Source organism: Cydia fagiglandana, chromosome 26 (genome assembly GCF_963556715.1).
Source record: "Cydia fagiglandana chromosome 26, ilCydFagi1.1, whole genome shotgun sequence".
In the NCBI taxonomy this organism is placed as follows: Eukaryota; Metazoa; Arthropoda; class Insecta; order Lepidoptera; family Tortricidae; genus Cydia; species Cydia fagiglandana.
In genome coordinates this window covers 11,157,224-11,229,312 of record NC_085957.1, presented here as the reverse complement: position 1 = coordinate 11,229,312, position 72,089 = coordinate 11,157,224, and the positions used below count along the sequence as shown (strand labels likewise).

At 37.6% G+C, this 72,089-nt stretch overlaps 1 protein-coding gene across 1 annotated transcript; it reads left to right on the top strand.

The window, feature by feature from the left end:
- Window positions 1–41,291: 41,291 nt before the first annotated feature.
- LOC134677669 (dentin sialophosphoprotein-like) lies at window positions 41,292–55,130 on the top strand. The gene is made up of 14 exons (XM_063536131.1): window positions 41,292–41,346; window positions 41,756–41,950; window positions 42,657–42,683; window positions 43,238–43,305; window positions 43,901–43,925; window positions 44,062–44,133; window positions 47,674–47,754; window positions 48,261–48,449; window positions 49,185–49,238; window positions 50,022–50,072; window positions 50,985–51,029; window positions 51,301–51,321; window positions 51,463–51,510; window positions 52,843–55,130. The coding sequence occupies exons 1-14, from the start codon at window positions 41,292–41,294 to the stop codon at window positions 55,128–55,130; spliced, it is 3,219 nt and encodes a 1,072-aa protein (XP_063392201.1).
- Window positions 55,131–72,089: the final 16,959 nt, after the last annotated feature.

Here is a 72,089-nt window from a genome sequence, read left to right as displayed (position 1 = left end):
GTTAAACATAAATCTTCCCTCTGCACTTCAAAATAGCGAGTGAATTTTACGAAAATATAAAAATAAACAATATTTTCTAAATACAACACTATTTATCTTAAAATTAGGTCGAATGAAAAAAAATCATAAAAATACACGTGAGGTTGCGTGGGGGGAGGGGGGTAGCCAAAAACCTCACCAAATATCACCAAGGGGGAGGGGGGGTCAAAAAGTAGCCGAAAATACCTCGCGTGATTTGTGCACAACCCCTTATTGGTATTTATAATTTGTTACTGATTTTTAGGGTTCCGTACCCAAAGGGTAAAACGGGACCCTATTACTAAGACTTCGCTGTCCGTCCGTCCGTCCGTCCGTCTGTCACCAGGCTGTATCTCACGAACCGTGATAGCTAGACAGTTGAAATTTTCACAGATGATGTATTTCTGTTGCCGCTATACAAATACTAAAAACATAATAAAATAAAGATTTAAATGGGGCTCCCATACAACAAACGTGATTTTTGACCAAAGTTAAGCAACGTCGGGCGTGGTCAGTACTTGGATGGGTGACCGTTTTGTTTTTGAATTTTTTCCGTTTTTTTTTGCTTTATGGTACGGAATCCTTCGTGCGCGAGTCCGACTCGCACTTGCCCGGTTTTTAGGGTTCCGTAGCCAAATGGCAAAAAAAACGGAACCCTTGTGAATTCGCCATACCTGTCTGTCTGTCTGTATGTCTGTCTGTCTGTCCGTCCGTCCGTATGTCACAGCCACTTTTTTCCGAAACTATACTGTTGAAACTTGGTAAGTTGATATATTCTGTGAACCGCATTAAGATTTTCACACAAAAATAGAAAAAAAAACAATACATTTTGGGGGTTCCCCATACTTAGAACTGAAACTCAAAAATTTTTTTTTCGTCAACATATGGGTGTGGGGTGTCTATTGATATTGAGGTTTCTAATATCATTTTTTTCTAAACTGAATAGTTTGCGCGAGCTGCGAGAGACACTTCCAAAATAAGAGAATGATAAATCTAAAAAATATATATGATGTACATTACCATTACCAAATCGTAAACCGCTATTGTATTATGTTACTTGCTGGTACGGAACCCTTCATGGCCGAGTCCGACTCGCACTTGGCCGCTTTTCTTTAACTAAAATCAGGCAAGTAAATTAAAATGTTTGATTATGTTACAGTGGTTTCTGCTGGAAGTGTCTCAGGACAAAAACGCAAACTAGGAGGTAAAAGATAAAAATAATACTTTAATTATATTTTTATTTTTTGACTTTCGTTTGAATTGAATATAACGTAATTTTACAACCTTGTTTAAGGTGAAGATGATGATTCCACAAATTCAAAACGAAATAAGGGTTATGACCCAAACAGTGTGCCATCGACCTCAACTTACGAGATTTCTGATAAAATGACACCACATCATTCAGAAATAGGTATTTTAATTTTATTAGTATTCATAATTTGCTACCTTTTTTTAGGGTTCCGTAGCCAAATGGCAAAAAACGGAACCCTTATAGGTTCGTCATGTCTGTCCGTCTGTCTGTCCGTCTGTCTGTCCGTGTATGTTACAGCCACTTTTTTCCGAAACTGTAAGAACTCTTGAAACTTGGTAAGTAGATGTATTCTGTGAACCGCATTAAGATTTTCACACAAAAATAGAAAAAAACAATAAATTTTGGGGGTTCCCCATACCTACTTAGAACTGAAACACAAAAATTTTTCTTTCATCATACCCATACGGGTGGGGTGTCTATGGATAGGTCTTTAAAAATGATATTGAGGTTTCTAATATCATTTTTTTATAAACTGAATAGTTTGCGCGAGAGACACTTACAAAGTGGTAAAATGTGTGTCGTCCCCCCCTGTAACTTTTAAAATAAGTGAATGATACATACAGACAGGCAGCGGGAAGCGACTTTGTTTTATACTATGTAGTGATGAACAATTTGTTACTAATCATAATTATTATTAACAAATCATTTTGTTTTAGATCATGCTTCGACTTCAAGGGTAAAAACGAATAAAACCACAGATTGTATACGAGGAACACCGCCAAAATATGGCTACAGCAACATAGAAATGACTCCACGAAAAAAAAAACTTGTAAAAAAGTTGCAGCGAACACAGTGTTTGTTATCATCACTCTCAAAAACATCCGTCGATTTGGACAAATTAGATTCCGATTTTCTGAAAAATGTTGTATCAGACTCTCTGAAAAATCAAGCCCGGAAACCTAGAGGCAAGCGATGGAATTTAATTAACAAAATTTCTGCTTTACAAATTTTTAAGAGGTCACCCAAGACATACCGTTTTCTGCAGCATATAATGCCTTTGCCCAGTGTTCGAACAATTCAACGCTTACTTAAAGCTGTAGAAATTAATCCTGGCATTAATACCTCAACTCTGAAAATGTTAAAAGAGAAAGCTTCAACTATGTTACCAAATGACAAAATCTGCGCGTTATTGTTTGATGAGATATCATTAAAAAAGCGGCTAATTTACAATGAATGTTCAGATAAAGTTGAGGGATATGTTGACTACGGATCTGGAGAATACCGCGGAAGGAAAAACGATATAGCAGATAAAGCTCTAGTCTTTATGCTTCAAGGAATTCGCAACAAATATAAACAGCCATTGGCGTTTTATTTCGTTAAAGGCACTATTTCCTCAGAAAACTTATTGAGTATTATCAAGGAAATTATTGCCACTGTTGAAGATATTGGTTTCACAGTCATCAGTACGGTTTGTGATCAAGGACCGACAAACTGCGGAGCATTAAACATTGCTCAAAAAGTTATCACATTTACCGTCTACTGCTAACTATTTTCTAGTGAATCAGAGAAAAATATATACAGTTTTTGACGTTCCCCACTTGTTCAAGTCAATTCGAAATAACTTTTATGAAGCCGGGTCTATGAAATTTGACGGTAAAGTGGCTAAGTGGCAACACTTACGTGACGCAGAAGCCATAAATACTGGAATGTTGTACTTTCATAAAATATCTTCTGTAATGCTAGATCCAAAACAAAAACATAAAATGAAAGTGAAATATGCCGCTCAAACTCTAAGTAATACTTTCGCAGCTATTCTAAAGATGATTGCAGAAAAATATGAAGACACAGAGTACGGAAAACAAGTGGCACAAACATCCGAGGTAGTACGGGACCTTAATAATTTATTTGATTCTACTAATGGCCCATCAAACCCAAAAGATGTAATAAAGGGACGAAGACAAAATGTGTCTCGTAAAACCAATCACATAGAAATCTGGAATAGTTTTTTGAAAAAGCTGAAGTCAATGGAGTTCATGAAATCAGATAGCAGGTTAAGATTAAAAAGAGTCAGATGCGTGGAAGGTTATATTGTAACCATAAATTCGCTTAAAGATATCTGTGGCCCATTTTATAAAGCTACAAGTTACAATTTACAAGCGGAAGTCTCTGTCTAACCCTATGTGTTAGAACGAGACTTCCGCTTGTAAATTGTAACTTGTAGCTTTATAAAATAGGCCGCTGGTGTTATTGTAAGAATCAAGGATTTAACTATTTGAATTTACGCTCACTGAATCAAGACGCTCTTGAAAACCTATTCGGACTTATACGACAGAATAGCCCTACAAATCGAAATCCTACCTGCACACATTTTGTAAGTGCATTGAAATCAATTCATATTTCTGGAATGAATGCACCACATAACCGAGGATCTAATTGCGAAGAAGATTTGAAAAGTTATTGCTTGTCAATCCATTATGCCAACATGATGTTGATGGTGATGAGAAACTCACATCAATGACTACCAATGAAGAAGAAGAATATCCTGTTTTAATGATACCTGAAAATGAATTAGAGGAGCAAATTGAAACAGATTTAACAGACATAGAAAATCAACCTATTGTATATTTAAGCGGTTACATAGCTTATAGACTGTTGAAGAACGTAAGCTGTCAAATGTGTTCTAATTTGCTGAAACTGGAAGATGTTACAGATCACCCAATGTATAAATTTATAAGCTTGCGGGAGTGGTGGCAAGAAAAGAAATCATTAACGTACCCATCTATCCAGCTGTGTCGTACAATTGAGGAAGCGAAAAACTATTTTGAAAAAAATAGTCATTTATTATATGAAGAAAATGTCGGGCAAATGTTTTGCACACTTTTTGCGGCAAACATTAACATAACCTGGTGGACATGTAAGGAACATGAGGATTTCATGAAAAAACAATTATTTTGGCTTGTGACCAAAATCTTAATTAGAAGACAGTGCCAAATATTAAATTCGGATATTATTAAAACAGAAGAAATTTCTGCGAACGCTGCAAAGATAGCTCAACTAAGAAGCGCTGCAAAATAATATATGTAATTACGAGTATGCAATATCAATTCCGCGTGGAATCTTATCTTCAACATTTTACATCTTTAGTACCTATAATTTTCATATCCAAGCAATGTTGACATTTTTTAGCAAGTTGTATGAAGTTTTAAGTCAAGTGGATTTTGATGTTGGTTGCTGAAATTACTTTTCTTGTATTCTCATAATAGGTACCTATGCCCTTATACAAAGATTCAAGTTCCGCATTCCGCACTCACAAAATATCTGATCTCCATACAAACTTTCAACCCCTTTTTCACCACCTTAGGGGATGAATTTTCATAAATGCTGAAATGAGTTTTCTTGTATTTTAATTTAAAACGTTTTTACAAAGTTTCAAGTTCCTTGCTTAAAATAAAATTTGCACCCGCAGACAAACTTCCATCCCCTTTTTAACCCCCTTAGGGGTTGATATTCCAAAAACGTTGCAATCACTTTTTTTTGCATACGGCTATTATGCCTTTCTAAGAAGTTTCAAAACCATTTGTAATGGATTCAAACTTTCAACCCCTTTTTAACCCTGTTAGGGGATGAATTTTACAAAACGCTGAAATTACTTTTCCTGTCTTCTAATAATATCCCTAAATACAAAGATTCAAGTCCAACACTCGAAAAAATGTTTGATATCCATACAAACTTTCAACCCCTTTTTCATCACTTTAGAGGTCGAATTTTCAAAAACGCTGAAATTAGTTTTCTTGTATTTAAATAATATATCTTTTAACGAAGTTTCAAATTCGTAGCTCAAAAGAAAACTTTAACCCCATACAAACTTTACGTTCATAACAGTCATAAGCGTATTGTAATAATAAACTATCTGTATCATATCTTTAATATGTTAAATAAAATTATTTGTATATTTTGCTTTTATTTTATTAATCCTAGTGATACTCAAAATTTACTGTTACTATAGTACAGTACAGCAGCATGTACAGTCGCCATCAGATATATCGAAGCGGCCAAAGTGCTCACAAATATCTGAACACGCCTCTATTGTCATGCGCTAGGTGCGTGTTCAGATATTTTTGAGCACCTCGGCCGCTCCGATATATCTGATGGCGACTGTATCGCACATTTATCGATATCGATAAAGAGTAGGTACGCCAGTAGTGGCAAGCCCTAGTGTTGTTTTTTTTTGTGTTGGCAATATTGACATGTATTTGGTGTGTTGGCACAATGTACGTTCATAATTCGGTTTAAGGCTTGTTCGAAAGTGCCGACTCTTAAAACGTAGTGATTATATGCTCAGTGGTTGTACACGCACACATACATACTTAGTTTCGGGGGAGAATCAGAGATGGCGCTTTCAAATGAGTTTCCATAAAATGCTTCAAGAGGGCTCTCTTTACCTATTATACTTACTTTACTCTTTGATGTGTGCTCCGTTTCTAGAGCTGTATTGCCAGTAATTACCATAAAAATATTTTACTACAGCAACATTGCTAGAACTGGCTTTATCTATACGATTTCTAGGAACAAATCCAATTATTTTATCAAATATATTTTGATTTGTATTTTATGAAGTAGTCAAAGTCATATGTAAATTATTATTTATTTTTTGAAATATGTAAATTATTATCTATTTCAGTTTGTCTTTGTCTATGTTCATAAAATCTATGAAGGGTAGACGTGCCTCTACCCTCCTTGATAAAATTTAAAAAAAAATCTTTGTCAATAGGCCTCTTTGATAGGCCTTGATTTGAGTCTGGCCGGTAAGAACATAGACAAGACAAAAGTCTGTAATGTCAATGCTGTCATTTAAGTCATTTAACGCCAAAAATATAAATTTTCATATAAAACGATTTATTCACTTGAAATTATAATCTAAATTCATCATAGATGTAAAACCTCTCATTGTTTACGAGTAAGCTGGTAAATTTAGACCTTAGGAATTAGCGACGTTAGTAATTAGGAAGTTAGATTATATTGTTTAATTTGTGACTATTTTGTTTTAGAAAGTGAATCATGGCTTGAGCGTGAGATAATAATATAATCCTGGCCCGTCATATGATTTCTTGGAAAAAGCTCAAAGGGCACGTATCTGCTGCATATACAGACTAGTTTTCCGGTGACCAAGAACGCTGCGTGGAGCTGTGGAGCAGAAATGTCCGATAACCGGATAGATGTAATAACAACTTGTAACCATTTGCCATATCAATGTATGTATTCATATGTATTGCTCCTAACATATATACACTAATCCTAATAGGAATGAAAATATTTATATCTTAATAATACGTAACTTTTTGTAACCTTTTATATTTGACGAATTTTTAAATATAGTACCTAATCATTATCTTATAACGTATTTCTTTATTTATTTGTGATATGCTAATTTAAGAGCCCAACAACGTGCACACTAGCACCACTGCTAAAATAAATAATCGTGATTATTTAAGTTAAGTTTAAATTTTACAGGTATTTAAAAAAGTGGCCGCTACTGACTGTATTGTGTATTTAAGTACCTTTTGAATACATCAAACTAGTTTTTATGTTGCTGGATTCGTCAATCTATGAGCTCAAAACAAAAACGGCCGCTTTAGTTTTGAACGGGTAGGTTGACGAATCCAGTAACATAAAAATTAGTTTAATGTATTCAGCAGTGGCGCTAGTGTGCACGTTGATGGGCTCTTAAAAACCTGACCCCAACAAAAAATAAAATAATACAAAAAGAAATTCCCTCTCCGGGATTCGAACCCAGGACCCTTCGAGCAACACCGGCTTCCGACACGTCGGAAGGGAGGGGCCCAAGCGATATCTCACCGTAGAAATCTTTCTGCCATTTTTCGCGGGGGGAACGTGCACACAGTGGCACTTCTCACACACTTACATACAAAATCCAATCAGAGGCCCTACCGCGAACCACGTTCGACGTGTTGCCTCTCTATGGCACTTGTAAATTCATACGTAAGTGTGACAGGGAGGCAACACGTCGAACGTGGTTCGCGGTAGGCCCTCTGTAATGACGACACAAATACATACAAAATGACACACGTCAAAGACAAATCTTGCATACCTCGACCTCTTTTTGTGTACGGACGAGTGACTAGTGTCACAACACGTACACTAACACATTTCCGTTGAAGTATGTCATTGTATTCTGAGAGATGAGAAGTCGGATTTGTCGCTCGACCGATCCGCAATTTATACTGAGCGAGCAAAATCAATAAATCCAACAATTACTTGAGACTAAAATATAATAATTGTATTTAAATGTAATTAAACGTATGATATGTAAAAAAAATATTACATGTGAAATGTAACACTTTCTTTTTGTAAATTTGACGTCCCCGACCTCTTTTTATAACAAAAAACCGAGCAAACAGGCATTTTTGTGCAGCAGATTTCACGCGCGCGTCTGGGCTCGGTCTAGTGAAGAATCCAAGTGCAACTAGTTTTATTACCCGCGCTAGATTAGATTGACGCGCTAATCTTGTACCTCGGCAGAGGGGAAATAGTGCGAATGCCGCCTCCCTTCCGTGTTGCTCGAAGCCAGGACCATTAGCTTCCTGAACTAGATTACTGCCAATACCCGCTAGGGGCGCTAGGCTAAACGGGTTGTCAATTCTAATTACAATGGTATCCTACCGAGCGCTAGTAGTATAAACGAACTTTTGAAGGGGACATTTTTTTGTATGGAGTTATCGTTCTTCTCCTAGTGAGTATTATATTCTTTGATTTAGAGTCAGACCAAGAAAAGTCTGCAGCGGATTTGATAGCCCACGCAGTGCACGTGTTACGTTAAACTTCTATGAAATTATGACGTATAAATAACACTTACACTGCGCAACGTTATCAAATCCGCTGCAGACATTTTTTGGTCCGACTCTAGTAACTGGAAATCTCATCGCTGTCATTTCCTTTACGAAACCGTCTGCCGATTTTTGCGGGGAGGTGACGTCAATGTATTACTATTTCTACATGATTTGTATTCTACATTTATTCATATACTTATATGGTACAAAAACAAGTCAAAAAACAATAAATAAAAATAACTTAAAATTAAACTAAATACAAACTATTCTAAAATAAAATAAAACTAATCTAAACTATTTGTACGTTACGTGCAAATAGCCATGTCAGTCCATACAAAAGTTTGCACAATTGTGCTAGTTTTTCGGCAGAGGGGTAAGCTCTTAAGAGCCAACAGGAGTGGTCATTTCTCCATACAAACGTACTCGACTGTTCCCTCCGTGGGTTTTGATGCAAAGGTAATGATTTTTTCAACACAGATTAATATTGTCAATATCTGTGTCGGACCGTTTTGATTTATATTTTTGTTTTTTAAGGCGCTAGAGCCCTTCAAAAATGACCAAAATGGCCTCATTGACGATGGCGCAATGAGAGGCGTAGTATTCAAAACTGATATCAATAAGCCAAAAAAGCAAAACGGTCCGACACAGATAATTTCATAATCAGTTAGATTTTCAAGTTTGGTTTGGATTGGTTATGTTTTGGAGGAGGAAACAGTCGAGCACGAAACCTCGATTTTTGAGATTTTTACGCGGGATTTTTCGCCTTTTCCTTATCGCACCTAAAATATTTAAAACTCAGCTCCTGTTTCGTCTTAATGGCCACTCCAGTTATTAAATGCTCTAAGAGAATAAACACTATTACGTTTCGCACTTTTATTTAATTAGCTTTACATTAGGCTCTTAAAAAATGAAAAATTTTGATTTTAATTTTCACTTACTGCTTATATGTACGTCACGAGAAGGTAAATGATCAAGCACACCACTAATACTAAGGCGATCCCGGCACAGACAAATATGTAGATCCTCATTTTCCCCACATGCTGTTCGCCGTATAGCGGGCCACGGATACGGAAAGGGGATTCTGGCAACGGTTCATCTTGCCTCATGGCCTGTAAGAAATAGTACATTACATACTATAGAAAAATAATAAAGACTAAGGCCTGCGCAAACCGGCGGAGCGCAGCGCAGATCACTTTAAAATTATCAATGTATTTTCTCCCCTATTTCAATTACCTTCGGTATAAATTTTAATGCTTTGAGACCGACCTCTGAGCATCACGGAGGATTGTTACTCCGCGGCATCGAGGAGCACGCTAGAGGATACCGCGGCGGTAGGCGCCGGCATGCCGCGGCATCCTGCGGCATGCGCCGAGGCCTCCCGATTGCGCCGGAGTAGCGCCGGGACGACGGGGGAGAACTCGTGCACACTAGTCACTGATCCCTTGTGATAGAGTATACGCGGCTGCATGCCGCGGCATCCCCCGGTCTGCGCCGAAGTGCTCCCTGGTGCGCCGGCCACCAGCGCTCGGGCTGGCGGGCGCTCGCGGTAATGCGAAGAATTTTATCTCGCCGGTGTGCGCTGCGCGGCGTAAATCCTCCTCGGTGATCTGCCGTGCGCTCCGCCGGTTTGCGCTGGCCTTTACTTATTTGCTGGCGTGTGTTTAGGCTCCGTGCATGAATTATAGGGGCATAGCAGCCGTCAGATTTTTGGCGCGAGGCGTACATGTGCTGTTTATGTTTAAGTTTAAACTTGTATCCAATCACTATACCTTACAAAACAAAGTCCCCCGCCGCGTCTGTCTGTGTGTTTGTATGTTCGCGATTAACTCAAAAACTACTGAACGGATTTTCATGCGGCTTTCACCTATCAATAGAGTAAATGTTGAGGCAGGTTTAGGTGTATAATTTGTCAACTCGTGGGAAGCCGGGGCGGGTCGCTAGTAGGAAATAAAAAAACTTACCAAACAGAACTAAAATATGCAATTAATTACTTACTTAAAATAATATACAAGACAATTTAAATGCACATAACAATATTTCACAATTTACTTGCACACACACAAACACGAGACAAATTTGTAATTTTTAGGACATGTTATAAAGTATTTAAAAGTACAAAATAAACACTAAATTTTAAATGTCAAATAACGTCTAAACTGACAGACTATAGGTAAATAAATAAAAAATAGGAGAAAAGAGAATAGGTCTATAATGTTGCTAAATATAAAGGCCTGTCCAGACGAGAACAAGTTTTCGCCAATCTGATCAAATTGTCCGGTCAAATCGGGCGTTGCGGACGCAAACGCCTAATACTATAAACGTCAAACTCCTTACCTTATAAAACAGAGCCCTCAAACTGTATGTATGTTCGCGATAAACTCAAAAACTACTGAACAGATTTTCATACAGTTTTCACCTATCAATAGAGTGATTATTGAGGAAGGTTTAAGTATTTAATTTGTTAAAGTATTGTTTAACCCGTGCGAGGCCGGGGCGGTATGCTAGTTATCATATAAATAACACTTACGCCGCGTGTGCTATTACAATCGTTGCAGACCTATCATGGTCGTAACTTGACAAGGCTAATAATTATACTTTTCATATATTATAAGACGGTATTGTTATTCGTCGTAAATTTAAGAGAAAGACTCTTCGACTCTTGTAGGTGTAGCTCTCTTGATTTGACTCTATCCAGGGCCGCCCCTTTGATGTCCTTATACGACATTACAGCTTACTTTTATTTGTGTTATGTAGCTTATCCTCAGCCTTCCCTTTCCTCTCTTTCCTGCAATATTTCCTTCTATTATGTTATTTATGGTATTGTTAATAATTAATCAAAATATAGTGCACCCAAGTATGTATAATATTGACTTACGTATGTGAACTAAAACTCCAAGTTGGCAAACACGTCAGTCAGTTCGAAGAGAAAGAACACCACGACGACAGCGATTACAAGGACGAGTGTACACGTGGCCACGGTCCCTGTACAGTCGACGTCAAATATATGTTTACACTTTTCGCCTTATTACAAAGAAGTAAGGTCCAAAAGTGTAAACATATCTTTGACGTCGACTGTACAATAAGGTATACTGCACAGTCTAATAAAACATGGTCTTCTCTTCCCAGAGTGACACAAGCCTACGTCATAATAACCAGAGATGTGACTTATTTGAAATACTTGTATTTAAAATGCAAATACAAAATGCAAAATACCTATTTTGTATTTTGTATTTTATTTGAAATAGTTTTTGGGACCTATTTTCTATTTTCAAAATACAAAATACTTTATAGTAGGTAGGTAATGTAGGTAGGAGTTACAATCTCTTCTGATGTTACAATCGTGGCAACTCTTTAGGGGTTAATATGAGCAAACAACTAGAAATTTGCACTTTAGATACAGGATTGATTTCAAATAATAAAGAGAGTCTTTTCAACTCGGAAATTCCGAGTAATATTTTTAGGGTTCCGTACCCAAAGGGTAAAACGGGACCCTATTACTAAGACTTCGCTGTCCGTCCGTCCGTCCGTCCGTCCGTCCGTCCGTCCGTCCGTCCGTCTGTCACCAGGCTGTATCTCACGAACCGTGATAGCTAGACAGTTGAAATTTTCACAGATGATGTATTTCTGTTGCCGCTATAACAACAAATACTAAAAACAGAATAAAATAAAGATTTGAATGGGGCTCCCATACAACAAACGTGATTTTTGACCAAAGTTAAGCAACGTCGGGAGTGGTCAGTACTTGGATGGGTGACCGTTTTCTTTTTGCTTTTTTTTTTGTTTTTTTTTTTGCTTTATGGTACGGAACCCTTCGTGCGCGAGTCCGACTCGCACTTGCCCGGTTTTTTTATTTAATTCAGACTAGGTATTCACTACTCAGAGTACCTTTTATCGCAAAGTATTTGTATTTTACAAAAGTATTTTGCAAATACCTATTTCGCATTTTGTATTCAAATACAAATTCAAAAACTATTTTGTATTTTGCATTTCAAATAGTATTATCAAGGAAGTATTTGTATTTTGTATTTAAATACTTTTTATAAAGTATTTTTCACATCTCTGACAATAACATGGCCGCTATATATAGCGCTATCGTATATTATCATATAGCGCTGTCGCACGATGACGTAGGCTTGTGTCAGTCAGGTGACCTAGAAAAGACGGGAAGAGAGTACCAGGCGGAGTATATTATTATACCATGGGTATACTGCAAAACGTAATTCAAGACCAAAAAAAGTAAGACAATGTTGCCACTGCAATCATTCGTTTGTGAAATTGTAAATTCGTTTTGATAAATAATCACGCTAAGATAATTTATTTATTAGTAATTTTACTCCTACGATTTAAAACAAGTACTTTTATTTACTTATTTTTACATAAATACAAGACGCGCTAGTAAAAAAGTGGCAACATTTCTTACTTTTTTTGGTCTCGAATTACGTTTTGCAGTTTAGTGATTAAAAAAAAATCGCTGTACGTTAATAATCACGGAGTGTGACTGTATACAGGATGGCTCATTTAGATCGGTCAAATGGGAAAATCTGGAACTATAAGACATACGACGATCTCTTCTTAGGAACCATGTCATCGATTTTAGTAACAAGAAAAACTGGGCTATAACCGCGAAAATCGAAGTTCGCAAATTGCGGGGATTTTTCTCTGTCACTTTGTCACTAATTACGCCTTCAATGGAGAAAATAAAAGAGAAAGATCCCCGCAATTTGCGAATCTCGATTTTCGCTGTAGCAGCTCAGTATTCATACATTTAAAAAAATGTGTATTCAGCTCGGGAATCGAACCCTGACGTTTTAAAAATAAAACTAACACTATTTCTATTTAGATATCGATTGTGTAGGTCTTATATAATCAGTAAATGGAAATAAAATAAAATAAAACATGATGTCTGGAATGAATAAAATGTATTGTTTTCATATCCTTTAATTTATTTTAGTAAGTTTTCGAAATGAACACCATTTTACGAGTTGAATATTGTATTGAAAAAAAAATGGTGGTCATTTTCCCATACTGACCGATCTAAATGAGCCACCCTGGGGGCCTACCGCGAACCACGTTCGACGTGTTGCCTCTCTGTCGCTCTCGTAAATTCGTAAATTTGTGACAGGGTGGCAACACGTCTTACGTGGTTCGCGGTAGGCTCTTTGTATAAGGAGCTCACTCACGCAGCAGCGTACGCATTGCTTGAGGCGCCACGAGCAGGCCTCCAACCCCCACCCATCTGGGGGAGCATACACCTGCCGCGTGTGTGGACGAGGGATCCTCTCCCGCATAGGGCTATACAGCCACGAACGCAAGTGTCGTTACCGGGATGCTGCTTAAAACATCTGACACAGGTGAAAAGGCCTATTATTATTATTGGTAGGCTCTCTGTATAAGGAGCTCACCCACGCAGCAGCGTACGCATTTTCCCGTTTTCGTGTTGTAGCCGAGGTTCCGCAGAGGGCGCACTAACATCGACGGGGAACTGCGGATCTCCAGCACACTCTCTGACGTGGTAGCTGATGACATGAAACTTAGTAGATAGATAGATAGATAAGCAGTGGTGGCCGAGTGGATATGACGTCTGACTTTCAATCCGGAGGTCGCGGGTTCAAATCCTGGCTCGTACCAATGAGTTTTTCGGAACTTATGTACGAAATATCATTTGATATTTACCACTAGCTTTTCGGTGAAGGAAAAACATCGTGAGGAAACCTGCATACATCTGCGAAGAAATTCAAAGATGTTTGTGAAGTCCCCAATCTGCATTGGGCTAGCGTGGGGACTATAGCCCAAGCCCTCTCGCGCATGAGAGGGGGCCTGTGCTCAGCAGTGGACGTATATAGGCTGAAATGATGATGATGATGATGAGATAGATAGACAGAAAAACCGGCCAAGTGCGACTCGGACTCGCGCACGAAGGGTTCCGTACCATTAAAGGTGGCCACTGACGAGCCTTCCAACAGTCCAAATAGCGTGGCTGCAATCCAAAATCGGTCCGTGAATGTCAATAACGTACAATGTTTAATATTAGGATGATGTCCATTTGGATGAATCCATTGTAACGGCATCCATTTGGAAGGCTCGTCAGTGGCCTGCTTAAGTAACAATAGAATAGAATAGATTTATTCGTAAGCACAAACAATCGGTACAATACATTATATACAAGAAAACACAAAATAAGATAAGAAGAGAAGAGAAAAGCTGTCAAAAAGGGACTTCCACTTGTATTACAAGTTTTTGACAAACAGGGCACTGTTGTTTTGTACTCGTTAGCATGATATTTGGTAAAACAATACGCATAATGTGCATACTCGCGCCCCGAGCAGTCTGTACTTAGACAATTTTTACAATATTTACCTGTATCTCTCCTTCCATGTTTTATGAGCGATTGCCTAAAAAATAAAAGGCTTATAAGTACAGTGTTTATTTGAAAAATGAAAATAAGAAATGAAAATAGTTTATTAGGGGTTACATTTCCATTACAATAGTAATAAGGTTGGAACTTTCTTTTAAGTATAAAATATACTTGTGGCAGAAGGACCCGCTCTTCCATAATTTGAAAGGGTACAATTTAACCCTTAATCAAACGGAACACTTTTTATGAGGTTTTTGAAAACTAAGAATGGTTTCTAGGTAATTTGGGTGCGTAGATTACGGAAAAATATATAAAAAGAATTTTAGTGGGGGAGAAAGGGGGGTTTTGCGGTGGGAAATAATTTCCCGTTATCCGTTACGGAATAGCAAAATTTTGAATGAAGTGGGAAATAGTTTCCCATTGTCCGATACGGTTACGAACTTTTTACTAGTTAGTAGCTCGCCCCGGCTTTGCTTGGAATTCAAGTATGAGCCTTTAACGTTATCTTCAAAAATCAATGAAATAAATAAAAGAAAAAAGAAAACAAAAACAGGCACAGATTTTTTTGTGCAACAGGCAAACGGGCATATATTTTTATTTTTGGAAACCAGCGAAATGATATACATGGAAGTATTCTGTCCGCTCAATTATCACCCAACGCAAACTACCCCGCGATAGGCGGTACTTACAAACTGCTCGATTGGCAATCTCAGTACGCGACCGAGATGACAGTCAGTGACAAATGGCTAAATTGATTTATAAAAACAACGTTGAAAAAAAACAATGGAATCACTTTTCACTTGTAGTAAACAGATAGCTTCAGTAAAATTTGGAAAAAACATGACGATTTGTTTTCAATACTACCGTGCTAAGCTAAAACGTAACAACTGCATACGACTTTTTAAATTGCGAGTATAATAGGGATGGTGTTATGCCAAATGAAGTAGACTATTTTATTAACTTGTGTTTGGTTTAGGTATTTTCTATATAATTATAAATAAATTCCTTCTTACAGATTTGTATTTTACTTTTTTATTTCATGAGATGGAGCTATAAAAAAACTACCTAGTTATTTCAAATTAATAATCAAATTTGGTATTGCCATTTTACATTACTTTCCATTCAGATTCCCACAAGATGCTATTCGCAGAGAACTATGGAAAAAAGCGTCCAATTAGAGAGACATGAAATTGAGTGGATGCCTGGCAAGATATCTAGAATGGTGTACTTTCGTTTGGGCCAAATACATTTCGCCAAATTTCACTTCCCAACAAACTTATCGCAATAGTTTCATTTCCCAAAGAAACCTTTAGCAAAGTTACACTTCGCATATAATTTATTTGGTCAAATTATCATTTGGCATGATTTTACTTTGTCAAATGTTATTAGGACAAAAACTTATTTAGCAAACGTTTTTTATTGTCTAATATTATATTCCAAAAAGACATGCTGCGCCGACCCCAAGTGAATGGAACAAGGGCAAGAGAATGATGATTATATTACAATGAAGTATTTGAACAAATTAAATTATAATTATAATTATTTATTATTTTTCAGTTGATGATGATATTCCAAAAAGATGTTTAGTCAAAATTGTCACTTCGCAAATTTGACAAATAAGCATATCTATTTAAAGTAATTTTTGTTAGATAAAAGATAAAGATAAAAAATAGTTTATTCAAGTAGGCATATTACAATGCGCTTATGAACGTCAAATAAATTTACCGGCTCCAACCGTACACCTCTGCCCCGAGAAGATTTAAATCCCCCCTCAATTGGAGGAGGGTATCCCAATATGGGACCGGCAACAAACTCGGCGGGACACATCTTTTCAAAACATTATTACATCTTATAATTAACATGCATTACGAGTAATTAATACAATTTAAATTACTATAGAATTCATGCAATTATACTCAGTGAGTACATAACTTTATAGAATTTGATATAAAAAATAAACATACCCTAATAGCATTTTCTTGTAGGGATTTTGTTGGGCCTTTGTTTACGTATTAGTTGGGCAACCGTTATATTTGGCCGTACGATTTGCTGGAGGGCCCTCGACAAAGGCCCTCCCGAAGATTCCCAACAGAGGGCCATTAGAGTAATTTTTTCGTTGGGCCTATTTAAATAAATCATACAATTATTCAACGGTGGTGGTTTTGGTTGGGCCGTGGTTGGGCCTATACACATTTGTTTGATGGTTGGTTAATTGTTACATTTGGCCGTACGATTTGCTGGAGGGCCGACCACAAAGGCCCTCCCGAAGATTCCCAACAGAGGGCCATTAGAGTATTTTTTTCGTTGGGCCTATTTAAATAAATCATACAATTATTCAACGGTGGTGGTTTTGGTTGGGCCGTGGTTGGGCCTATACTCATTTGTTTGATGGTTGGTTAATTGTTACATTTGGCCGTATGGCTTGCTGTAGGGCCAACTGCAAAAAAATAAAAAAGGGCAATTTTTTCGTTGTGCTTCTGTTTGCAAATTCAACAATTACCCATCGGCAAGTCAGGTAGGTCGGTAGGTAGTCGTGTACCAGGTTGAAGGCCCAACACAGCTTGTCCCACAAAGGGCCAACATTGTAACTTTAACGTTGTGCCTTGTGTAGGATTCTTACAATACTACCGTAGGTAAATAGTTGTGTAATTTATAGTGTGCCTACAGTCTAATTATGTAATGGGCTTTTGTTTACGAGTCCTACAGTTACCCTACGTTAGGTAAGTGGTTGTGTAATACGACGTTGGGCCTTTGCTGATAAATATTACAATTACACTACGGTAGGCATTGGTTGTATCCACATGAAGGCCCTAGGCAGCAGTTGCTGTTAATCTTCTCTGTACGTTCCAATTTTAGTATATGTACTGCTGAAGCAAGTACACTTACTATACACTCTAATTTGTATATATACTAACCGCACTTTGAAACTTCGTAAGCGAGATTTATGTTTTTTGAGATTTAAATTGAGAAAATGTTGGTAAAATACATTTTTTTAAATTTATGTATAAATTTTATAGTTATAGCTATTAGATTTATAAGTTACTTTAAAAAAATATTATGATTATATCCGGAATAATCGAGAAAATAACTATAACTTCGATGTTTGGAGACAGTAACGCCATCTAGTGACGCCACAAGCAAACTCAACTGGTATTGTTGGGCATCAGTACCACAGCCAATGTTGGTAAATGCGATATTTGTGCTCACTGGGCCAACGAATGTTATCGTTGGTTAGCCACCGGTACCAAAATACACAAAGGCCCATTGTTAGGCGTCAGTGCCACAGCCAATGTTGGTAAATACGATATTTGTCATCATTGGGCCATCGGATGATATCTTTGACTAGCCAACGTTACCAAAATACACAAAGGCCCATTGTTGGGCATCCGTGCCACAGCCAATGTTGGTAAATGCGGTATTCGTCACCATTGGGCCAACGAATGTTATCGTTGTTTAGCGAACGGGAGCAAAATACACAAAGGCCCATATTTGGGCCTCAATGCTACAGCCAATGTTGGTAAATGCGATATTTGTCGTCATTGGGCCATCGTATGATATCGTTGATTAGCCAACGTTACCAAAATAAACAAAGGCCCATTGTTGGGCATCAGTGCCACAGCCAATGTTGGTAAATGCGATATTTGTCATCATTGGGCCATCGGATGATATCGTTGATTAGCCAACGTTACCAAAATACACAAAGGCCCATTGTTGGGCATCAATGCTACAGCCAATGTTGGTAAATGCAATATTTGTCGTCATTGGGCCATCGGATGATATCGTTGATTAGCCAACGTTACTAAAATAAACAAAGGCCCATTGTTGGGCATCAGTGCCACAGCCAATGTTGGTAAATACGATATTTGTCATCATTGGGCCATCGGATGATATCGTTGATTAGCCAACGTTACCAAAATACACAAAGGCCCATTGTTGGCCATCAATGCTACAGTCAATGTTGGTAAATGCGATATTTGTCGTCATTGGGCCATCGGATGATATCTTTGATTAGCCAACGTTACCAAAATAAACAAAGGCCCGTTGTTGGGCATCAATGCTACAGCCAATGTTGGTAAATGCGATATTTGTCGTCATTGGGCCATCGGATGATATCGTTGATTAGCCAACGTTACCAAAATAAACAAAGGTCCATTGTTGGGCATCAGTGCCACAGCCAATGTTGGTAAATGCGATTTTTGTCATCATTGGGCCATCGGATGATAGCGGTGATTAGCCAACGTTACCAAAATACACAAAGGCCCATTGTTGGGCATCAATGCTACAGCCAATGTTGGTAAATGCGATATTTGTCGTCATTGGGCCATCGGATGATATCGTCGATTAGCCAACGTTACCAAAATAAACAAAGGCCCATTGTTGGGCATCAGTGCCACAGCCAATGTTGGTAAATGCGATATTTGTCATCATTGGGCCATCGGATAATATCTTTGACTAGCCAACGTTACCAAAATACAGAAAGGCCCATTGTTGGGCATCCGTACCACAGCCAATGTTGGTAAATGCGGTATTCGGCACCATTGGGCCAACGAATGTTATCGTTGTTTAGCGAACGGTAGCAAAATACACAAAGGCCCATTGTTGGGCATCACTGCCACTGCCAATGTTGGTAAATGCGATATATGTCATCATTGGGCCAACGGATATTATCGTTGTTTAGCCAACGGTACCAAAATACACAAAGGCCCATTGTTGGGCATCTGTGCCACAGCGAATGTTGGTTAATGCGATGGTGGGCCAATACTAAATTAACGTTGGCTACGGAACGAACCTCATCCCAACGTTTTCCCTACCGTTGGCACCGTGGGCCCCAACGAAAATGCTACTAGGGTATATGCACATGAAATCACAAATACGTAGCTCTTTCAGAAAACAAATCAAATCTTACAAAAGGAAAAGAAAATAAAATCAATAAAAGAAATGAGAATACATATTATATGAATCTAACTGATTGTTATGAGATGCTTTCATACAATTTGATGTGCTTTCTTACCTGAGCTGAGTCACGTTAGTTAATATAGGTACCGAGTTATGTTAATATAGGTACGTTAAATTCTACGTAATTTGGGTGGGTTGGGTTAGGTTTGAACTGCGATCCTCACAAAACGGAACCACTATCAGAAAAGTGGGTTAGGTTAGTAGAACTGTGACCCGCACAAAATCGAAATGCTATTAGAAAAGTGGGTTAGGTTAGAACTGCCGTCCATACAGAAACGAAATACTGTGTACTAGAAAAAGGTCATCGAAGTCGATTAATTAATTTAATAGAATAACGAGATGTAAAAAAAATTGCATGTCATTTTAGACTAAAATGTGGTTTAAAAATTGGTAGTTATTTACAATTTTTGGGTTACAATTATTACTTTGGTGTTATTTGCTTTAATAGAATAGCAAGATGTAACAAATTTGGTTATCATTTTATATTAAAATGGAGTTTTAATTTTAGTGATAATTTACTACATATTTTTGAGGAATGTTTTTTTGACGTTACATTTTACTATGTACATATATGTAATGATCAGCTAAATACCAGACAAATAAATTCCGCAGCCTCCTCTCTATTGGTACCTATATAAATTGTATGCCATGCAATATTTTGGGACATGTAAGTTATACTTAATGATATATTTGACTAAATAATATTTGGTAAAATGAAACTTGTCCAAGTAATTATTTGCTAAACAATAACTTGCCAAAAAAGACTATTGCTAACTGAAAATATGCGATAAGTTGTTTTGCCGAACATTTTTTTGGGAAATGATAATTTGGGAAACATAGTTTGGGATGTGATACTTTGGGAAACGTTTTTGGGCCATTCGTTAGTAAACCATCTAGAATATGTTCTATTCATGAGATATAACCCGTGAGATAATCATACCCGGTCTTCTATATGTAGATACATTTTTCCTATCATGCTTTCACCGAATTAATTTAACAAATGCACACAGAAAAGAGCGGCAAATTTAGAAAAAGTAAGCGCGCGAACGGCTGTGGTCCCATACAAAATTTTCATTTTGCACCTTTTTCTACTGACAAACTTGCTTGACCGGCTATATACATATAAAATATTCTGAACTGAAAGTGGGGATTTATTGTGACTCCGCCTGTTCAAATATTTTTGACCCGATTCTTGTACCCATGTAAATTTTGCAGACTGTATAGCCAGTCCGATTTTTAAGATCAAGTTCGCCATACATTTACTGTGGCGTACTTGATCTTAGAAAAACGGACAGACTATACCTGAACGTGACTTCGCACTGCCATACAGATAGATAATAAAATATACAAAATACTTATTATAGCGGAATACATTTATACAACAATGATATATATTTACTTATGTTGAGTTAGTCTGTCATGTCATAACAACATTTTAACTAGTTATCTTTTAATCTGCATTAAATTATTATACGTGAATTATTTGACTGGTTCTTCACTGTATGGCATAAACCTATCCCTGTCCAAGTCATATTCTAATCAAATATGAACCGCGAACTCTAAGCGGCTAGTACGTACAGCAAGAAGGTTATTAGCGGATTAATGTCGCTGATTGGTAGTTATTGACATTATATGCATTTCATCTACACTTAGCTATGTACCATTAGAGTAATAAAGATGACTCTTATTTTGTTTACCAGCTTTGATTACAGGCTCTGTAAACGCGTCGTCCTATTTGAATGTAGGCGTAATTGTGTGTGTGTGCTAATTTGGCCCGAGAATTTGAACGGTAATGTTCCTAAAGGCGGTTTCCATACTAAATATATGCGTTCACTGTTGGAAACCAATTAAAATTTAGGTGGAGAACAAACACTGGGAAATAATTTCCCACTTGATAAAACCTACCAATTTTTTTGTAAATCGTACGTTCAGGAACAAACAATGGGAAATAATTACCCACTTACTAAAACCTTAAAATCTTGGCTAAATCATATCGTTATCACAATTCCTTTCAAGCAAAACACAGGGAAAATAAGTCTAGTTTATGATAGTATTCAGTGTATGCACTTACAAGATTTTTTTTCGCACTTAACCTCAAAACACTAAAAAAATTGTCGTTATTGCAAAAAAAATCACAACAACTGACATTGACTTTGACGTATGGTCACAAATGGCGGCCAATAGATAAGTGTTGCCATTTTTCAAATTCAAAATGTTACTAAGATTTTAAATCTGTATGGTTGGTATCGCTGAGTGCTGCCTTTAAAAAGATAAAAAATATTTCGTAAATGAGAATGAAGTGGGAAATAATTTCCCGATATTTGATTAAGGGTTAAGTACCTACATTTTTTTTTATTATTATGAATGGGCTGACTCATGGCCACAGACTAGCCGAGGCGTAGACGTGGCCTACGATGGAGCGAGCTCGCCCAGAAGGTGCCTGTTCACTCTTGATTTGAAGGTTGCCTAAGAACACGGAAATATAGACGCCGGCAAGGAATTCCATTCCTTGGCAGTGCGCATAAGGAAAGTAGAAGCAAAGCGCTTCGTGCGAATTGGTGGAATATCTACCAAGTAAGGATGGAAACCGGCCGTGCGTCTAAAAGTCCGATGGTAGAATGGGGACGGAGAGAGATGAGACGGGGAGAGAGATGGCGCCACTGCCAACGATAACATTAGCTCTGTGTAAAATATTGTTAAAAAATTGAAAAAAACGATGTACAAGTGTGCTACGCGATAAAAATGCAAGACTATTAGTTAATTACTCACTGTGAATGTTATTGAACATTATATGTGTGCACAAACAATAAATATTAACATTTATAATTCCGTGTGAGACACCAGTGCTTTTTACCGTGAATTGTTAGTTTAGCAATACTTTATAGAAACAGTGTAAATAACTATACTTTGTTGACGATTAATAGTGACTACATCGTGACTAAAGTGAGAAACTAGTGCGGATATACCAAAAACACTTTAACAAACGGCCGTTGGATATTAAATTTAATTCATTGACGGTGCATGTAAACAAAACCCAGCTGACATATCAGCTGATCGATCTACACGTCATCTACCGGCAATAAGTGGAACCACACGCGTACCTGCTAAGCAAACAGTACACCGCCGTCACTGAAAACGTTACTCCATCTAGTATACATGTGCTAAACTATATCAACTAGAAACAGCTACTAGGCACTCAAGCGCATCGGACATACGACTCGCTTTTTGCACGCCATCTACTGTAAACAGGGTGAATTACTTCGCACCGCACCTAACATAGCGAATACCAGCTTCACACCACGTTCGCATTAGAATTAAGTACCTAAGCCATATATTAACCCCAAGATGTCGCTGATATGCAGTAAGTGTAAATTGTCCGTACAAAACAAAGACACTCTGAAATGCTCAAGATGCAAAAGAACTTATGATACGGAATGCGCAGGTCGGTTAAAGCTTTTCTCACTTATGACTGAGGATAGTAAAAAAAAATGGGCATGTCTACAATGTCGCACTGGCAAAAACACTCCGAATACCACCATAGGAAAAAAAATACCAGAGAATAAAAATAAAAATATAGATAACAACAATGTAACGATGAGAAAGAAAAAAGATCTCACGATTAAACAAGTAAATACGCCTCTATGTCCCTCTACCATTTGCGCACCGGGTACATTAAATACGCCTCAGGGCCCCTATACTGGAGTAAATTATCAAGGCTCATCGTCGTCTAGTGGCAGCCCTCAATTAGATGTTCTGAAAAATGCAGTAAGTCCGCCACCAACATCTCAAAGCGACCACACTCAAGGCTCAGAAGATGCAGCAAGTCCGCCACCAACGTCGCCATATGGCAGCCCTCAATTAGACGCTCAAAAAAATGCAGTAAGTCCGCCACCAACATCTCGAAGCGTCCACACTCAAGGCTCAGAAGATGCAGCAAGTCGGCCACCAACGTCGTCAAATGGCAGCCCTCAATTAGACGTCCAAAAAAATGCAGTAAGTCCGCCACAAATATCTCAAAGCGTCCACACTCAAGGGTCAGAAGATGCGGCAAGTTCGCCACCAACGTCGTCGAATGGCAGCCCTCAATTAGACGCCCAAAAAAATGCAGTAAGTCCGCCACAAACATCTCAAAGCGTCCACACTCAAGGCTCAGAAGATGCGGCAAGTCCTCTACCAGCGTCGCCAAATGACAACCCTCAATTACGAGTAGGCTTAAATAATGCAACCAGTCCGCCGCCAGCCTCTCCAAGCATCGACCTGCCACACACTCATGACAATGTCACTCAACGTCGTCGGCCGATATTGCCGTCAGACACGTCCTGCTCGTCACCTGAATCCTGCTACTTGAATACAAGCCTGCAATCAGAAATAGACCTTATGAATGACAGTATCTACAGTATGCCAGAGCTTTCGATAGATAATGAGGAAATTGAAACTTTGAAGAATCAAATACAAGGTTTACAAAGCGAATTACAAAGTGCTCATGAAGAAATATGTACTTTATCATCAGAAAATAATACATTACGCATACAATTAGAAACACTTGTGAAGAAAAATAACACGTATAAAAAAGTCGCACTATCACTTACCAGTCCAACCTCAATTAATAAGAGCAGACGAAGCAGTACACCGGCAAAAAAAAACACATCGTTGACTAGCATAAAGCACAATACAGATATTAATTTAACACACATTCCGTCACGTCAGCCTGCCAAACAACCAGCGACCTGCAGGAATGACCTGCCAAGGCAAAACATGTCACAGATAACTGGCAATATTACTGAAGGAAAGAGCTACGCTAACGCACTTACGAATAAAGCATGCTCACGGATACCCAATGTAATTAAGCCTAAATTGTGCATTTTAGGTACCGAAACAAATAACAACACGTTAACTATTATGAAATCTAATTACGAAAACTACGACTGGTATCATCATTGTATACAAGGCGCTGGAGTATTAACACTATTAAAAAATATCGAGACTAGACTAAAAAGTTACACACAGAACGATTACTGTGTCTTGCTTATTGGAGAGCACGATTTTTTAACTACAGCCCACTACATAAAAATCGTTCATGATATTAAAATGAAATTAGAACTAATAAAACACACGAATGTCATTATAATTTCACCTACTTACATATGTGGAGCACAATTATATAACTGCCGAGTAAAGTGGTTTAACCATCTTCTACACCGAAACACTGTTGACCTCGAACATGTTTATTTTATCGACTCGAACTTAGACCTTAATTACGCAATGTTTTCACCGTATACAGGCAAAATTAAATATAACGGATTAAGACACATCCACAGAAACATAAGACAATTGATACACGAGGACTTCGGAAATAAATACATCACGACATCGCCCATTCCTGCAACTGAGGTATCTACTACACAGCCTATGACAAGACCATATTCGCAGACCACGACTCCTACTGCTCATGCTCCGTTCCAGAGAAACTACATAACGGTCAAAGAGTCTTATACGCAGACGACCCCCAGGACCCCCCTGAGATTAAAAGCAAATGAGGATTTTTTTTCTATACCTCCATCTACGTATTACATCAGAACATAGCGGGTTTAATAAACAAAGCAGATGCGTTATCAGTCCATTTAGATGAATTTGAAGAGAAACAGAGACCTATTGATGTAATATGCATTTCTGAACACTTTATGATGGAGGAGCTAGGGGACCTGCTGACTATACCGAACTTTAAACTAGCGTCTTCCTTTTGCCGCGACCAGCGTAGGGGTGGCGCATGTATATTGGTTAGATTGCAACACGAGTATAATGAACTAACCGATGTAAAAAAACTGTCCGTAACAGGTTTAATGGAATGTTGTGCAATTGAATTGGTACGTCATAAAATTGTTATAATATGTATGTATAGACCTCCGCAGTCAAACGTTACTCTTTTCTTTGAACATCTTGAGAAATTACTTAAAAAAATATGCAATAGTACAAGTAAAAAAGTAATATTATGCGGAGATTTAAATATTAATATATTGTGTCGTAATAAAAACTCCCTAGAACTTGAAAACCTTCTATTAAGTTATAATCTACAATTAGAAATAAGGGAGCCAACTAGAATATGCAGTAACACATGTCTAGATAATTTCGCAGGCAATATTAAAGGATGTAAGGCAGAAGTTATAGACCTTGGTTTGTCGGATCATACTGCTCAATTACTAAAATGCCCAGTAAGGAAAACTTGTTCGATTAGCACATGGCGCATACCTAAGCGTGATTTCAGTTCAGAAAATATAGAACTGTTTAAAAAATGTCTTGGCAGTCTGTCTTTTTCTGAAGTAGCGGAATTAAATAATGTAAACATGGCATTTGACTCCTTTCTGGATACGTTTTCTTGTCTGTACAACCTTTGTTTTCCAATGATGAGTATAAAAGTTAAATCTACTCGAAAATTTAAGTGGATATCTCATGGCATCAAGATATGTAGTAAAAAGAGAAGGTCCATGTTATGGGAGTACCGTTTATGTCCCACTGCCCAGAATAGAGATAGGTTTAAATTATATAATGCTAGATTTAAGAAAATTTTGACTCTAACGCAACGCTCACAAAATGATCACTTCATTAAATCTGCGAGTAATAAATCCAAGGCTACATGGCAAGTAATAAATAAAACTAAGCAGCAGTTCCCTAAGGAACCTATTCAAAAAATTATTAGAGATGATGATACTATTATTACAGATCCAACAGACATAGCAAATGAGTTCAATAACTTTTTTACTGATCAAACGCCATCAGCCCGACAAAAATATGACATAAATGTAAACTGCATTCAGTCTATGTACATGAAACCAACTGTCCCTCATGACATCTTCACAATAATTAAGTCTTTGAAAAACACTAACAGTGTCGGACATGACAACATATGCACTAAAGTTGTAAAGGAAGTTGCACATATAATTGCTGTCCCTCTTAGTTATATTATTAATTTAAGTATTGCAACTGGAGTGTATCCCGATAACTTAAAGTCTGTTATTGTAAAGCCATTACATAAAAAAGGTGAAAAAACAAATATAAAAAATTACAGGCCTATTGCTTTGGCAACAATTTTCTCAAAAATCTTTGAAAAAGTTATATACGAGGCACTGTACAGTTACTTAGATAAATTTAAACTTTTTGCAACAGAACAAAAAGGTTTCAGAAAACAGAAAACAGTAAATATGGCCATATTTGATCTCGTACAGCCCATTATAGATGCTATGGATAGGCGTAATTATATTTGTGCAGTCTTCATGGACATGACTAAGGCCTTTGATTACGTAGACCATACAATTCTCTTAAAAAAACTTAATGCATATGGAATACGAGGAAATGTGTTGGATTTATTCAGGTCATATCTAAGTAACAGAGATCAATATACAGAGCTCACTCAAATTTGTTTGAGGACTAAGCATCAAAAGTCTTTTCAATCAGAAAAACGTAAAATAAAGTATGGTGTGCCGCAAGGAAGCGTTCTTGGTCCTTTGCTGTTTTTACTTTATATCAATGACCTTCCACGAAACATCAAATATCCCATGGTCCTGTTCGCTGATGACAGTACCGTTATAATAGAATGTAAAGATATTTATCACTATGAATCTGAAATTAATAATACAATTGTTGACATAATTAAATGGCTTAATATAAATAATTTATTGATAAATCTAGATAAGACTAAAATTATCCATTTCTACCAACGTAAAATACCTCCTCCAATTTGCTGTAAATATGAAGGTCAATGTATAGAGTCTGTTGCCGACACAAAGTTTTTAGGAGTACAAATTGATGAAAATTTATCTTGGAAATCCCATACAGAAGAAATGTGCAAAAAACTTAGTCAGTATGCCTATGCCCTACATATATTAGCCAAAAAAGCAAGTCCTCACGCGGTTTTAGTAGCATATCATGGTTTTGTAGCCTCAAAGTTGCGGTATGGTATTATCTTTTGGGGAAATTCCACAAATAGAGAATTAGTTTTTAAGGCACAAAAGAGGTGCATTAGAGCAATGTGTGGAATCAAAACACCCGACAGTTGCGTACCGTATTTCAAGGACTTAAAAATTTTGACGATGCCCTCACTTTTCATTTTTGAAGTGATAATGTTTGTAAAAAACAATGCAAGCTTGTTCAAAAAACATGTTGATGTTTCTCACAGAAATCTGAGAAACAAGCATGTACACAATCTGTGCACGATTCCTGCAAATACAGCATTGTTGCGAAAGAGTGTGTATTACTTGGCCAGTAAAATATATAACAAATTGCCGATTATCTTTAAGTCACTAAGTATATTCGAATTAAAAAATAAGCTAATGACATTATTGATTGATAAATGCTATTATTCCATTACAGATTATTTAAATGATGACTTAGAGTGATTATATACTATGACAATTTGTTTTATTTTTTTAATAGGCATTAAATTGACATAATATTTATTAATTATACATAATGATACTAAATAATAATAATAGAAATCTATATTTTATATTACATCTATTAATTCTTATAACTATGTACTTGTACCTGATATTCATTATTGAATTGACATAGCTGTAAGTAGGATTACACTGTTACTCGTACGCGATGAGCATGATAGTTTAGTTTCTAGTATTAAGTTCAATGTTTTTGTACGCCGTTTGGTAAAATATAGTGAAACTGTACATATATTAACTGACCACCACTGTAATTCTACCTATATTTACAAATAAAACACTTACTTACTTACTTACGGTGGAATAAGCTCGTGTAGCTCTTGGGCACACTCCCCGAAGTGCAACCTGTAGAACACCGACAGGACCGACATAAAGCCTGGTTGGTTGGAGATCTAAAAAGGCACCCATAAAGCCTGGTTGGTTGGAGATCTAAAGGCACCCATCAAGCCTGGTTGGTAGGAAATCTAAAGGCTCCCATCACGTATAAGAGTGTATTAACTTACTGCGGATTTCGCATATATGAGAGTACAGTTTGCATGTTTAATTTTATTATAATTATCTTCTGATCTCATGAAAGCACAATATTTACATGTCAGTTGGATGACGTTTACCATAGAATATGAATTGACAAAAAATGTAAAGACGCATAGATTCAAAAAGGAGAAAATGCATAGAGTTAGACCAAAGAATATAATACTAGTTAGACCAAGTTATGTAACTATAAGAGCCAGACCGTGGAAAGTCTGCAGCGATTTTGATAGCCCAAGCAGTCCAAGTGTCATTTTAAACGTCAAACTTCTATGAAATTATGACATTATGACGTAAAAATAACACACTGCGTGGGCTATCAAATCCGCTGCAGACTTTTCTTGGTGCGACTTCTATCTTTTAGCAGACGCAGGGCAATGTGTTATTTTAAAGGTTAAAATAACACATTTATGCTTATTATATCGCACTAAGAAAATGCTGCAACGAATTCAAAATGCTTGTGCCCGTTTCTGCTTTCCCATCCCTCGCCGTGCTCACGTTACCCCTTTTTTAAATCAATACAACCTAATGAACATGGCCTCCCGTAGATCTCTCCATTTTGCGACGTTACTTTTTGGAATTAAAAAAAATAGAGAACCCTCATACCTTTATGACAAAATAAACTTTTCCCAAAGTGCTATGAGACATGCAACACGACTAACACACCGCACAACACACTGCACGGCTGCCTTCCGTGGCAGCTTCCGTTTTGCTGCTACAAAGTGCTGGAACGACTTGCCACCACCAGTACGAAATTGTTTATCAGTCGCCTCTTTTAAAGTAAAACTCCGGAACTTTCTGTTAAATAAACAAAAAATTTAGCACTTAGGCAACCGTGCCAACAAATAAACATCACACTCATTCACACACACACACACACACACACACATACGCGCTCGACAAAAGTAGATACATCGATATATATAAAATCTTGATTCAGCCTTTTTATTATAGTCATTGTTGAATTATTATTTTGGTTCTGCCACCTTATAGTTTTAGTTTTAGCTTTAGTCTTTAAGTAGGCCTCACTGAAAATCAGCGTCACGTTGTGTGTCCTAGGATACACAACGTGACAATAAGCTGAGTGAGGACCTTTTGGCACAAATATTTATGTAATTGAATTTTAGTTTTGTGTTATTAGTTATTATTATTTGTGCTAATAAACATCTCTTATTCTTATTCTTATTCTTATTCTTAAACGTCAAACTCCTATGAAATTATGACGTATAAATAACACTTGCACTGTGTGTGCTATAAAAATCATTGCAGCCTTTTCTTGGTCTAACTTTCTAGCACAGATCTAAAATTAGGGACGACAAGCACGAATATTTAATTTTGTTTTGTGAAAACATCTCTTAAAAACATAGGTACCTGTAAAAAAAACCCAAATTAAGAAATTGATATTAATAAATATTATTAAATCATTGCTCAATGCAGATATTCTCATCGTGGTATTAACAAAGCCGTAAACGGCGGGAAGTAATTGATAACTCGAGATATTCTATTGAAGAAATTGTAACCTTAAACAAAACTGCATAAGGTTCCCATTTCTTCAAATTTTTCCCGCCAGTTATAATTTTCGCGCCGTGTACGGAATTTAAGTAAGGCGTAATTTTCTCCGTCCGCTTATACAGCTGTAATGCTGCTATTTAAACAGAAATACAGGAATAACGTGACTCGACCGAAACCTGACTATAAAATATACTTGGTCAAGCAAATCTTGTCAGTAGAAAATAGCATATTTACTAGCGTAAGTACTAAGTAGTAATTATATTTAATTAATTATAATTATTATTACCTAGGTGCACTACATATTATTCTGGGTCAAGCAAATCTTGTCAGTAGCAAACGGCGGCAAATTTGAAAAATCGCGGGTTAGCAACACTGTGTTCGAATAATTCGAAAATCGCGTGTCATCTGTGCTTTATCTGTGGAATGTGGATCGCGAATGACAGCCATCATCTTTGTTTACATTCTGAATCGATTCTATTTCAAGAGATATTTCTGCTGTGTCACCATTAAATACCAATATATTAAATAAAATTGTGCTTAATCAAAGCTAAGATGCCTACAATGCCTACGGTGGCAACTGAGAAATCTAATAAAATATTAAAATCCAGTAGTAGGACATCTACCTGCTGAAGCAATGATTTTATTCATACATTCTTGTTTAACGGCATAGTCCACTTCTAATTTTATTTTGAGATCTTCAAATTAGTTAATCATTTTTAACAACATCACACACCGCTTTTAAATTGTCCGTCCATACCTATTAATAACAATTTCAAACATTTTCAATAGAGAATCCGCGAGTGACAATTTGAATTGACGGGCGCGCTCAGCGGAAAAAAAAGTTTAGGTTCGATGTACATTGTACATTGCTGCTTTTCTTAGCGCAATACTACTCTTTGAGTGTTGCCCTACTTTAGTTTGCTTTACATTGCTACTGACAAGATTTGCTTGACGCACTATACTTATTTAATCAACAAACTCCGTTTTAAATAACAATTAACTCAATTAACATACGTCAATTTATTAAATTTGCACAGTTGTTCAACCAATGGTATGACGGAAACTTCAACGTTTTATTATTGAAAATTTTATTATAGAATTTGAAAAATAAAAATACATTTAACTTTACCTACTCCGATAATACCATTTAGGATAAACGGGGGCTATTCGTTGTTATTAGGGCCTCCCCACATTTAGCGTTTTTCGAGCGTCGACGTTGCGTCGAGCAGCGGCCATAGAGTTGTAGACGCCGACGCTCGAAAGACGCTAAATGTGGGGTGGCCCTTGGGAAGAGTCACGAAAAATAAATGATTTATGATTTACATTACGAGCATAAGTGAGCGCGAGCTATTTAGGTACCTTCGCAGCTTTGTACGTCTTTTTACTTTTAGAAGAGAAGACTTTTGTAATAACTCAAAAACTATTCATCTCATAAAACAAAGCCCCCCTAGTCTGTATGTATGTTCGGATTTTCATGCGGTTTTCGCCTACCAATAGAGTGATTAAAAATAATAATTCACTACAAGACAATATTATTAATAAATGCAGAACAATGATACAGTCACTTCATCATTCACTACATCTGGACCCCTATTCGACAAGCGACGTTTGACGTATCGTGTTGATCTCCCGTTGATGTGGGAAAAATCATAAGTTCTCGAATACGTACAATGTCAAAATTTGACATTAACAATCCACAGTTATGGTGACAAGCAAACCAAACCGAACCCGTAGTTTAGAGTTGAGTTTTGGTTGTATCAAATGATCCACCGTTGATCGTTGAATCAACACTCAGTATGCAAAAAATCAACTGTTGATTTGACGTGGATGCGAAATCTGACAGTTGTACATGTCGAATTTGGCCCCTGTATCTTGTTATGTTAACTATCAGACAATGATCGATACTCGTGACGCATAGTTTAATACTGTGCTGTGGTGCGGTCGTACGGTCAGCAGCAGAAGTTGCTAAGCGGGCGAGGTGTTCAAAATTACCTCGACACGCTCTTACTCTCTTAACAATAAATTCGCGTCAAGATAATTCTGAACAACTGGCCCGCTTAGCAACTTCTGCTGCTGACTATACAAATATAGTTTAAATATGACGTTATCTATGAAAAGGGACCTTATTGTCGATGGCGCTTGCGCCATTATTAACGAAGCTCCGATATAAACACAATGCCGCGCGACGCTGTGCGGCGTAAGCGCCATCGACAATAAGGTCCCTTTTCATAGATAATGTCCCAAATTACCTGTTGAAAATTCAAAAATCTCTTTGTATTTCAAATGTAAATAACATATTTGATATGATAAATGGCAAATTGTAATTCATAGACGACACTTGTGCAAATTCAGGAAAGTAGTAAATTGGGGTATAAATTAAGATTTTCTGCGGATTTTGGCAGTGGATAAGACTCCTGCGCAATGAAGGGGCTTCTGGTACTGATTTCGACGGTATGTATATTTTTAATACTTGTATTGAGAGGATAATGGACAAACTTTTTCATACAAACGTAGTCCCATTTTCCTCTGTGTATATTGACATTATGAAAAATATTTTTTTTCACCACACCAGCTGATAAAGGCTCTCTTGATTGTTCAAAAACTGAAAAGAAAGTTGCATTTTACCCACATGTGACGCAAAGTAATCAAAGTAGAAATTTTAAGTTGTTTTCTTATGACTGCTGGTAAAATTGACTTTTAAATGATCATTTTGGATCTAAGTAGTTATTTGCTTTGATTTTGTTTGATATTTTACAGTTAGTATTTTCCTTGTGTTGGTGTGGTGAAAAAATGTGTGTATCGCTCGAGGGCAAAATTTGTTTAACCCGCGCGCTTTGAAACCCTCGCAACGCTCATGATTCCAATTTTCGAACCAGCGTCTTGTCAGCGCCTGCACAGCGTTCCTGCCCTGACGCGGGCGCTGTAAGGCCCCCCCCCCACATCTGGCGTCTTTCGAGCGTCGGCGTCTACAATTCTATGGCCGCCGCTCGACGCAACTGCGCAGCGACGTACGCATTTTCCATAGCGCTGACCAGACGCCGACGCTCGAAAGACGCTAGATGTGGGGGGGCCCTAAAGACAAGACGCCAACGTTCGAAAAATATTAGTCACGTCGCGTCGTCGCTGCGTGGACGCTGACGCTACGTCTTACGTAGGCGAACAACGCGCGAACGCGGCGCGGCGAAAGCGGCCGCCGCCGCGCCGCGCCGCGCCGCGCCGCCTGACATTCGCGTGCAAATCGCGCCGCACCGCGTTCGCAACGAGATCGCTTACGTAGGACACTTCTATAGGCATCAAAGGATTGATTTCGCCGCGCCGCGCCGCGCCGCGTTCGCGCGTTGTTCGCCTACGTAAGACGTAGCGTGACGCTCGATAAACGATGCTGCCGTCGCGCCGACATTGCGTTGACGCATTGCAAGAGTTGCGTCGCAGTTGCGCGGGCGCTGGCAAGACGACGACGCTAGAAAGGCGATAGTGTGGGGCACAGACTAGGAATCCTCTAGACCGAGTTTAGAGCAATTATTTCATGCAACCGATGATGCCAAAAATGCGGGGGTGCGCGGGACGAGGTCACACAAAGACACTTTCGACTCGAACATGGAATAAAATTACCGTATGCATGGCAGAGGGGGTAGCGCGACTATGCTCAGTCTGGAGGATGTTTTGTCTGTGGTGTGGGGTGGCCTTAGTCTCAGCCTTGGTCCCACCGAAGTTTAGTTTTTAAATTTTTTTGTTCACAGGTGGCGTTCGCGTCATGCTCACCAACGTTCGGGTCTAGCGGTAATTAAAGTTTTTTAACCCATTTTCTGCCACAGGTTTCAATTTCTTGTTAATATAATCTTTGTTTTGCTCGACTTGGCGGGGGCACTGCCGTGCCCCCAGATAAGGTTAATATCTGGGAGATCGAGCTTTGCTCGGAAAACATATAAAAACTCAAAAATGTGCGTTTTCCCAGGGATAAGACTTAGCTAGATCGATTTTTCGCCCCCGAAAATCCTCATATAGGTAGCAAAGTTCATCGATATAGTTAGAGTGGTTTCCGAGATCCCTGAAATATAATATAAAATATAAATAAATAAATATACAAAAAATTAGGTTTTCGATATACAGGATGTAATAAAATGAGTGCGGACTCGTTTAAGGGCATAATCGCTATCGTGTTCGATTTATAATATTAATCTCGTCCTGCCCACCATACTCAGTATAAGCCATTGAAATGCAAACCAAATTATTTGCGAAGTAGAGTAAATTTTTATTTCTTTTCTCTCGCAGCGCATTAGTATTGCCATTCAGCGAGGGAATGCTGCCAGCATGTTTGGCACAATGCCGCGGGGGCGTTATCTAGATGTATTTGAATTTAATATAAAGTAGTTTTATTTATGGATTAAATATACTCTATGTATGTCTTTAAACTTTCATCATGGCCACTGCATCTCTGACGGATGATTGTTGCAACGCTGCGTCAAGAGCGGTTGAGACGGCCAGTGCATTTCCGCCTATGGCTATACAAGCCTATCGCTGCACGGCACTTCTTGCCGCATAAGTCGCACGTGTGAGTTTGTTGAGCCTCTGGATCCGAGACCCGGCTCCAGCTCGACGACGCCTCTGCCTTTTTAGGGTTCCGTACCCAAAGGGTAAAAAGGCTGTATCTCACGAACCGTGATAGCTAGACAGTTGAAATTTTCACAGATGATGTATTTCTGTTGCCGCTATAACAACAAATACTAAAAACAGAATAAAATAAAGATTTAAATGGGGCTCCCATACAACAAACGTGATTTTTGACCAAAGTTAAGCAACGTCGGGCGTGGTCAGTACTCAGTACTTGGATGGGTGACCGTTTTCTTTTTGCATTTTTTCCGTTTTATTTTTGCTTTATGGTACGGAACCCTTCGTGCGCGAGTCCGACTCGCACTTGCCCGGTTTTTTTGTTTCTTTAAACTCTATTGCCTAGATAATAAGGATGGTTTATTTCCAGGCCTTGGGGGTGCTGGTGGCGCCGGTAACGTTCTTAGTTCAGTGGCCGGAGCCACTGGAGGTAATTAAAACTAGTTAACTATATTGTGCGTTGATCCATTATTATATTAAATTATACAGTGTGTTTTCTGTAACAGGAGCAATAAATTAAACTGTAGGCTGTACGCCTCAAACTGACCAACATTTGTTCAGCAACTTTCGAAAATAACTCATGGTTTGATTTTTATTACACTTTAAAGTTTATTCTAATAGTCTGTAGGAATCCGGCCTGTTTTGAAAAAAGTCGTCGACATCTCTTCTAAATACCTAAAACTGGTATGGATGTGTTCCTCGTGATCTCTAGAATACGAATTGACCGGTTTTAGTTTATGGAGGGGGGGACGTAACGAAAAAAAGGGGGGCAAAGATGGCGGCCGACCATCATTGATATTTGTTCACATCTTGAGTCCTATGGGACCGATCGGTTCGTGTGAGGTGTCTTTTGAAAGAGTATTGAACGTGCTATTATTGTTTCATAATGACCGTAGTCATAACTATAGTCGTTTACAAAATATTTTATAATATTTGATTTTTTACCGTGCATGGATGGCATAAGTACTGCTTAAATATGCGTCTAACTTAATAAATTATAACTATACCGCAATTATTTTATTACAAAATATACGAGACATTTCATTAGCTTACCAAACACATAAGTTTTATTGTTGTATGATATTATATAACCAAGTAATAACGAATTTTGTTCAGCATGGGTCACTACACAGCGTCACGTAAATGGCGGGCGACCGACGTCAACTTTTCATTATTTCTCGGGTTCTAATTTATTGATCAATTGGTGATAGATACCATTTGAAAGAATATTAAACGTACTATAATTGGTTTTCAATAACTGTAGTCATAACCTTAGTCATTTTTAAAATAATTGAAAACATATAATTTTTTACCGTGCATGCATATGAGTACTACTAAAACATGCTTCTTACTCAATAAATTATAACTTTACCGCAATTAATGTTGTTACAAAATATACGAGACATTTCATAAGCTTTCCAAAAACATAAGTTTTATTGGTGTATGATATTATATAACCAAGTTGTAATGAATTTTGTCCAGCATGGGTCACTGCGCACTGTCATATAAATCCCAACAGACAATTAGGCGACACTTAGCACCTATTTTCGTACCTAAATACATAGCCTGGCTAGATATCTAGAATAGCTACATATTTAGTCTTAGTTTACAGTTTACAGGCTCTGGTGACATAAAAGTGTTTAAAAGGTTCATCTAAAGATTTAAGATCTACAGTAGCTGTTTTGGGCGCTATAATGCATGTTAAGCTGCTAGTGTTATAGCTTATAGCTCAAAGTGAATTGAACAAGCTTAACAGCTATATGAGTAATAATCTGCAATTTGCACTTAAGGTTCTAAACGTGTGATAAAGTCTTCTACTTATAGCTTTTTATATCGCAATCGCTACTTAACTCTCTTGTATGACTTACAGTCGAATAGAGAAGTTATGAGATATAGATCTAAGATCATGTAGTTAATACAGACGAGCGTTATTTAAATACCGTAGCACTCTCTAATCTCATAACTGTCAATAGAGTCATACGTATAAGCTAAAACTACAATGCCACACGCCAATGAATCAATAGATAAGCGAAAACTATAAATTAGACCGTAAAATAAAATAGTAAATAATATAGATACTTTATTCAATAATGACTTGTTTTTATTTACTCGCCATTAGATTTTACTTCAAGTTATCACATTGTGAGCTTACAAAAATGCAACGAAAGTAGATAGTGGCAAAGGAAAATAATGTGCAATTACCTTCTTGAGTGCCTAATCGCCTATTACAAATGTTGACCATAAATGCTTATTTAACATTTAAAGCTGAAACTATCACCTATGTGGACCTACGCTGCTACTCAAATAGTAGTCACTTATTTTGCATTCTGGCGCGTGCGGCGCAAATATCCATTTAAAACGCCACAAGCCTCAGATCTCAAGAGAATTTTAAATTATTAACTACGGAGTGGGTTTGAAAACGTTTTACGTGTAGACGTGAGTCAAATAACAACACAGATATTAAGTACTTTATATGCAGTGATCTTGCAATCATGAAAGCTACGAACTTAACGATGTTATAAACCTAGAACTGGGCTTTTGTCCAAACATACTTAAGTTTCCTGTGATAAAAGACAAAACAAACAAACCATCATTTTATATCGATATTTTACAATATAACCTCACATTTTGGATACCTACATTATAAAATGTACTGTCTAACAATAATAGAATGCTGCTAGTCTACCAGGCGCTCGCCGCGCCGTGTGTTTGCTTGCTTGCTTGGCGAAATTGGTCCTGGCATACATATATGTTTATAGTTGTACGGTAACTAAACAATATTTATGGAAAGTTAATCAATAGTTTGTTGATTTTATTCCAAAAATTTCACGCTATATTTACTACATTATCTCTTTCTCAAATTATTTCAGCCACTAAGCAAACCTCTTAGGTAAAAATTAAACATCTTCTTTAATATTTTTAAAATGGTTAATTTTGGGCCTCAGATTTCAAACAATCAAGTATTCACAGAAAATTTAATATGCTTGCACATGGTATCCACCAAGTATTAGAAAAATAGAACCGGAAATATAATGAAAACTCAACGATGGCCGGGCGGCATTTACGTGACGGTGCACAGTACCTTTGCTGAACAAAATTAATGATTACATAGTTATACAACATTATACAGCAATAAAACTTATATTTTTGGATAGCTCATAAAATTTCCCGTATATTTTGAAAACATTTATTGCGGTGATGTTATAATCTATTGAGTTAGAAGCATGTTTTACCAGTACTTGGTCCATGCACGGTAAAAATCATATATTTTCAATTATTTTGTAAATGACTACAGTTATGACTACGGTTATTAGAAATCAATTATAGTACGTTCAATATTCTTTCTAATGGTATCCATCACACATTGATCAGTAAAATATAACCCGAGAAATAATGAACAGTTGAGGTCGGTCGCCCGCCATTTACGTGACAGCGCTTAGTGACCCATGCTGAACAAAATTCGTAATTACTTGGTTATATAATATCATACACCAATAAAACTTATATTTTTGGAAAGTTAATTAAATTTCACGTACATTTTGTATGAATATTATTGGTGTAAAGTTATAATTTATTGAGTTAGACGCATATTTTATCAGTACTTATGCCATCCATGCACGGTAAAAAAATCATATATTTTAAAATATTTTGTACATTACTAAAGTTATGACTACAGTTATTAGAAACCAATTATAGTACGTTTCATAACCTTTCAAATAGTACCTATCACCAATTGATCAATAAATTAGAACCCGAGAAATAATGAAAAGTCGACGTCGGTCGCCCGCCATTTACGTGACGCTGCGTAGTGACCCGTGCTGAACAAAATTCGTAATTACTTAGTTATATAATATCATACACTAATAAAACTTATATTTTTTGAGAGCTAATGAAATTTCTCGTATATTTTGTAATAACATTAATTGCGGTAAAGTTATAATTTATTGAGTTAGACGCATGTTTTGTCAGTACTTATGCCATCCATGCACGGTGAAAAATCGTATATTTTAATTTTTTTTGTAAACGACTACAGTTATGACTACGGTTATTATGAAACAATAATAGCACGTTTAATACTCTTTCAAAAGACGCCTCACACGAACCGATAGGTCCCATAGGACTCAAGATGTGAACAAATATCAATGCTGGTCGGCCGCCCAATTTCCCCCTCTTTTTTTAGTTACGTCCCCCCCTCCATAAACTAAAACCGGTCAATTCGTATTCTGGAGACCACGAGGAACACATCCATACCAGTTTTAGGTATTTAGAAGAGATGTCGACGAAATTCGTGAAGGAGAGGACTTGTGTTTAATTTGCCTATAGACTATAAGACGCAATGTATTGCAAATTTTGTCATGTTTACAGCGTGACAAGCATAGACTAGGAATCCTCTAGACGGAGTTTAAAGCAATTATTTCATGTAACCGATGCTGCCAAAAATGCGGGGGTGCGCGGGACGAGGTGAGCGAAGTCCCGTGCCATGATTGGTCCGTTCAAACGACGAACGAGTTCACGGACGTCACACAAAGACACTTTCGACTCGAACATGGAGTAAAATCACCGTATGCGTGGCAGCGGGGGTAGCGCGACTATACTCAGTCTAGAGGATGTTTTGTCTGTGGTGACAAGCAACGTCAAACACACTAATGTCAGCGTACATTGAAGGCAACATTTATTTTGTATGAAAAAGAGGAAGTCTAAAGGATTCATACTTTTCAAAAGTTGCTGAACAAATGTTGGTCAGTTTGAGGAGTACAGCCTTTAGTTTAATTTATTGCTCCTGTTACAGGAAGCACCCTGTATATAAAAAAATATCAATAAAAATTAAAAAAAAAAACGTAATGCAATGAAGCGGATGAGCCAATCTTGATATAAGGGCCGATGGCCGATACAGATGGACTGCACGCCGGCTGCACGTCAACTGCAACGTCAAGTCCAAGGTTCGAGTCCTGCCGTAATCATTTTTTCCTTTATAACAAAAAAGTTGATTATGATTAATTTGCAGGTGCTGGCGGTGTGGCTGGTGCCCCTGGCAATGTTGTTGGAGCAGCGACCGGGGGTGGCGGAGGTAACCAAATAAAACCGTGAAAGTTTAATGGGTCACAAACATTATTGTGTTACGTCTTTCCTGTAGACATACACAAGAGTTAAGGGCTATAAAGGTTAATTTTCTTATTTGACCCTTATCCACGTGAAAAGGTAGAGAAAAATGTACAGTTCGCGCGAACACACTAGTTTTCTCTCCTGTGGGCAATAGTTAACAGCTTTTGGGCATGTAAGTAATGATTTTATCATAGTTCTCCAAATAAAAGGAGGACCTTTTCACGTGGATAAGTGTTAAATAAGAAAATTAACCTTTATAGCCCTTAACTCTCGTGTATGTCTACAGGAAAGACGTAACACAATAATGTTTTTGACCCTAATAGTACATTGTGATACGAGTACAAGTGTGCTACGTTGGTTAGGGGTTGTGCACAAATCACGCGAGGTATTTTGGCTACTTTTTGACCCCCCCTCCCCCTTGGTGATATTTGGTGAGGTTTTTGGCTACCCGCCCTCCCCGACGCAACCTCACGTGTATTTGTTTGAATTTTTTTCATTCGACCTAATTTTAAGATAAATAGTGTTGTATTTAGAAAATATTGTTTATTTTTCTATTTTCGTTAAATACATTCGCTATTTTGAAGTGCGGAGTGAAAATTTATGTTTAACGAAACCGAGAAAAGGTCATGTGCTTGGTTTTTTTTTCTTAGTTTCGTTTACTGTAGAAAAATACACGTGAGGTTTCCTTATACCCCCCTCCCCCAACGTGATCTATCGTGAGTTTTTCGTGACCCCCCTCCCCTCATCGAACCTTGCGTGATTTGTGCACGACCCCTTAGCAACTCGTAACTCGTTATTTTTCGCACTTCTATCGTAAACGAGTGAATTGCAAAAAAATTGTACGTAATTAAGCGCAGTTAAGAAGCTGTGATTAGTCTTAACTTAACTTAATTGATTCATTTGTGTTACGAAAATTAATTATTTAAATATTGTAAATTGTATTGTATTTATTGCACTTAATTTGTACATATATGAGTCAAAAGCATACGCTAACACACTTTCATGCATCTAACTTAAATAGAAATGGCTTAATTGTGGTAACACAGTGGAATCAATTAACTAATTACAGGTGTACATAGTTAAGTACAATTTTTTTCTCAGCTCAACTAACTATGATGGTTTTGTAAGATTGTCTCATAATATTTATCAATTCCCAGGTGTTCCAGGCGTTGGTGGTGCTGGAAATGTGCTAGGAGGAGCTGGAGGTAATAATATAACAGACACGCTACAGCGAGGGCAGGGCATTGCGGGTCTACACAGAACGAGCCGCCTCGAGAGAGCAGCTCGGTGGAGACGGGCGAGGCACGTCTACACAGGCCAAAGTGCCTCGCGCGGCAATTTCCTCGCGAGGCGGCTCGTTCTGTGTAAACCCGCCTATTCACAAGCTTTTATTTACATACATGCATACATACATATAATCACGCCTATTTCCCGGAGGGGTAGGCAGAGACCACGGATTTCCACTTGCTACGATCCTGACATACCTCTTTCGCTTCCTTCACATTCATAACATTCCTCATACACGCTCGCCGGTTTAGGGTGCTCTTGACCTGGCCTTTCTTCAGGATTTCCCCGATCTGATCAGAGAAAGTCCGCCGAGGTCTACCCCTTCCAACTCCCACTTCCACTTCTTCTTCTTCTTCTTTTATTTAAGTTTTATTTTTATGTTTGGGGCCTGGCTGGAGCCTCTTAAGCCCCACATTAAGTTCAAGCAGGCCTGTGTTGTGGATATTCAGACATCGGTATATAACTATTATTTACTATTTCTCTTCTATTCATCATCATCATTTCAGCCTATATACGTCCCACTGCTGAGCACAGGCCTCCTCTCATGCGCGAGAGGGCTTGGGCTATAGTCCCCACGCTAGCCCAATGCGGATTGGGGACTTCACATACACCTTTGAATTTCTTCGCAGATGTATGCAGGTTTCCTCACGATGTTTTCCTTCACCGAAAAGCTAGCGGTAAATATCAAATGATATTTCGTACATAAGTTCCGAAAAACTCATTGGTACGAGCCAGGATTTAAACCCGCGACCTCCGGATTGAAAGTCAGACGTCATACATATCCACTCGGCCACCACTGCTTCTCTTCTTCTCTTCTATTATTTACATTTTTTTTTGTCAGGTGTCCTTGGAGCCGTAACGGGCCTCGCTAAAGGCGTCATCAACACCAAAGCAGCCATCCTTGGCTCCGCGCTTGGAGGCGCAGGCCTCGGTGGGGCGGCCGGCGGTACCCGAGGCCTCGGCGGCCTCGAGAGTAACGCTGTAGGAGCCCCGGCTAGCGCGCTCGGAGGCAGCAGAGGCGCTGGCGGCTTGCAAGGTGGGACTATTGTATGTAATGTAATGTTGTTACCGATCAATTGATTGATTGGTTTTTTAGGGTTCCGTACCCAAAGGGTAAAACGGGACCCTATTACTAAGACTTCGCTGTCCGTCCGTCCGTCTGTCACCAGGCTGTATCTCACGAACCGTGATAGCTAGATAGTTGAAATTTTCACAGATGATGTATTTCTGTTGCCGCTATAACAACAAATACTAAAAACAGAATAAAATAAAGATTTAAATGGGGCTCCCATACAACAAACGTGATTTTTGACCAAAGTTAAGCAACGTAGGGAGTGGTCAGTACTTGGATGGGTGACCGTTTTTTTTTTTGCTTTTTTTTTGTTTTTTTTTTTGCATTATGGTACGGAACCCTTCGTGCGCGAGTCCGACTCGTACTTGCCCGGTTTTTTGATTTTTGATTGATTTTAATCAACTGTACCTCAACAAGATTAGGTAATAATTTTTTGTATTAGTTTTCGTGCGTTCTTGTACCTATTCTGGAGAAAGACATTGCATTCATGAGGATATTACAAAAAAAAGAAAAAATAATAACCATTGATACTTCACAGCTAATTTAGATAATTAATAAGGTATAAGGTACAGTATGGTATTAAGTAAGGTGTATATCCCAAAAATGATTTTTTACTAAATTTATTTAGAATTTTCAACATATAGTTATACGTCTATTTTAATGGTTTCAGGTGGACACGGTAGTGGAATCTTCGGAGGTTTGTATTCTGTACTTTTTTTATGCTTTTCTATGAAATATTGTAAATACTAGTAGGGAACGCTATAAAAAGTCACTCGCGCGACATGTTTCGGAGAGTCTAGGTATATTTCCTTTCCGTAATATGTCGCGCGAGTGACTGAAAATAAGTAAGCACTTAAATGAAACTTAAAAATTAGCTTAATTTTAGTATTACTTACGACAAATATTATATTCCGTAAAGCCGCGTTACTTTAGCCATGGAGGGTAACTTTGGCCAGTGAGATTTACTCGGTCCAGGTATTATTGCACTGTAATTATAGAAATTTGATATGAGGTTGGTTTTAGCTAACCGTTGACATTTTTTTGTTTTTTGTCGACCCTTTTACATAAGGTTTTTATATGTGTCAAAGTTACCTTCTATTGGGTCAAAGTAACCCGAGTTTATACTTATAAATTCATGCGCAGAGCTGCAGTTATTTACTTAAGATTTATTGGTGATAAATTTGTTGCATAAAACCTATTTTCGATATTAATCGATATTAAACAATTTAAAACCTATTTTGTTGTTATTAGGAGCTAGACCGGGCGGCAGGACCGATCGCGGATACAAAGCACAAGGAGGCGTCTACCCACAGGCTGCTGTAAGTTCATCATCATCATAAACTGTTACTATACAAGTCATTACAATAAAGAAAAAAAACGAGTAGAACCCGCCCTCGCCCAACGAGGAGGGTCCCGTTAAAATTTATAGATAGGCACATATTTTAAAAAAAGTTTAAAAAATCTACAAAAAGATTTGGTCACACATACAATTATAATCGCAAATGATGAAATTTTCATTCTCTTCCCTGTACAGTGACCTGCAATAATACGTTACACAAGGAAGGCCGCAAAAGTATCTGACACGATCTTATTTGCATGAGAGAGTGTCAATACATTTGCGGCCTTCAAAAAGTAACATATTACTGCAGCCGGCGTATTATGGATGGCTTTATCCATCTTTATCCACGGGGTAAAATAACTGTCACTTTTTAACACCATATGGGATAGAAAGTGACGGACACCGTTTTATCACGCTGTCACGTAGACAAGAATGACCATCATATCCGTACAGGTGACGGTATACTTGTGGTATAAGGCGATATTGCTTGCCAAATTTCATAGTTATGTGGGCGTCGCTACTCCACGCCCCTAGATATTATTTTATTCTAATTAACACGTTTAATTAATTTTCAGGGTACCGGTTTATTCGGTGCTTTGGGTAAGTCAAATATTTTAAGGGGCTCCCCCACGCCAATGACCTTCGATCTGAAACCTGTAGAAAGAAAAGTACAGTCGACGATAAAAACTTGTATCAATTTTTTTTTACAAAAATCTTATTCATGTTTATTTTTCAGGATTCCTCGCTCAAGGTCTCACCGACATTGTCGGCAACGCAGGCAGCATCTTGGACGATGTTATCCATCTAAGTAAGTAGACTGTACCTCATCATCATCATCATCATCTCAGCCATAAGACGTCCACTGCTGAACATAGCCCTCCTCCTTGGACCTCCATTCGTACCGGTTGGAAGCGACCCGCACCCAGCGTCTTCCGGCGGCCTTAACAAGGTCGTCCGTCCATCTTGTGGGTGGACGTCCTACGCTGCGCTTGCTAGTCCATGGTGTCCACTCGAGCACTTTTCGACCCCATCGGCCATCTTCTCTGCGCGCAATGTGGCCTGCCCATTGCCACTTCAGCTTGTACCTACCTGTACCTACCTACAGTTAAACCATTTAATTTCAGTATCATTTCGTACCGTGTCTCAGTGACAATCAATATAAAAAAGTCACGATGTTTTCCTTCACTCGGAAAACTCGTTGGTACGAGCCGGGGTTTTAACCTCCGGATTGAAAGTCGCACGCTCTTACCGCTAGGCCACTAGCGCTCTTCAATTTACCGGGTTACTATAATCTGGTTACAGTGTATTAGATTTTAATTTATTTATTACTTTTTTACAGGAATCCCAGCCATTCTCGATGACGGATTCAACGCTGTCATTAGTGGTAAGCTTGAAATCTAAATAATTATACCTGCATAGGTACCTAATATAAAGCAGTTCCGTTTAACAGAGTGGCTAAAAAATAACTGCATTCCCGTTGCCAGGGAGGTTTTGGGATTTTACTGAGCAACTCTTACTATTGGGACCAACCCCGAAATGGTGAAAAAGTTTTGAATTTTTCATACATATTTGGCTGGTCCATTCTCTATGGGAGAGTAAGAATAAGAATAAGATTTATTTCAAATAACCTTGTTGACATTATTTATATATCCTGTGGCCCCACACTAGGCTACGCCTGTGATGTGGCAGCCGGGTTTTCAATTTGTAAGGTTAAGAAGAATCTAATCTAATAAACTAATAATTAAGGAAATTTTGAAATTCAAAGAAAGAAAAAAGGAATGAAAAAGATGGTGCGTGTGTATGTGTGTGTGCGTGTGTGAGTGCGAGTGTGTGTAAGGCGTAAGGCTACAGAGATGGTTATCATGTGAGGGATTAGTTATTATTATTATTTGCTATGTCCGTTTTGTATTTGTCGATTCCTAAATAACTATAGATTTCCATTCATGGTTAAATTAATAGGTACATATCAATTAATGTCCATTTTTCTTGTAGCTGCTCGTGGTATTGGTGGAATTATCGACGCTTTGATCCCAGGACGTAAGTAACATACAATATTATTTTCATTTCTCATGCTCTGAAAGTGGGCCATTGTTTATCTGTGAAGTGTGCAGAAAGTGGTACGTTGTAAAACGTTTTACTCTAGTCTAGAGTATTTTAATTTCCTATACGTTTTGTTAAAATGTTGTTTATGATATGAAACAATTAAAATTTGGTTCCAAATGGATTTGTTGTACAATTTCCAATCTGATGTTTACGGTTTACGCAGGTTCGATTCCAACCCTTGGTACTGGAGGCCTTGCTTACATTTATTCTTAAATATACATTTATTTTGATTTACGGTTATATACTCGTAAAACCTCAAGTATTGTGCTTTCGAATTTGTAACTTTCTTTTATTTCTGTAAAAGTTCTAAACCTTTATGTACCTACACTCAGTTTCATTGAAATTACAATTTAACCTTCATCAAAGCAAACAAAAGAATATTTCTTAGGCTCGTAATGTTTTGGAAGAAAATAAATTCTACACAAATTAAAAAACAATTAGATTCAAACTTCGCTATAAAGCTATTATTTTCTTATGGTGGGTGGCACGAGGTTATTTGTACTTGTATAAGTACGTGGGGACTTACGTGGTTAAATATTACATATTATATACACGTCCATAGGTTTATATAATTAAAGTGCGTATCAAGAAATTATGATATAAATAGTTTCACTACGGTTTTTTTCATATCTCTATATCTATAAACATAACGACATAAGTTTTAATAAATGTTTCTCTTTTTCAGTTGGTTCTCTCCTTGGAAACTGTAAGTATTTTTATGAGAATAATATAATTATAATTTAATATTAAAATTGTCAAAAATAATAGTTATGAAGTAATCGTATTTTATTGTTAGAGTCGGACCAAAAAAGTCTGCAGCGGATTTGATAGCCCACGCAGTGCAAGTGTCATTTAAACGTAATAATTTCATAGAAGTTTGACGTTTATAGTCCGTTTTTTTTAGCATTAGAAAGAACTTCGCAGAAGTAAGCTTGTGGTTCCAAATCGGGCACTTTTAGCGGTAATAATTTGAAGTAAATTATATGTATTCACTATGCTACATTAGATAATTCAATAATTATTAACAAATAACGAGCCTGATAAAAACTGCACGCTTGCTTCTGTGGAGTTCTTTCTAATGCTAAAAAAAACGAACTATAAAATAACACTTTCACTGCGTGGGCTATCAAATCCGCTGCAGACTATTCTTGGTCTGACTCTAGTATGTACATACAATAGAACAGAGTCTCGGCTGATTTATAACTTTTTTAGGTTTTTCGAATCATCTCTAGTAATTTAGTAGAGCATTAAAGATGACTCACTTTAGACCGGGCCGGGCCCGGGCCGAGGCGTCCGACATGTCATTTTCTATGACGGCTGACCGGTGATCACGTGTTCCATTGAGAATACCTGTAATACCATGGTTTGCGCCCACGGCTCGGAACCGGTTTTTAGGGTTCCGTACCCAAAGGGTAAAACGGGACCCTATTACTAAGACTCTGCTGTCCGTCCGTCCGTCCGTCCGTCCGTCCGTCTGTCACCAGGCTGTATCTCACGAACCGTGATAGCTAGACAGTTGAAATTTTCACAGATGATGTATTTCTGTTGCCGCTATAACAACAAATACTAAAAACAGAATAAAATAAAGATTAAAGTGGGGCTCCCATACAACAAACGTGATTTTTAACCGAAGTTAAGCAACGTCGGGCGGGGTCAGTACTTGGATGGGTGACCGTTTTTTTGCTTTTTTTTGCATTATGGTACGAAGCCCTGCGTGCGCGAGTCCGACTCGCACTTGTCCGATTTTTATGTAAAACCCTAAATAGCCCAATATTTAAAATAATTTTATGCTCTTAACGTAGGACAGAATCATGTATTTTTATTTATAACAACTTCGTATTATTAGATCGTCCCATTAAAAATTAAATAATAAACCCGAGACCGAAAAAGAACATAATAATACCGGTATTTTACGTATGGAGAAAAAACCGGTTCAGAGCCTCGTTTGCGACAAATAAATGACTATGATCCTTTAGTTTAGATTTTTTTATTCATTTAATTTCTTAGATTAGGTTATTTATTTTTTAGATTTATTTATTTATTATAATCTTAGATTAGTAATATATTATTACGCCTGCAATTTGTAGATTTGTTATTTTCAATGCAGTAAATTATTAAGGTTTATTTGACGTTCATAAGCGCATTGTAATATGACTACTTGAATAAACTATTTTTTATCTTTATCTTATCTTATCTTAAATTTTGAATAAATAAACAATTAGCTGATCATAGCATTATTTTCCAGTGGTCGTCTCCATCGGGAAGATCCTCATCTGCCTCCTCGGATCACCTGGCTTGTCTGGCAGCCTTCTTGGCAGAACCCCAGGTAAAATGTCAACTATATCAGGCTGTGCCTCTGTTTCTCTGTGATACCGTTAATTATGGGTTTGAATAATAGATGGAAAAGTATCTTACAACCATTGTTTAAAAAAAACTGCATTAAATAGTATTTTTTATTTATTTCGCTTGTCTAAAAGTATTATTGAGTACTAAGTCCTCGACACTGGAGCCCTTGGTCACTATTTCTTTCGACGTCCATTTCAGTTTTTTATTAATGTACAAAGACTTGTCGGCGCGCCTAATGTATACTTCTGGTGACCAGAGAGCTGGCCACTATTTCGCCCAGCGTACGAGTATTAGTATCGCCATACAGCGGGTAAATACGGCCAGCCTTCTGGGCACCTTGCCCGTTGACGGCGATCTGGGCCAATTTATTTATCTGTAGGTTTTTAAGTTTTATTATGTTTGTTTATTTCTTTCTTTGTTTTTATCAATAAACCACTAGTATTATTTAAATGGTATTGAATCTAAATAAAGTTTTTTTGTTACCAGGCAGGGACAACACCCGCGACATCCCATACATCTGCACGCCCGACTACGGCCGCAACTGGGGCTGCAGCTATAACGGACCCTACGACGCCAACTCCATCACCAAGTACTACAAGGTCCAGAACGCGAGGAAGCAAGTCTTGAGTTTCATCAACCAGTACACTAATGGACGCGGAGTTAATAGCTTGACCGGTAAGTGTAACCGGTTTTTGTTATATAAAGTAACCGGTTTCTAAATCAACCGGTCATTGTCTTGCGTTATTCTGTCTTTTGCCACGTTTAGCTTGGCTTATTGAAAATTAAATTTATGAGAGCACGTTTACCGATTAAGATAATAATATTATACTATGAAATAAGTTAAATTAGGCAGTACCAGGTTCAAGCAAAGGAACGCCAAGAAGCAATTTCTGATATTCATCGACCAGTACACTAATGGACAGGGAGTTGGTGGCTTGACCGGTTTTTGTGAAATAAAGTAACCGGTTTTTTTCAATGAGAATTTTGTTGAGCATTGTGAGATTTCTGTTTTACTGAATAATATATGTAATTATGTATGGATGTAACACTTTATTGTACATAAGGCAGATTAAAAACAAAATATATACAATGTACAAAGGCGAACTTATCCCTGTAATGGAGATATATTATTGCCTATGAAATAATTTTAAATAATCAAACTTAAGAACGCAAGCAAGCAAGCCCTTTAGCGACCAGAAGCGTATTTTTATCACTTGTCATGCCATGCGTCACTTTCACACTTACATATTTGTTAGAACGGGACAGGCATGGTGACAAATGATAAAGAGCCGACCATTTTAGCCCTACAGTACACTAATGGACAAGGACACAAAGAGTCCGTATCAAAATGAACGAATCAGACTACGCGTCAAATGTTATTAATATAATTATCATTTAATTTTATTTCAGGATCACGCAAGATTGTCCTCACCCACATCATCGATCTCGCTACCATCTTTGACAGTACGTATTTTTTGGACCCGGGTATGTCCTTAAACCACGTCCAAGACCACCGGTGGACGGGCAGCAGCGTCCCTCAAATTCGGTGTACTCGACTGCGATCGCCAACCCGCCTGCCAAGCGTGGCGATTATGGCATTCACCCCCCAAAAATGCCTATGTTCAGCAGTGGACGTCTTATGGCTGAGATGATGATGATGATGATGATTTTTTCTACGATGTTGTTTATTTTTTTATTTTGGTGTTACATACATTTGAAGGTAAATGCTTGGAGCACGAAAATTGGGTAATTTTCGATGGAAATTTGTTTAACAAATAAGCCGTATGTAAAATTTATTGAAAAAAAAATACAGATTTTAAATTCAAATCAATAAAAAACCAATTAAATAGATAGAAAAAACTAAACTTGGGCTACGCCTGTGTTCTATTATTTGTTAATAAAACATTATAGTTAATCGAAAAGATAGAAAATGTCACTAGATAAATAGAAAGATAGAAATTTATCACGATAAATTGGACACTATAAAAATATGTTTCATAATATATTTAAAAAATTTTTACTTGCAAATTTCACTATTGAATTCCTTATATTTTATTGAAAAAAGTTTGTATGGCCTATTATTTCATCGGGTGACGACCAAAACTCCCTTAACAATTTACCTGACAAGTTCTTAGCCATTCTGAACCATATTGATACCGGAAGAAGATCGATTTTTGTCTGCTGTCTAAGATTTGGTTGTCACCTAACGATTTGTGTTAATTATTAATTAATTAATTTATTTTTCAGAGGGATCAGACAACTGGACCGATGCCGACATCACCAACATTGTTATTAACAGTAAGTAATATAACAAAAAATGTATAGGTATTTATTGGTAGTTAGATACTGTCAAAAAGAATAGATAGTATAGAGGGGTCCTGTCATTGTTAATTTTGCAGTCACAGTAAATTTACTGTCATCTATCGACACACGACATAAACTCAAAATAAAAAAATTATCAAAAAAACGTATATATATGGATAAATAATTTTATTATTTTTATATAATTTTGATCCATGTTCTTCACTGATATCTATGTGTTAAAATTGGTAAATATGAAACGGTGTCGTCACGCCATTTAGCCGAAAATAGGCTAAAGTTGTGTGCGGCATCTATCCGAGAACGACTTTTTCTTGATTATCGAGGCACGTATTTTCCTTAGACTTTATTCATCTTATACGATGTTACATATGTCTTTGATACTGTCAAAACAGAAACAAAAATTTGTATAATATTGCTGACCACCTACCAGTAACTGGACACCTTTTAATAAAATAGATAAAATAAGAAGACTTTTATTCACACAATTCAATTAAACAAAATAACATTAGTTCAGAAAATTTACTTTTGGATTGTGTCAATATTAAACAGCTACCATTAGGTACCTTGTAATTCTGTAGAGCTGTGATCATGATACAGACCTAGCCTGATTAAATGTGGTATTGCTGGATTAATTATGTTATTTTCATAATTCGATAAAGTAAATTTAATTTTGTTATTAGTTTTTAACCTTTAAATATATCAAAGTAGTACTAAATTAAAAATAAATATTTCTATCTGATCAAAGCCCTAATTAATATAATTATATACATCGTTATCAAGGGTTCCACGAGTACCCTTTACATCATTTTATATCAAGGTTTTGACTATTGAGTCATAATAAAAAAAGTACATCCTTGAACTTAAAACAATTATCTGTTTTTTTTTCAGTCCTGATCATTCAGGGAGCTATTGGTGACAGCTACCAAAGCGGGCGTGAGTTATATTTTATAAGCTTAAAAAACAGCTTTTACTAAAAAAATACAAAAATATTAGTATAATTTTAGATATCGTCAGAAAGTTTAATTTATTTATTTGAGTCAATCAACAAATCATTTACGAGTAAATAATAATTATGAACTTTTCTAAACCCGTTTTGTTGATATTGGTTCATTTTATTTGTATGCAATAAAAAAATTAAATAGTAGGTACAACATTCTATGATTGTATTTACTATTTTAAAACTAATATTATTATTTGTTTACAGTTGGAACTCAGATCATCGACCGTAAGTATTATATTTTATTTACTGATTTAAAAACTATTGTTAACCAAAAACTCACTTTCTTAAACTGACGGTAAAACTGGTTTAATTTAACCAAAAAAAAAAAATTAACAAAGATATTTATACTTTTATATTTTATTTCAGAATGGATTTCCACCTTGAAGAAGAACAACAAGAACAAGAGATTCCCAGGTAATATATTTTTTATAGTCTGACAAAATAATAGTCAGTAAAAAAGAAGAAAATGTAAATATCCTTAATAAAAATGAACATTTTATAATTTGGTACCGTTTAAGAATTTAATGTCCGTACCATTTCATATCTCGTCACAGTGAGGATCAATATGAAAGTCGCTAGTTGCTCGCTAGGGACCACTTACTACTGTCAGTGTGACAAGTACGTCTGCCGTGTCACGCGCATCTCATGTAACTTTAAAAGTTGAGTTCGAGATAATTACGTTTAAAGTTTTAAAGATTCAAATGCTGTTATCGTTGACGGTTCGTCGTAATTGTTTTATTTTTTCTAATTTACATATATGTACCTATGTAGGAAATATGGTCACAGATTGGGCCCTTTAAATTTTTTTAGCATAATTGAATAGTTTTCATTTTATTCGAATTAAATGGTTCCGCATGATCAACTCTTCCATACTATAGTGGTCACACGAAGTCATGTAAGTCAAGTTACATGACGTACGCGTAATCAGACGTGACACGTATTACTTTACCAATATTGTTTTCGTATAAACCAAGCGCTCGGTCAGTCATGCCTAGCTCCGGTAACTTAAGAAACGATAGTGATATTTTGGTTGTGTCAGTCATGTAACTCAAGTTAACTGAGTTTTGCCTGACGCCATCGGCAAAAAAATGAAGTTACATGAGTTAGACATATGTATGCTTTTCTCAGTAAATAATGAAGATTTTCAAATTTTTCTTTTAGAAGATATATATTTAATGGTTTTTAAGACGATTTAGACTGGTTACCCGTAACTTGTGTAAATCGAGTTAATGGAGTTTGGCGTGACACGGTAGAATGTGACAAGGTACAAAATGGTACTGAAATTAAATTCCTTGACCGTGCTAAAGCAATTTTATAAACAAATCTTAGCTTGATTACCATAATTTTCTATTTATCTCAGCTGATTAAATGTTAGCTGGAAGATATCAATAAATGGGACACGTTCGCCTTTGTATAGAGTTATTGTATGCTTTCTTTGTTACGTACTTGTTTTGTGCGATAAATTGTTTTATTATTACTACTACTACTACTACTACAACTACTATTGATTCTGATGATGGAGCCAGGAGATCGACAGTGGAATTCATCCTTTAACTCAGCGGTCGGCAACAGGCGGCCCGCAAACCTCCCTGGCTATTTTGTATGTAATATTGACAAACGACAATATCTGATAAATTCATTAATATTAACAAAGTGCGGCCCGCGTCAACTTTGTTAACTACTATTTGGCCCTTGGCTGCTAAAATATTGCCGACCGCCGCAGTATAATTTCTTTTTTTTTTCTAGATCTGTCTAAGTACCGTGCTCAAATCATCGCCGCGCTCAAAGGCACCAACGTAGATCAATGGGCAGGATCATTCAAGAGGTCCGGCTCCGAGAGCTCTGACAACAGCGGATCCGACAACAGCTCTAACAATTCTAACGATGATGAATCTGACAATGGCTCCAATAACAGTTCTAATGAGGTATCTAACAACAGTTCCAACAGGAGATCCAGCAACAATTCTAACAATGATGAATCTGACAACAGCTCTAACAGTAGATCTAACAACTCTAATGATAGCGAATCTAGCAACACCTCTCGCAGGGGATCTACCAACAATAATAATGATGGATCTAGCAACACCTCTCGCAGGGGATCTGCCAGCTCTAATGATGAATCTAGCAACACCTCTCGCAGGGGATCTGCCAACTCTAATGATGAATCTAGCAACACCTCTCGCAGGGGATCTGCCAACTCTAATGATGAATCTAGCAACACCTCTCGCAGGGGATCTGCCAACTCTAATGATGAATCTAGCAACACCTCTCGCAGGGGATCTGCCAACTCTAATGATGAATCTAGCAACACCTCTCGCAGGGGATCTACCAACTCTAATGATGAATCTAGCAACACCTCTCGCAGGGGATCTGCCAACTCTAATGATGAATCTAGCAACACCTCTCGCAGGGGATCTACCAACTCTAATGATGAATCTAGCAACACCTCTCGCAGGGGATCTGCCAACTCTAATGATGAATCTAGCAACACCTCTCGCAGGGGATCTACCAACTCTAATGATGAATCTAGCAACACCTCTGGCAGGGGATCTGCCAACTCTAATGATCAATCTAGCAACACCTCTCGCAGGGGATCTACCAACTCTAATGATGAATCTAGCAACACCTCTCGCAGGGGATCTGCCAACTCTAATGATCAATCTAGCAACACCTCTCGCAGGGGATCTACCAACTCTAATGATGAATCTAGCAACACCTCTGGCAGGGGATCTGCCAACTCTAATGATGAATCTAGCAACACTTCTCGCAGGGGATCTACCAACTCTAATGATGAATCTAGCAACACCTCTCGCAGGGGATCTACCAACTCTAATGATGAATCTAGCAACACCTCTCGCAGGGGATCTACCAACTCTAATGATGAATCTAGCAACACCTCTCGCAGGGGATCTACCAACTCTAATGATGAATCTAGCAACACCTCTGGCAGGGCATCTACCAACTCTAATGATGAATCTAGCAACACCTCTCGCAGGGGATCTACCAACAATAATAATGATCAATCTAGCAACACCTCTCGCAGGGGATCTACCAACTCTAATGATGAATCTAGCAACACTTCTCGCAGGGGATCTACCAACTCTAATGATGAATCTACCAACTCTAATGATGAATCTAGCAACACCTCTCGCAGGGGATCTACCAACTCTAAAGATGAATCTAGCAACACCTCTCGCAGGGGATCTACCAACAATAATAATGATGAATCTAGCAACACCTCTCGCAGGGGATCTACCAACTCTAATGATGAATCTAGCAACACCTCTCGCAGGGGATCTGCCAACTCTAATGATGAATCTAGCAACACCTCTCGCAGGGGATCTGCCAACTCTAATGATGAATCTAGCAACACCTCTCGCAGGGGATCTACCAACTCTAATGATGAATCTAGCAACACCTCTCGCAGGGGATCTGCCAACTCTAATGATGAATCTAGCAACACCTCTCGCAGGGGATCTGCCAACTCTAATGATGAATCTAGCAACACCTCTCGCAGGGGATCTGCCAACTCTAATGATGAATCTAGCAACGCCTCTCGCAGGGGATCTACCAACTCTAATGATGAATCTAGCAACACCTCTCGCAGGGGATCTGCCAACTCTAATGATGAATCTAGCAACACCTCTCGCAGGGGATCTGCCAACTCTAATGATGAATCAAGCAACACCTCTCGCAGGGGATCTACCAACTCTAATGATAGCGAAACTAGCAACACCTCTGGCAGGGGATCTACCAACTCTAATGATAGCGAATCTAACAACAGCTCGAATCGGAAATCTAAAAGCGAATACGTAAGGAAACAAGACCAAAGCGGCAAATACAGCAAAGGCTCTGAATCAAAAAGCAGCTCGAGAAGTGGAAAATCCGCTGTAAACAAAGTTGGAAGCTCGTCTAATGAATACAGCTCAAACAACTATGAGCAAAGCAGCAGCAAAAAGTCTTCTGAAAGTGGACAAAATCGCTCCAGCGGTTTGGTGTACAATAAGAAGTCTTCTAACGATGATGATTGTTAAAAATGTTCAATAATTTTAATGTAAAATGATTTGCTACATTTTTTGCGCCAAATGATGTGTCGTTGAGAAGCTTTTCAATTTGCATAATTTCCACATGGAATAATTTCGGAAAGATCGCATATTTTTGTGTGGGATCTAAACTTTCCATTTCCAATTTCTTTTTCTTAAAATTCCGGAATGTTTACAGCTTTTTAGAAAGCTTTTGCAACTTGTACATTAACACTAAGAACCGTTTAAATCATAACAACAGCTTCAATAACGTATGTATTTAGTAGCTTGTAGCTAATCATTTGTATCTACCTAATTACATAATATTATATTTACAATAAAATTGTATTTACCAAATGTGTTGTTTTAATGTACTATTGAAATGCGAAAACACGCCCAGGAAAACAAGTGAGGAACACAACAATTTTTAAATAGCAAATTAATAAATACTATATTTTTGTTGACGCTGGGCCAAACTAGCCACAGACGGGGATCCACAGGATGGATCTCGGGGTAAGACCAAAACGGAGATGGTGGGACGACCTTGATACATTTATGATGGATTGGCGGGAACACTGAGAGAAAAGTCATCACCAGGAATTAAAAAACAGTTCTGTAATGAGGGAAAAAATGAAGTTTTAGTAATAATTATGGACGTTTCACTATTTCTGTAAAGTTTATTTATTTCTACAATCAGCTCAGTAATCCCAAATATAATTTCAACAAACAGATAATAGAAATTGCAAGAACTAATAGAAATTACAAAAGTCAATTTGTTCCTATTAGTTGACTCTCCTTGTCCCCGGATTAAGTTTATTTTTGTAATTCTAAGTGTATTTTTGTTGTACTTTTCTCTCACTGTGAGAGGAGGCCTTTGCCCAGCAGTGGGACTCTCTTAATAGGATAGGCTAATAAGTAATGGGATTGGGATATCTCACGGAAGAATGAATGAGCGCGCCGCGCTCTGACATCTTCTTAGTATACAAATCGATCTAGTTCCACAGCAAATAATTGTTGTATTACGAGTAAAAGATGACGATATAGGTGCCTACGAGGAACTCAAAAGATTTTAACAGTGTATCTTAGGTATTCCTATTTAAAGACTAAAATGTCCTATGAACTTTTCTGAAATTCGCCTAGGTTCAGGGTTAATACCAATTAAAAAAAACTTTTTGTTACTTAATGCAAAACACCTTTTGATGGCGATGTTGCCACTATGGGGCCTAGTCTATTTGAGAGATATAAAAAAAACAAGTAAGCGCCCTACTGTCACACGTGTGCTGGTAACTAGTATAGGAGTTCCATACTACGGTAATTTTGGGCGCTCCACGGGTTAACTGCTCAGCTTGGGTTTTATGAAATACATATAAGTACCTATTGTCATTGATACTTATTACGTGATTTCGGGGTTGCACATAGCCATGCCATAGTAAAATTTGCTCAGTATAACTTATGTATTCACCCCATAAATTATTTCAGGTGACTTAAAACACCCTGTATGTGTCGGGCACCCTCCCGAGGGGACCAAATTTAAAGGTATTTTTAATTTTTAGTTTTAGTTATTTTAATTTTAGTTAGTTTTAGTTTTATATTCCTATTTATGTCTTTTAGTAATGTATGTAATTTAATATTTTGTCAGTGCAATAAAGATCGTATTTATTCCGCCCTGTATTATAAAGAATAACTTAAATAGGTCATCATTATAGGGGTCACCTTGGGCTCGGTATGAGATAGGTACCTACTCAATAAAAAATAATATTATTCATATCAAGTACAATAGGGTATTTGAATGTATTTAAAATAAATTATTTTACACCATGCACGAAATAAAGCACCAGAAGATTAATAGAGAAACGTAGACAGCAGTTATTTTTAAACACAATTTCTATTTTAAAACTCGTATAAAACAATAAAGAGTAGGTAATTTGATCGTGACGTCATCATCGTAGTTGTGTCGTCATTACAGATTAGACTTTGTATGTAAGTGTGTGAGAAGTGCAACTGTGTGCAGGTTTCCCCCCGCAAAAAAATGGCAAAACGATTTGCTCGGTAAGATCCCATCAAAAACATAAATGTAAAAAAGGAGAGCCAAGTTCAATTCAAAAATTATGCTTGGCTGTGGGGTTCGCCGCAAAAAGAATGGAGATCTAAATGAGTGCCAAGTTCTATGCAAAATCCAAATATGTATTTATAGGAACAAAATAACATTATAAACAAGTATTAAACTCTATTTCTTTGCTTTATTGGATACCTATAACAATTGCTGTTATTTAAAAAAATGCGAGATCGTAAAGCAGGTTAGATTTGACTTGGCCAGTTTTCATTACATCAGTCATTTTATAAAGTTATTCAACATATATATTTTGTAATTCTGATAAAAACTGGCCAAGCCAAATCTAACCTACTTTAAGATCTCACATTTTTTTTAAATAACAGCAATTGTTATAGGTATCCAATAAAGCAAAGAAATAGAGTTTAATACTTGTTTATAATGTTATTTTGTTCCTATAAATACATATTTGGATTTTGCATAGAACTTGGCACTCTTTTTTTTTTTTTTTTTATTATGCATGGGTTTACTCATGGCCACAGACTAGCCGAGGCGTAGACGTGGCCTACGATGGAGCGAGCTCGCCCAGAAGGTGCCTGTTCACTCTTGATTTGAAGGTTGCCGGGTTATAAGAGCACGGAAATATAGACGCCGGCAAGGAATTCCATTCCTTGGCAGTGCGCATAAGGAAAGTAGAAGCAAAGCGCTTAGTGCGAATTGGCGGAATATCTACCAAGTAAGGATGGAAACCGGCCGTGCGTCTAACTCATTTAGATCTCCATTCTTTTTGCGGCGAACCCCACAGCCAAGCATAATTTTTGAATTGAACTTGGCTCTCCTTTTTTACATTTATGTTTTTGATGGGATATCAATACTTTTTGTAAAGAAAACTAGGCAGGTATTGAGATTTAATGTTTTTTCTTGTGTTTCCGCTGCATGTTTTTTACTTCTGTTCTTTGTATTAATTATGTGGTGCCGCGCGCCGCCAACGGCACACCGTTGGCCGGTTGTTTAGCGCGTATTACAGGTTTTTTGTATGGGGACCCCCCCTATTTTTTAACTTTTTTTATTTTTAGATTTTTTCCTACGCTTACACACAATTACTGAGCTGGATTCCAAATTTCATCCTTCTAGGTCATCTGGAAGTAGGTTAGGTTTAGGTACTTATATGTCAGACACAATAAAAAATGTTTTTTTTGTATGGGGACCCCCCCTATTTTATAACTTTTTTTTATTTTTAGATTTTTTCCTACGCTTTCACACAATAACTGAGCTGGATTCCAAATTTCATCCTTCTAGGTCATCTGGAAGTAGGTTAGGTTTAGGTACTTATATGTCAGTCACAATAAAAAATGGTTTTTTTGTATGGGGACCCCCCCTATTTTATAACTTTTTTTTATTTTTAGATTTTTTACTACGCTTTCACACAATAACTGAGCTGGATTCCAAATCTCATCCTTCTAGGTCATCTGGAAGTAGGTTAGGTTTAGGTACTATAAGTCTGTCAGTCAGTCTTAAAATTTACGACTTTTTGACCTTCATATCTTTATAACCGTTTGAGCTAGCTTCATGAAATTTGGGCTTCTAGATGTCCTTATGGATATAATTAAACACACGTAGTTTTATGTGTTTACGTTAAAGATGTTTTGAGTTATAGAAGGGTCAAAAGTGGAACCAAGTGGTTCGTGTAATATTACACTTGGCGCTGGCTAGCCAGTTCCTTTGCTTGAACTTGGCTTGACACGCTGCCACGTGTCTAGATACACTGAGAGAAAAGTGCAACAAAAACACACAAGGTGGCCACTGACGAGCCTTCCATCAGTCCAAATTGCGTGGCTGCAATGCCTGCAATCCAAAATCGGTCCGTGAATGTCAAAAACGTACAATGTTTAATATTAGGATGCCGTCCATTTGGATGAATCCATTGTAACGGCATCCATTTGGAAGGCTCGTCAGTGGCTTGCTTTAGAATTACAAAAATAAACTTAATCCGGGGACAAGGAGAGTTAACTAATAGGAACAAATTGACTTTTGCAATTTCTATTAGTTCTTGCAATTTCTATTATCTGTTTGTTGAAATTATATTTGGGATTACTGAGCTGTTTGTAGAAATAAATAAACTTTACAGAAATTAGTGAGACGTCCATAATTATTACTAAAACTTCATTTTTTCCCCCAGTACAGAACTGTTTTTTAGGGTTCCGTACCCAAAGGGTAAAACGGGACCCTATTACTAAGACTTCGCTGTCCGTCCGTCCGTCCGTCTGTCACCAGGCTGTATCTCACGAACCGTGATAGCTAGACAGTTGAAACTTTCACAGATGATGTATTTCTGTTGCCGCTATAACACCAAATACTAAAAACAGAATAAAATAAAGATTTAAATGAGCCCCATACAACAAACGTGTTTTTTTGACCAAAGTTAAGCAACGTCGGGAGTGGTCAGTACTTGGATGGGTGACCGTTTTTATTTTGCTTTTTTTTTGTTTTTTTTTTGCATTATGGTGCGGAAACCTTCGTGCGCGAGTCCGACTCGCACTTGCCCGGTTTTTTAATTCCTGGTGATGATTTTTCCCTCAGTGTATCGCTTGGGCTCCTCCCATCCGACGTGTCGGAAGCCGGTGTTGCTCGAAGGGTTTGGCAAATAAGAATAAAACCAGTGTGTTTATTACAGTAAATTTATTATAGATAAATCTGAATTGAATCTATTACAACTACAGTGATTTCTTCAAAAATGGCAGGACCGGGTGATATGGCTTTCAGCTTCCTCCTGAAACAGAAAAAAAATACTAAGCAAAAATAACAAAAAAGTAAACACGTTTTTGTAGGTACAGTCACCTGCAATAATATGTTACTCTTCGAAGGCCGCAAAAATATGTGACACGCTCTTACGGCTCTACAAATAAGATCGTGTCAGATATTTTTGCGGCCTTCGTTGTGTAACATATTATTGCAGGTGACTGTACTACTTCCTTTGAACTCCTATGAATCATAAATAATTTATTTTTCGTGATAAACCTAGTATACTTACATACAAATGTAACAGATATAAGATAATCAAATATCAGAGTGTATTTTTCGGATTTATCGGGTTATATAAGAGTGACATTCCATTTTCAACTGCAGCTGCAATACTGTTAATTTTACTATGGAAACGCGTCGCTGTCATTGTCAATTTCCATAGTAAAATGAACAGTATTGCAGCTGCAGTTGGAAATGGAATGTCACTTTAATTATAGGGTTATGGAGATATTCTTACCATGGTTATTTAAAGAGCAGCGCCGCTAGTCAAACCTGGAAAAGAAAATGATCATTCGTAAGATTAGGTATTCTTAACGGACAAGTACCCGGACCAGTCACTGACAGTGTCAAATTGACGTATAACGCTAACGCCTACGTAATTTACTTTCTATGCATCTCGCTCGCGCTGATATGCGAGTGCGAGCGAGATGCATGGAAAGCATAGTCCGACAAAAATTGTAGAAAATTATAGAGGGCGCCACTTCCTACGTAACTGTCACATTTTTGACGTAAAATGCTTAAACGTGGCAACAATTTAGTACCATTTTATTTAATTTCCACTATTTTTAGTCGCACTATAATGTCAATATAAGTTATCTTCTCGATAGCGTTTATATCAGTTCCAACTGCGTAGCCACACAGATTTAAAATTTCTTAAAAAAAAACCAGAGATATGACATTTCATACCGATATCAAGGTCATATCAAAGCCTGTACAAAAATTGGTGAATCTGAATCGGGCCTCAATTTATCTCGGTTTTCCTTCAAACAAAAACGTCAATTTTGACACTGACAGATCCGATTTATATCGTATCGAGATCTAATTTTTGATGTTTATTAAAATTTGAATCAGTCCCTTGAACTTACCACAATCCGCTGTGTTAGCTACACCGGAGACAGCTGGAAAAATAAAATTACATTAAGTATAGAGAACAAAACACGGCGTATTAGCAGGGGTGCGAAACTCCTTACTTCGGTCAAACTCGGCTCCGCTCGGCTCAGCATTGCTCCGAGCAATTATTAGGGTTGGCACCACATGACTTCCTTTTGCGTGCACGACCACAGATAAGATAATCACTTGATTTTTGACAACCCTAAATAGCCGAAAGGGATCGTGCCATATATTAGAAAGGGACAGCATGATTCGACCCTGAACCGCTGTCAAACTTCGTTTTTGTAGGAAGTTTCCTTTCTGTACGGTAGTACTATTAATTATTCTGTAGTATTAGCCTAGTCCATGGTGACCTTTCCAACGAAGCCCTGGGTTCGATTTCTGGTAGAGTAAGACCAAGATTACAACAACACAACGATTTTGATAGCACACGCAGTGCAAGTATTATTTATACGTCGTAATTTCATAGAAGTTTGACGTTTAAAATAACACTTGCACTGCGTATGCTAGTGTTATTTTAAATGACATTAAACGTCATAAAGTCTGCGGCCGAGGTGTTCAAAATTATCTTGACAATTCTCTTAACAATAAAGTCGCGTCAAGATCATTTTGAACACCTCGCCCGCGGGTCTCTATTGTTTCCCAAATAGTTTTAAGTCATAATTGTATTGTTTGTCCGAATTTTCGTTAGTCATAATTGGTTTTCCTCAGAAATGCGTAACTTTTCAGGATCGCCATAAAACAAACCTAACCTAACCTTACGAAAATCCTGAAAAGTTAACGGTTTCAGTTTTATGACTAACGATAATATGACAAAGAACACATTATGACTTAGAACTTTATGGGAAACAAAGGGACCCCCTCGCCCGCTTAGCAACTTCTGCTGCTGACTGTACATTGGCGTGGCATCGAAAACTAGGCTAAAAAAAAAACAAAAGTGCAGAATAAGAATACCGAGAACTTTTATTTGGAATTTTTTTAAACTCATGGTAGCCGGTACGGTTACCTTGAGTTGGCATTTGCCCTTACGCTAGCGACTGGGTATCGCGTTACACATCAGTGCGAGCGAGATGGTTTGCGATCGAGCTCAGGCAGTCGCTAGCGTAAACTTCAAATGACAACTCATGGTAGCCGTACTGGAAGAAAATTAAAATAGGTGGTACTTACTTGCAGCTTTTTCGTGAGCAATCAAAGACGGTGCCACGTAAGCTGAAAAAAATATAAATTTTATTTGTACCACCTATACATATATACAAGGTGTTCACTGTTCACGAGGTACCCGAAAGCTTTTAAAATTTATCAAAATCGGTTCTTCCATTTCATTACGTTGGGGGTTATTTATACCGGGTGTGGCCTGTAATATGAGCAAAAAATTAAACTGTTGTAGGCTGTACTCCTCATACTGACCAACATTTGTTCAGCGATTTTTGAAAATACCTTGTGGTATGATTTTTGAATACACTTTAAAGTTTATTCTAAGACGCAATTTATTGCGAATTTAGTTATGTTTAAGGCGTGACAAGCAACGTCAATCACAATGATATGGCGGTGGCGATGGCGTCCATTGAAGATAATATTTATGTTGTATGAAAAATAGGGAGTCTAAATACTTAATAATTTTTAGAAGTTGTTGAACAAAAGTGTCACCGTATGAGGAGTACAATCTATGTTTTAATTATTTGCTCGTGTTACAGGCCACACCCGGTATTTTTAATCTATGTCAGTTTATGTATTGACCATGTCATGTATGATAATAATGTTGTGACCTTGTGTGATATAACCAAATAGCCCATAGCCTCCTAAGGACCGAGGTCCTATAGTACCTTTTTTTTGGGGTTCCGTACCCAAAGGGTAAAACGGGACCCTATTACTAAGACTTCGCTGTCCGTCCGTCTGTCCGTCTGTCCGTCCGTCCGTCCGTCCGTCCGTCCGTCTGTCACCAGGCTGTATCTCACGAACCGTGATAGCTAGACAGTTGAAATTTTCACAGATGATGTATTTCTGCTGCCGCTATAACAACAAATACTAAAAACAGAATAAAATAAAGATTTAAATGGGGCTCCCATACAACAAACGTGATTTTTGACCAAAGTTAAGCAACGTCGGGAGTGGTCAGTACTTGGATGGGTGACCGCCTTTTTTGCTTTTTTTTTTGTTTTTGTTTTTTTGCATTATGGTACGGAACCCTTCGTGCGCGAGTCCGACTCGCACTTGCCCGGTTTTTATTTATGAAATAGGAGGCAAACGAGCAGACGGATCACCTGATGGTAAGCGATCACAACCGCTCATGGACACCCGAATGGTTGCAAGCGCGTTGCCGGCCTTTAAGATGGGAGTACGCTCTTTTCTTGAAGGTTTGAAGATACCGCAGGCGACAGTTCATTCCACAGTTTGGCTCCTCTCTTATGGTACCTCTTCAGTTCGATGAAATTTAAATCCAGATAAATTGGATCAAAGTCGCTTTTGCTTTGATTCATTAAATTTTCCATAACCGCAAAATCAACTCTATTTCTTACGCTATAGGTTCAAATTTCAGTGGCAACTTTTGGATTTTTCATTTGTATGGTTGTAGGAGGATAGGCTATTTGTGTCCTAAATGAAGGGCACTGGGCATTACGAGGTACTGACCTCCAGCGACGGCGTTACCAGCGGCGCCGGCGCCTGGCACGGGCACTTCGTTCGTAAGTCTTCGTGCCTGCTCCACACCTGGCAACAAAACGTTACTTAACATGAAAGTAAATAAAAATAATACAAAAATAATAGCAATTTTAATCAAGTTGCTTTGAAATACATAATTAAATTACTTGAACTTTTAATAATTCAGTAACCCGAATAATTTTCTGCAAATGAATCCGTTCCTGAAACCCGAATGTGTGTTTTTTAGGACGACCCTTTTGTTTAAAATCTTGATGGCTCCTGTACATGATGGCCCAGCGAGATGGCCATGCGACGGTTGTAGCTCATCTACACGATGGCCCAGCGCCGGACCAGCTTGATGGCCATGCGATGGTTCTGAGCACGCACTATGGAATGGGCCACGTGTAGATGCGTACGTGCCATCGCTTGCCCACCACCCTTTGATGTGCGGACGAAAAATCGACACCGCGGTACGGTAGTAATTTATTAGGTTATTCTGTGACCGCGGCCATCCCATCGCCATCCCGCCACGTCATAAGCCATCCGATACCACTACCCTCTCTACTCGCTGGCCCAGCATCGTGTATAGTTCGTTTTTTAAGGTTCCGTACTATACCCAAAGGGTAAAACGGGACCCTATAACTAAGACTTCGCTGTCCTTCCGTCCGTCTGTCACCAGGCTGTATCTCACGAACCGTGATAGCTAGACAGTTGAAATTTTCACAGATGATGTATTTCTGTTGCCGCTATAACAAAAAATACTAAAAACAGAATAAAATAAAGATTTAAATGGGGCTCACATACAACAAACGTGATTTTTCAGTGAAGCAACGTCGGGAGTGGTCAGTACTTGGATGGGTGACCGTTTTTTTTTGTTTTTTTTTTTTCATTATGGTACGGAACCCTTCGTGCGCGAGTCCGACTCGCACTTGCCCGGTTTTTTTAGCATTAGAAAGAACTTCGCAGAAGTAAGCTTGTGGTTGCAAATCCGGCACTTTTAGCGGTAATAATTTAAAGTAAATTATAATGTATTGTTAATGTATTATATGTATTAAAAAATAAATAAATAAATAATAAATAAATATTATAGGATATTCTTACACAGATTGACTAAGTCCCACAGTAAGCTCAAGAAGGCTTGTGTTGCGGGTACTCAGATAACGATATATATAATATACAAATACTTAAATACATAGAAAACACCCATGACTCAGGAACAAATATCTGTATCAGCATACAAATAAATGCCCTTACTGGGATTCGAACCCAGGACCATCGGCTTCGCAGGCAGGGTCACTACCCACTAGGCCAGACCGGTCGGTATTGACCATGCTACATTAGATAATTCAATAGTTATTAACAATTAAAGAGCCTGATAAAAACTGTATGCTTGCTTCTGTGGAGTTCTTTCTAATGCTAAAAAAAACGAACTATAACGAACGAGCCATGCAATATTAAACGTGACTTACCAGCATCGACAGTTGACAGACCATTTTGGGCAGTTTGATTAAGATCTGTAATAATAATAAGTTTTAGTTTAATAAAAATAGTATTCTAGTATAAAATTAATACTGTTACGATGGCATAATAACAAACCACCAAAAAAAAGGCATAATTACATACCACCGTGGCTGGCAGATTCGGCTGTTTTTTCAGCTCCTTCAGCGCCCACTAGAAAAATGAAAAAGAAATGGATATTTTTTCATCTTCTGGGGACCTAGTAAGACCTAGGGCCTAGTAATAGCAGGCGTGGCTCACTCAACGATTTCGTCGCTTTGCTACAGTTAGCTAAAAGTCCGTTCCACCCCAATTTTGGGGTAGCCATAAGCCGCGCGTGGCGCTATCGCCACCTAGCGGCCATATCTGTGCTGATCGTAACAGACGCGTTTTGTTAGAGAGTGAGTCTTCTGTACCTAGTACTATTATTTATTCTGTGGAAATAGTTTATTTTACTGTAACTATAAATCCTATTTGTACAGTTTTTCCTGAATTTTGAATTCAGAATTTTGGCCAACAATACTCGTACTGTAGGAAAATATAGAATTTAATGACAATATAAATAAATCAATGTTTAAAAACTTACGGCTCTTAGTTTTAACGACAGTGTGAACTGCAAAAAAAAAAAGTCGATAGTTAAACCATTTATTAATTTCCACAACATACATGGTAATTACAAAGAGAGATTTACTAAACATTGACATGCGGCTTAAATTAAAAGAAAAACCTATTATAATTACACGATATGAACCAAAAAAAAATACATAAAAGGGCATAACCATATGTGTCGTGGTAGAGAATATATAGGCGCATTAGGCGCTGGTTCGGCATGATGATGCGGCAAGCCACATCGTCATATTCATATCATATATATTATTCATTTATTTATTTTTCTTCTTAGGCTAGGTCATTTATAACATGAATATAAAAGTAAAATACGAAAACACATAAAAAACAATAAAAAATAAGTATAAACACATTATAAAAAACCTAACCTAGGGTGCCGCCAGCAGCGGGGCAGGGCCCAAGCTGCCGGTGGTCAGGGCCGCAGAGAGAGGAACCGGCGGACTATCCGCGCCGTGTCCAAGATCACCGCCTTCTGCATCTGACCCTTGATCCAACCACCTAGCGAAAGTCTCTCAAGATGTTGGTCTATTATTAGTACTTATTATTATACACTGACAATGTGTAATTAATACAAATAAATATATAAATGCCACAAGTAGAAGTTGCTCAGTTCACATCGCAAAATATTGCCGGGAGTTAAAAAACACCCTGTATAAAGCTACATCTGTACTTATACAAATACAGGATAGATTAGATTAACATAAATATTTTTAACCGTAAATAATAAATAATATGCACAACTGCCGCAAAAAAAAAATGTTGGCGCCGTAAAAAATTGTTAACGTATTTTTCGGCCAGTTTGAATATTTTTAAAGTACTTACCAATTGGATTACTGTTGCCAATTGCTCCTGAAAAGTGAAAAATACTTGATATACAATATGATTTTTCTTAACTGTTGATGGGATGGTTGTTTAATTGAATATGCCTCATAAGGGTCTCGACGCGCATTCGGCAAAAGCCGATAGGAAAAAGCTTTATGTCTGCGCAATAAGAGCGAAAAAGCCGTCGACGCGTCGGCAGGCGCCGGCCGCTGCGAGCCTAGCCGAACGACGACTTTTTCGCTCTTATTGCGCGGACATAAAGCTTTTTCCTATCGGCTTTTGCCGAATGCGCGTCGATATATTTGGGGAGACCCTAATGGCGTCCATTTCAAGTGTCGAGTACGAAACTGACTTTAAGAAGGTTTGGTAGGTAATAAACGTGCACAAAAAATACTGAGCCTCCTAACCCCTGACAGGATAGGTCTTCAAAAATGATATTGAGGTTTCTAATATCATTTTTTTCTAAGCTGAATAGTTGCGCGAGAGACACTTCAAAAGTGGTAAAATGTGTGTCCCCCCCCCCTGTAACTTCTAAAATAAGAGAATGATAAATCTAAACAAAATATATGATGTACATTACCATGCAAACTTCCACCGAAAATTGGTTCGAGCGAGATCTGGTAAGTAATGTTTTTTTAATACGTCATAAATCGTAAACCGCAATTTTATTATGTTACTCGCTGGTACGGAACCCTTCATGGGCGAGTCCGATTCGCACTTAGCCGCTTTTTTAGGGATAAGTTCGCCTTTGTCCTATGCCATAAATTTGTATTTTGTACAATATATTTATTTACAATATTGTTGTACAATACAATATATTTTCGATGTCCTATTAAAAGCACATTAGGACTTAAGACGAAACAGTTTCGCTAACGGAAGCGGCTCCTAAAACTAGTGCGATAAGGACAAGGCGAAAAATCCTGCGTAAAAATCTCAAAAATCGAGGTTTCGTACTCGACTGTTTCCTCCTCCAAAACTTAACCAATCGTAACCAAATTTGGAAATCTAAATGATTATGAAATTATCTGTGTAGGTCCGTTTTGCTTTTTTGGCTAATTGATATCAGTTTTGATTACTACGCCTCTCATTGCGGCATAGTCAATGAGGCCATTTTGGCTATTTTTGAAGGGCTCTAGCGCCTTAAAAAACAAAAATATCATAAAAAAAACAAAACGGTCCGACACAGATACTGACAATATTAATCTGTGTTGAAAAAATCATTGCTCTAGCATCAAAACCCACGGAGGAAACAGTCGAGTACGTTTGTATGGAGAAATGACCACTCCTGTTGGCTCTTAAGAGGCCATGCTTTCCATCGTTGTACGCACCTGCTTGACCTCTTCCGACCTTAGCTGGTGTATTAAAAGCATTAGCTCCTGGTACTGGTGATTGCATTACTGTAAACAAAAAACCTTTAGTTATAACTAGAATAAAACGAGCATTCTCAAAAATAGGTATAGTATGAATTATCTCAGATGATTTTTTCGGGCTCGGGCCCTAATCCGTTAAACAAAAGCCTTTGTTTCTTATAAGAGCGGTCTACAGCATGTGCGAAAGCAACCATGTCGTTTAAAAAGCAACAATATCATGATAGTATTAAAGTTCAAATTCATGTGACAGCTCATTCAGAGAACAATCAGGGTGGTCTTGTTTATGGAGATAACAAAACGTGTTATCTCCGAATGGGTCAATGAATTTGAACCATATAATTAGAATGGTACATTTGTTTTTTAAACGGGCTTGTTCCCGTTAATTATGACGTTGCATTAAGCAGTAAGCAATGTAACAACTGCATAAAGGAAACAATACCTTTTGTTTAGCAGATTAGGGTCCGAGCCCGAAAAATTCACCTGAGATAATTCATACTATATGCGATCTACTCGTAATGGCCACGACCCATAAAAAATGTATGAAAAGTATTTAAAGTTGAGCTGAAGCTTAATTGCGAGGTCCGGAGTTCACAGTACCTAATAGGGAATATTACGCGAAACTCTGCATAGGGAGCGCCACTACCACAATACTTCACGTTAGTGCTGCACTCTGGCGGCATAACATTGCAGTAATACCCCCTCTCTCGGCATAACATTGCACTCTGGCGGCATCATTGCAGTAATATTAGTAGGGACTACGACAGTCGTTAATTTCGTACTGCTACACTGCGGTATTCGAACTTCAAGATATTTACAAGAGACGACACGTGACTAGATCCATTCTAGATACGTTATTAGGTTATTTTTAGGTTAGTTTAAGTTTAGGTTTAGATGTAATTTATAGTTTTAGATTTCGTAGTTTTTAAGTGAAATTAAATTAAATTAAATAGTATCTAAAAGATACGTTATAGTTTAGATATCAACTAGTTCTCTTTTGCGGTGCAATTCGGGCAACCAATGTCACTTTTACGTTAGATAGAGTAAGATTATCTATTAGATGTGAATTGGATCTCTAAGTCATATCCTGTGGAAATCGTTCAAGAGTATCTCCAGAATCGCGCAAATGTCAATTTTGACAGGTTAGATCTTAAACATATCGTTATCGTATCTTGGTGATGTCAAAAAGATATCTAATAGATATCTATTTCAAAATTCGAATCGGGCCCACAGTCACTGTAGCAGTACGAAATGTAACTTGTACTAATATTTGTAATCTTACTGTTATCACCGCAAGTGTAATTGTGGATGTGATAAGGGACTAGTGATTTGTAATTGTGTTATTTGTAATTGTTTGTTTGTACCTGATTGTTATATGTACCTTTGGTATATGTTAATGTTAAGTTTCATGGCGCATTGGATCTGTCTGTAAGGTCATGTAAACATTTTTTCAAATAAAAATAAAAATAAATAAAAATAAATAAATGGTTCCCCGACTGGAGACCCTGAAAATAAATAAAGTTTCTGTCAAAACTAACTGTCAGAAAACAAGATTTTATAGCTGACTGTTCTTTTCTTTCAACAGGGAACTGGTACTTATCGAGACAAATCTAATCCCACCAAAAACATTCTGTAAAAAACTAGCCAAGTCTCGATGGAGCTGCTTGTTTATCTCTAAAAAGTAATGAAATCTAGACAAAGTCGTGCCAAGTCTAAGGTTCCTTACTGCGATTTCTTTATTATTATAGTTAATGTTGTGTGACTTGGCCGTTGAAGGGTACACAAGGGTACAAAACCAGGTGCTCCATGACACCATTGCACCAATCTGTCGCAAGAACCGCTACCCATTGACGATGGAAAATTGCCACTTGGAAAACGTTGATTCAATAACCAGTCAATTGTAGGCTTGATAAAGCTGCGTATTTCAATAATACTTATGTATGGGCGAGCCTGAAACAAACACTTCTTTTTGGTGCAATGGCAGATTGGTGCAATGGTGTCATGGAGCACCTGGTTTTGTACCCTTGTGTACCCTTCAACGGCCAAGTCACACAACATTAACTATAATAATAAAGAAATCGCAGTAAGGAACCTTAGACTTGGCACGACTTTGTCTAGATTTCATTACTTTTTAGAGATAAACAAGCAGCTCCATCGAGACTTGGCTAGTTTTTTACAGAATGTTTTTGGTGGGATTTCACTTCTTTTTGTAGAAACGTGGGCATATTGATTTATTTTATTAGATTTTCTTATTTAACACATTTTTTTCTTTTTAGGAGAAGTTTTTTTTATTATTACAAATCTTTCTTTTCTTTTTTTCCGGTTCTGATTCTTGTACAGTAGCAATAGTTTTTCGTATTGCCCATTCATTAAATCTAATAATTAAATAATAATCAGTAATCCGTCACTAATCATCATATAATGACTTGGCAATCGCACATAATGCTTTACTCGTACCGTACTCGTAAATATGTGTAATGCTCAAACTGCAATTAGCGCTAGCGTTGTGTTCAATTAGAATTATTTTTAATAGGTGACGATGATCCTTTTGTCATTATGCAGCCGTGCGATGGCCAAGTCATTATACGTATTACAAATTAAAGATATCTTATTGATACGGTTTTAACACCCCCTGGCACTCATTAAAATAACCGACTTGGTTTCACATTACATCTCAAAACTTTTTTGTAGTAAAAGCGTTGCGAGACTTTTTACATGTAATGTTTTTGATGGGATCTCATCTCTTTTTGTAGGCAGTCCTTCTTTTCGGGTACTCATACCCATACTATGTATACACATATCATAACTAAACATATCTTCATTCATACTCACATCGTACATCGTAGTGTACCTTTACTTTACCTACTATTTGTAGGAACTGCAACAGTAACTTTGTAATATCATATATTTATATGGGATTACAAACTTACTTATGCAGTTCTTAGATCTTTAAAACGTGACTGATATTGCAATATTTTTAGGTTTTCCCTTTATGTGGCCATTAAACCCTAACTCTGTACCAAATTTCAGCTCTCTGAGTTTATGGGAAGTACTAGTTCTATTCTGATGATCATGAGTGAGTTTCATAAATGCGAAACTTTGCTTTCGCTTAACTTCGGAACTAAATGACCTACAGACTTGAAATTTTGGATTTTAAGTATGTGATTATAGCTTACTGGATGACCAAAATTTCTGCGTTCTGGTCTTATCCAGAGGTTCTCATATAGGGGCCTGAAAATGCGGCGAAATGGTTCCAGTAAAGGATGGTACGGCAGTGTTTGCTTCGCGTTCGACTTGGCGGGGGCACTGCCGTGCCCCCCGATAAACCCAAACACAATTAAGTTGCGTTGTTTTATCAAATTATCATAGAGTTATCATGGCTACCTCCTGTGTCCATCAGATCAGTTCGATTGGTAAAACGGGGTGAGTAGGTTTCGCGGGAGAGTTGGGTTATGAATGGGGAGAGAAGGTTTGAGAGGGGGGTGAGAAGGGATTTTAAGGCTACTGCTACAAAAATAATGTATTCCAATTTAAAATGGGGCTATACTAATATGCATAATAAAAAAAAATCGATCCAAAAATCTTCCAAAATCACCTTTGTATGAAAAACCCTCTCACCCCAAATACGAGGCACTACGGGGTGAGGTGGGTTTTCCTCTTTATCGTCAAAGTTATGAAATGGAACTACCCAAAATAAAATACAAACTAAAATACAAACGTCCGAACCACTTATTATATACACCATTCAGTTTTCACATGTAAAAATAAAATTTTATCGAGGGTTAAAAGTCAAATTTCACCCAACTCACCCCATTTTACGGTACCATAATATTGCATTATGTCACCCAATTTACATATGTATGCAAATTTTCCGCTTCATCGGAATACGGGAAGTGGGTTAAATGACTTGCAAGATTAAATGACCCATACCTACTTACATAATTGCAAATTAATAAAAAACTTGTAAAAGGTGGATATTTTTAATACTTAGTATTCCGGTATTCATGACAGATGACCTGAACTACAAGATCCTTGATCTTGTAGTTATGACCTGAACTG

Coding starts and splice junctions, on each gene's coding strand:
- LOC134677669 (XM_063536131.1), top strand. CDS start 41,292: ATGTTTGGGGCCTGGCTGGAGCCTCTTAAGCCCCACATTAAGTTCAAG. Junction 42,684..43,237: donor CGGTAGTGGAATCTTCGGAG/GTTTGTATTCTG, acceptor TGTTGTTATTAG/GAGCTAGACCGGGCGGCAGG. Junction 47,755..48,260: donor CCTTCTTGGCAGAACCCCAG/GTAAAATGTCAA, acceptor TTTTGTTACCAG/GCAGGGACAACACCCGCGAC.